Here is a 67,511-nt window from a genome sequence, read left to right as displayed (position 1 = left end):
AACCATCCCTTTAACGTTAACTAGTAATGACTTCATGAACTTCTTCACAAATAAAATTTTTATCATTAGAGAAAAAATTACCAATAATCATCCCACAGATGTAATATTATCTACAGTTACTCTTAGTACCATTGATGTTAAGTTAGACTCTTTTTCTCCAATTGATCTTTCTGAGTTAACTTCAATAATTACTTCCTCCAAACCATCAACGTGTCTTTTAGACCCTATTCCTACAAAACTGCTCAAAGAAGTCCTGCCATTAATTAATTCTTCGATCTTAAATATGATCAACCTATCTCTAATAATCGGCTACGTGCTACAGGCCTTCAAGCTGGCTGTAGTTAAACCTTTACTCAAAAAGCCATCTCTAGACCCAGCAGTCTTAGCTAATTATAGGCCAATCTCCAACCTTCCTTTCATATCAAAAATCCTTGAAAGAGTAGTTGTCAAACAGCTAACAGATCATCTGCAGAGGAATGGTTTATTTGAAGAGTTTCAGTCAGGTTTCAGAGCTCATCACAGCACAGAAACAGCTTTAGTGAAGGTTACAAATGATCTTCTTATGGCCTCTGACAGTGGACTCATCTCTGTGCTTGTCCTGCTAGACCTTAGTGCAGCGTTCGATACTGTTGACCATAATATTCTATTAGAGCGATTAGAACATGCTGTAGGTATTACAGGTACTGTGCTGCAGTGGTTTGTATCATATCTATCTAATAGACTCCAGTTTGTACATGTAAATGGAGAGTCCTCTTCACACACTGAGGTTAATTATGGAGTTCCACAGGGTTCAGTGCTAGGACCAATTCTGTTTACATTATACATGCTTCCCTTAGGCAGCATCATTAGAAGACATAGCATACATTTTCACTGCTATGCAGATGACACCCAGCTCTATCTGTCCATGAAGCCAGATAACACACACCAATTAGTTAAACTGCAGGAATGTCTTAAAGACATAAAGACCTGGATGGCCGCTAACTTTCTGCTTCTTAATTCAGATAAAACTGAGGTTATTGTACTCGGCCCTGAAAATCTTAGAAATATGGTATCTAACCAGATTCTTACTCTGGATGGCATTACCTTGGCCTCCAGTAACGCGGTGAGGAACCTTGGAGTCATTTTTGACCAGGACATGTCCTTCAACGCACATATTAAACAAATATGTAAGACTGCTTTCTTCCATTTGCGCAACATCTCTAAAATTAGAAATATCCTGTCTCAGAGTGACGCTGAAAAACTAGTTCATGCATTTATTACTTCCAGGCTGGACTACTGTAATTCATTATTATCAGGACGTCCAAAAAACTCCCTGAAAAGCCTTCAGCTAATCCAAAATGCTACAGCAAGAGTCCTGACAGGGACTAGAAAGAGAGAGCATATTTCTCCTGTTTTGGCTTCCCTTCATTGGCTTCCTGTTAAATCCAGAATTGAATTCAAAATCCTCCTCCTCACATACAAGGTCTTAAATAATCAGGCCCCATCTTATCTTAATGACCTTGTAGTACCATATCACCCTATTAGAGCGCTCCGCTCTTGCTCTGCAGGCCTACTTGTTGTTCCTAGAGTATTTAAAAGTAGAATGGGAGGGAGAGCCTTCAGTTTTCAGGCCCCTCTTCTGTGGAACCAGCTTCCAGTTTGGATTCGGGAGACAGACACTATCTCTACTTTTAAGATTAGGCTTAAAACTTTCCTTTTTGCTAAAGCATATAGTTAGGGCTGGACCAGGTGACCGTGAATCCTCCCTTAGTTATGCTGCAATAGATGTAGGCTGCCGGGGGATTCCCATGATGCATTGAGTTTTTCCTTTCCAGTCACCTTTCTCACTCACTATGTATTAATAGACCTCTCTGCATTGAATCATATCTGTTATTAACCTCCGTCTCTCTTCCACAGCATGTCTTTATCCTGTCTTCCTTCTCTCACCCCAACCGGTCGCAGCAGATGGCCGCCCCTCCCTGAGCCTGGTTCTGCCGGAGGTTTCTTCCTGTTAAAAGGGAGTTTTTCCTTCCCACTGTCGCCAAAGTGCTTGCTCATAGGGGGTCATATGATTGTTGGGTTTTTCTCTGTATCTATGAAGCGCCTTGAGGCGACTTTTGTTGTGATTTGGCGCTATATAAATACAATTGAATTGAATTGAATTGAATGGATTTGAGAGGATACAGCTTGAATCTCTTACTGAGAACAAACAAGAAGGCCATTTAAAAAGGGAAAGACCATCTCTGAATGGGGGATCCATGTGTGTGTGTGTGTGTGTGTGTGTGTGTGTGTGTGTGTGTGTGTGTGTGTGTGTGTGTGTGTGGGAGGGTGGGTGTATTGCGTTGCTTATATTGTTGAGATTTACATTGCTGTGCTTGAGAGTCACCATCTACCTGAACCAAATTCCTTGTATGTGTCTGCACATATACATGGCCAATAAACACGATTCTGATTCTGGTCTTTGATCAGCGATCATAACAGTTCATGTTAATGATCATGAGCTGAGCTCAAGGGCTAAGTAATCGTGTAAACACATGTCTGTGACATCGTGTGTGTGTGTGTGCGTGTGTGCGTGCGTGTGTGTGTGTGTGTGTGTGCGTGTGTGCACTGCACAGTGTGACTGTGGGGATGAAGGAGCTCCCCTGTGGCTGTAACAGTCACTGCCCTACAGCTGTGTTGGACAGTATTTGTTCTACCTGCCAGCAGGTGAAAGTCGTATCATATGGACGTGACAATCACAGCGACACACAATGATGTAGAATATGAGCCAACAGGCCACGTGCTGACTGTGCTCTAAAACAACGTGCCATCATGATGATGGAAGCACTTGATTGCTACGATGAGGACGGGTTTCATAAAGCACTTATAAATATCATCCGTCCCCGTGTCTGAATTTAGCTTCAAAACTTTCAAAGAAAAGACTTTGTTTGTTCTCAGTAAGTGATTTAAACGGTATCCTCGCAAACCCATTAGTCTCTGTATCAGCGCTGACAAACACACACACACACACACACACACACACACAGACCGTCTCAAACAAACCATAAATAAATCCATTAAAAACAAATTTCAGTATCTTCTGAGTCAAGAGGACTCTGTTGCCATGGTGAATCATGTTTTAATGGAGACACCAATGCTGGTAGCCCACTTATGCTTCTGTTTTGTTTCTTTTCCTCCAAGTCTGATTTGCTTTTTTTATAAAAGCAGCAGAAGCAGGAACAGCTTAAATCACAGAAGGGGGAATAATTATCTGATAAGTTACACACAATGAAGTCTTTTGTGTTATGTTTTTTTCATTTTAAAAGAGACAGAACATCAACAATAGCATGAAGGCTGTGTATGAATTGTTTTCATGTCCCTGAGTGAGGTAAGTATTAGATGTGCTACAACCCAGCCAGAGGCAGTACGGTGGTGCAGTAATTAGCTCTGTTGCCTCACAGCAGGGTTTGAATCCCCCACCTGGCCTTCCTGTGTGGAGTCTGCATGTTCTCTCTGGGTTCTCTGTGTTTGGAGGCTTCCTCCCACAGTCCACAGACATGCAGTTAGTGGGGTTAGGTCACCCGGTGATTCTGCAGGTGTCACTGCAAATGTTACCCTGTGATAAGCTGGTGACCTGGCCAGGGTGTACTCTGGCTCCAGCCTCCTGTAACCCTGAGCTGGATAAGCAGAAGAAAATGCATAGATCTCCCACAGAGTCAAACCAAGTACAGATACTCCTGATCTCAGCTCAGGTGTGGATGAAGCACACCTGTCCACAGAATCACACCGATCACTGCTCTGCTAACGTCTTACAATAACACACTTACAACAACACACTTACAATAACACACTTATTTATTTATGTGAAAAGGTTGCACTCTGGATTCTTTGCACATCATGTCCTACCTGGATTTTGCACTCACCCCACTCATAATCACTGATATTTCATATTTTCTAATTGTATTCTGTATCCATGGGCAGATGAATCGACATGTATATAACATATATACTAAAATAAATAAATAACATATATTCTATTTCTGCCACTGTGTTGTTTCTCGCACTGCAACCGATTCTTGATTCATGTCTGTGTGTCACTGTCTGTTCCTCCAACCTCTGGGCTGCAGCGTCTTCAGCACTAGCTGTTTCTCAGTAAGTGTCTTATTGTGATGTGGACTAGAACACACACACTGTGTGTAAGAGCTCCACAAAGCTACAGTGAAGTGTCTTAGTGCTGCTTTTCTCCTTATATTACTTTTATATTCCGTTTTTGCTCATAGAGCTCCTTATAAATGAATGTCCACTGTTCAAGTGAGGCACTCAGCAGTGTGAGGTTCAGAAACCCAGCTGTGGGTCTGATTCAAACAGTGCTTATTATAGATGCAGCCAGTAATCAGCTACCCTCTGCTCCATCACCACATCTGTTGAAGCTCCAGCAGCAGCTGAAGCAGGAAAACCTCCACCTGCCTGTGCATAAATGAAGCAGTTCTAACTGCAGCGATGCTCCACTGACTCTGATTTGTAGTGGAGGATTTTCCTGTTTCCTGTTTATTCAGGAGGAAGAGAAGATGTGTTTGTCTTTGCTCTTCTTCTCAGGAGCCAACAAAAGCCCAGCTCCATTCCTGATATGCTGGCCTTCAGTGAAAACTGCAACACTAAATGTTTTTACAGTGTCAGCATCCTCTAGAGCAGGGCTGTCAAACATAAGGCTCGGGGGCCAGAATTGGCCTGTCAAGGACTGTGATTTTCCCGCTGGACAGCTTTGGATCATAACGGGCTGCATATGTGGAAAATCAGTTTGAGAGAAAAGATAAGGACAGAAAGCTGAGAGGGGCACGAACAGACCAACAACAAAGTCAACAACAAAGACGAAAGCACGATCAGATATCTCCTGCACCGAGACGCGGACCCAACAGCTGGATGCGAAGACAGAACATGTGAGAAGAGGGAGCTTAAACAAAAACGTCTTAAACTTTTATATTGTGTATATTTAACTTCAGCTGTGCTCTCAGACAGACTGTGGAGCGGCTCCCAGCAGAACTGGGCCACTAACGTCACCTTCATGTCCCGTGTCCATGGGAGCTCTTCAACACCACCTGGTAAAAAACTATATAGGACCAGTGACTGTAATAAAGAACCCACCACTGTGTGTGGACACAAACCAGTATCTTTGGCAGTGAGGACAGGACGAGTAAACTATCTAAATACTGCAGATTTAATGAGGCTGTGCTAAATGATGAGGTCACTAAACAGGAAGTACAGAAAGATTTAACAGAATGGGTTTTATCACATGATGATGCCACAGTCAATCTGTCTATCCTGTGGGAGGGGCCTAGAGTAGGCATGAGTATTACACCCATTTCCTCCAGACTGAGAAAACAAAGCTGATCCAGAGAAACGAGAGACAGAGCAACAGCAGCCACACAGTCACGTCATTAAAGGACACGTTGACGATATATCCACATCAAAGCACACACACACTGGGATAACAAACAGGAAAATGATGGAAGAGGTGGAAGGCGGAGCAAGTCTCCAGTTTCACTAATCACAGTCCATCAGGACTGGTCATAAAATGAAACGCTCACATCGTGACAAGACGTCAACATGACAAAACTATACCACAGCCATGTTTCTGCTTGCTGTCAGAAGACAAGGACGATCCCATGAAACAGGAAGGATTTAACTATTCTGTGACATCAACGACAGCAGAGGCTGAAACACGTCCTAGCCTTCAAAATCACAGATCCCCACGGGTACACTCCAATCACTGCACCTCCACAGTGCAGCTGGAAGTGTGTACGAGTGTTCAAACACCCCACAGGGATCTGTGATTACTCTCACAGAATATGAATCGTGATACAGACATTTTTCTTTCTCTCTGGTGGAGGTTGGGTGACGTTCTTTACTGCCCTACAGCTGTGTTGGACAGAAACAACCACAGGTTTACCTTACTGAAGGTCACCATGCTCACCTGTGATCAGCGTGGGAGGAGTTTCAGGCCTTCAGACAGACGCTGCAGGTCCAGTGCTGCACCGACGTTTTTGGCTCCCGAGTCATGGGGACAGCAAAAGATTTGTCAAATGATCTGCAGGAGAAGAAAGCTGAACTTTATTAACCAGGAAAAAGATGTAGAACCACTAGATGTCAGTAAAGAGCTGCTCCTCGGCCCCATCACCGTGTGCTTGCATGCTGTAACTTCTACATCAGGTTCTAGTGCACAACAATGAACCTGCGTTCATGAACACTGAACTGAAGTGTAACACCTGGACCCGTCCAGCCGTTCTCAGTCTTTGTGTCTCCACGTCTCTGCTGGATGGACTCACCCACTGAAGCCAGGACTCAGCGTGGAGCTGGGTGTGGAAAATGTCCTGTATCATCATCATATGACACACTGGGCTCCACAGAGGCTGGCACCGGTGACACGGGTAAGCTCATGGTCACTGGGAGGCTGAGAGTGGAGTCAGTGTTGCTGTGGTTTGTCTATGTGTGGAGATGAAACACACCAGTGCTGTGTGTGCTGTTCCTCCTCACATCTGTTTGACCTCTGTCACCATGAGCTGACCTCTGCTCCTCCTGCCATCTCTCACTGAACTAACTTTGTTAAATGGAAATAAATCGTGTCCACAAAATGTTTCCTTACTAGGTGAAGGAGGTTTTATTTAAACCGATGCTTTGATTTTATTGTGAAAAACCTCCTTGAAACACGTCCGAGTGGTACAGTCTGTGGATTTTCCCGCAAACGTTGCTCTCATGCTTCCACACAGCTGTCACACAGACACATTACCAACTTCATGTCCAAACAAAGCTCCCAGATTTATACTTTTCCACGTCCACGTCCATAAATGTGAGTCTTCAAATGAAAAGCGGCACTTCCTGTTTTCATGGAAGAAATGTAAAACCACATGGAAGCTTTAAAAGTTAATGTTTGCGATGCTGTTGACGTCTCATCTTCAGTCTGGCATGTTTTATACTCATGTACGTCTTGTTTGCGTTTCTGTTATGATGTCATCATTTCCCTTGTTGTCATTCATGAATATTAATCCTGTTTTCTGTATCTGATTTGATTGTTTATCAGAAGCTGAGTACAGCTCAGGTGATCATCCACCATGTTTCCTCCAGCCTATGATCAGACTGGTGCTCCACCTGGTGGTGAAGATGCTGCTCAGCTGTTGCCATGGAAACAAAAATGGCTACGTATCATTTTGTGAGATTCAGTCATTTTAACGTGTTTAAAGGGCGAGAGATGCTGAGATCAAAAATGTGTCGCTATGGTTTCAATAAACATTTAAATAAATCCAGCAGAAAATGAGATGATTATGGTGACTCCGCTCCAGTGTTTCTAACATGGAGCAAAGACTGTGGTCACGTGACGCTGATACGGATCAGCAGAACAGACAGATGGAGGATAGAAAGAGTATAGATGGATAAAGGATGCAGCAAGGATGGAGGAAGGATGGAGGAAGGATGCACGAAGGATGCACGAAGGATGGAGGTATATTGTATGGAGTACCTTATTGGGAGAGATCAGCTCAAAGTGCTGCCATAGAGGGGAACCCCTTCTTCTGTCGGCAGGCTCCATGGTAACGAGCTCTACGTCACAAGTTAAACTCCAACACGAACACTGACATGCGCATTTTGCGGGGATCCAATCCTCTTTATATATGTTCGTACATCACGGAGACACTACAGCTACGCATTGCTGCATTTGAGCCTCCACACACGTGACTTACATGTGGTCAGGTGATGGCAGCTGCGGGTTAATTTTCCTTGCGCTTCTACACTGAGGTTTACGGTAGCGCATCTCTTTCACTGATTGATCCTCCGATCAAAGAAAAAAATAATTTATGTTTGTGGTAATGACTAAACATGTGATAATTATATTTATTATATTGCACCGTTTAAGATAAAGGCTGTGTGTGTGTCTGTGTGTGTGTTCTTGTTTGTGAGAGAGAGCGACAGAGGTACCATTGTGCACAAGTGCAGAAAAACATGGTCATACATGCAGCTTCAGTAAGTTTGCAGTATTTTTAATATAGATTTGGTTGCTCTAATGTAAAAGGTAAACAACATGAGAGTGAATATAAAACATAACTTTATTGATAGAAGATGAGAGGCAACAGCTGTGATGATTTGGTGCTCTATAAATCAAATTCAATTGAATGAATGGTAAACAACTATCTACACCTCAGCCAGGGGTGGGCAAATCCAGGCCTTGAGGGACGGTGTCCTGCAGGTTTTATGTGTGTCCTTGATTAAACACAGATGATTTAAATGGCTAAATGACCTCTTCAACATTTCTTGAAGTTCTCCAGAGGCCTGGGAATGAACTAATCATGTGATTCAGGTGTGTTGACCCAGGTTAAGATCTAAAACCTGCAGGACACCAGCCCTCGAGGCCTGGAGTTGCCCACCCTTGCCTCAGGCTGAGGTTCAGTGTCTGATCCTGGGTCAGGCAGATCTCCCTGGTTGCAATGAGACGTGACAAAGTGACAAACGAGCAAAGAGAGAGAGGGTGGGACATGAACACTAGAACAGAGACGTAAATGGGACAAGAAGGTGTTTGGAGATAACAAGAAGAATGGAAGTATGAGGTCTGAGGTCTGGTCCTTCTAATAGAGACACATTTCCTTCACCACAGAACGACTAGTATGTGTAACAGACTCTGTAATCCTCACTGTGATCAGTGCTGTCGGTCCAGATAAGAGGACATGTTGGATCTCTTATTGTTTAATGTCCATATTAAGCAGCCGCTGATTCACTCTCATCGCTTGAGGAATCTGTATTTTGCAAATCAAATTTTTGTGACATATGGGTGACATAATAAATAAATAAAACAAATATCATAATAGACCTGTATGTGAAGTTAGGCTAGTTTTTTCTTTTTGATTAGCACCTCTTAATCAACAAACTAATACTCATTCCTAGCTTGCACATGAAAAACCTAAGGCTGCTAATAAACTTTTTTATTTTAAAATCATAAAAGCATAGAAAGTTGAAATCCCCTAAAATATTGAAACTTTGGTTGTCAAAGACCAAGTTTGATCAAACGTATCTTGATTTTTAAGCTAAGTCAGTTCTGAATGTCTAATTTATATGTGGTTTGCTTATTCGGGCTACTTGGCTAAAACATATTTCCAAATTATCAACTAGCTAACCAATATTAGCATCATTGTGAAATAACTTTTTACATTCAGACAGAAAATGCTGAAATTTAGATTTTTGGTGTACTTTTCCTATTCAACAGAAACCTTAAGACATAGATATAAGAAACTTAAATAAATCTAATCACTTTTCATACCTTTAAAGCTGCTCCACATGCTGCTGTTGTCCGGCGCACTCGTCCATAGCTGCATTCAAGACCTATGGTGAAATGCACCTCCCCTCTCTGGCCTTTAGGCTATCCCTGCTCTGTCCCTCTCGACTCTCTCACACACAAAAACTCCAGACCTGCATTCACCTCTTCCCTCTGAACCACCTTCCCCACAGCCATACCAAACCATTTATTTTGATCTTTTTATCTTTAAGTTCTTCATTGTTGTTCATACACTGAGGGCCATGGGAGCATTGCAAATTTAAATTCTTGTACATGCTCTGTGCATATGGTCATTACGGTGGCCCCTAGAGACAAAACACATACAAAATCCAAAACACTTCTTTGGAATTAAAGGATTATTATATTTCATTTTTCAAAACCTCTGAGTTTTAATTACTTTTGTCTCTAGTTTTTGGTTCTTTGTTGCCTTCATGTTTGTTTCATTTTTGTGTACAGTCTGTGAAAATAAAAGCAATGTTGTTCAAAGAACGTGTAGGATTTACAGGGAGTGCAGAATTATTAGGCAAGTTGTATTTTTGAGGAATAATTTTATTATTGAACAACAACCATGTTCTCAATGAACCCAAAAACTCATTAATATCAAAGCTGAATGTTTTTGGAAGTAGTTTTTAGTTTGTTTTTACTTTTAGCTATTTTAGGGGGATATCTGTGTGTGCAGGTGACTATTACTGTGCATAATTATTAGGCAACTCAACAAAAAACAAATATATACCCATTTCAATTATTTATTTTTACCAGTGAAACCAATATAACATCTCCACATTCACAAATATACATTTCTGACATTCAAAAACAAAACAAAAACAAATCAGCGACCAATATAGCCACCTTTCTTTGCAAGGACACTCAAAAGCCTGCCATCCATGGATTCTGTCAGTGTTTTGATCTGTTCACCATCAACATTGCGTGCAGCAGCAACCACAGCCTCCCAGACACTGTTCAGAGAGGTGTACTGTTTTCCCAAATCTCACATTTGATGATGGACCACAGGTTCTCAATAGGGTTCAGATCAGGTGAACAAGGAGGCCATGTCATTAGTTTTTCTTCTTTTATACCCTTTCTTGCCAGCCACGCTGTGGAGTACTTGGACGCGTGTGATGGAGCATTGTCCTGCATGAAAATCATGTTTTTCTTGAAGGATGCAGACTTCTTCCTGTACCACTGCTTGAAGAAGGTGTCTTCCAGAAACTGGCAGTAGGACTGGGAGTTGAGCTTGACTCCATCCTCAACCCAAAGAGGCCCCACAAGCTCATCTTTGATGATACCAGCCCAAACCAGTACTCCACCTCCACCTTGCTGAGTCGGACTGGAGCTCTCTGCCCTTTACCAATCCAGCCACAGGCCCATCCATCTGGCCCATCAAGACTCACTCTCATTTCATCAGTCCATAAAACCTTAGAAAAATCAGTCTTGAGATATTTCTTGGCCCAGTCTTGACGTTTCAGCTTGTGTGTCTTGTTCAGTGGTGGTCGTCTTTCAGCCTTTCTTACCTTGGCCATGTCTCTGAGTATTGCACACCTTGTGCTTTTGGGCACTCCAGTGATGTTGCAGCTCTGAAATATGGCCAAACTGGTGGCAAGTGGCATCTTGGCAGCTGCACGCTTGACTTTTCTCAGTTCATGGGCAGTTATTTTGCACCTTGGTTTTTCCACACGTTTCTTGCGACCCTGTTCACTATTTTGAATGAAACGCTTGATTGTTCGATGATCACGCTTCAGAAGCTTTGCAATTTTGAGACTGCTGCATCCCTCTGCAAGATATCTCACTATTTTTGACTTTTCCTTCTTTTGACCCATTTTGCCTAATAATTATGCACACCTGATATAGGTGTTGATGTCATTAGACCACACCCCTTCTCATTACAGAGATGCACATCACCTAATATGCTTAATTGGTAGTAGGCTTTCGAGCCTATACAGCTTAGAGTAAGACAACATGCATGAAGAGGATGATGTGGACAAAATACTCATTTGCCTAATAATTCTGCACTCCCTGTATTTAACTGAATAGTGGACATTGGTTGCACAAAAATGTTTTGCTTTGACAGAAACTTAAACAACTGAGTTAAAACAACACAACTATTCATATTCAATAAACCTTTTGTGCTGATAAAACGTGATTGAAACATATTTAGATGAAATAAGTGGAGCTCTTGGAATATTTAAATCCTTCGCAATTTTGTCACTTTATTCCAACACTATACAATAACTTTTACCCCAATAGTACTTGGTCCCTTAAGTACTATATGTTGTCTTCATATTACATAATCTTCAACAGTCTAGTTAACTTAAAACGTAATAGATTTATAACAACTTTCACTCCACTCTCTTATCTTCATCGGCGTTGTGGGGGAGCTGGGGCCTATCCCAGATGTGATAGGGTAAGTGGAAGGGTACACCCTGGACAGATCGCCAGTCTATGACAGGGCTAACACATACAGAGAAAAAAACATTAAAATTAGTTTAGAATGACATATTAACCTAGGCGTAATAACTGCAAACCAGATGGAACCCACTGCCCAATTGTGGATTTGAACTCCTTCTCCTACTTCTTGCTGTGAGGTAACAGTGCTAACCACTGCACCACCGAGCTGCCAGTATATGTGTCGCAAAAGTATTAAAACTATGATTGCAAGGTTTGATGCAGCATTTTTTGTCCTTGAGAGGTTAAACCACAATAAATAGCAACAGCATACATGTGATGCGTGCATAGTTGTCTGCCTCTTATAACTCCAGTGTTTTTCCTGTTGTTTGAAATCTTGTGTGATCTTGTGAATTTTGTGAGTCCGGGCAACTAACCACTCTTACTAGATTGTATCATGTCATCTGAACAAGAATAAATGAAGTTGTTAAATTTCATACAAATCCTGCATGATTTAATTACGTTCATCAGAGAAACCTAAAATTATTTTGTACCAATTAAAAGTTAGACTTTTGTAACAACCACCCAATTTCCTTTTTTTTGTTTGTGGAGTGTCACTGTAAAGTGCTTTGACAGGATATCACCAGCAGGTGGAAGCCCAGTCAGACCGACAACACACAAGGCCTTGACTGTGACCTCTGACCTTTAATAAGGGAAAGCTTCTTTAAATCTATCTAAGTCATGCACAGTGATCTTTATGTCATTAAAATGTCTCAAATGGGTGAAATCACAGAATAAATGTTAGAAACTTTCCACTGATAAACAAACTGCTGTTGGGCGTGGCCTTCTCACTCTCTCTATCTCTCTCTCTTGTCAAGTCTCGGAGTACTCGAAACATTTAAATGACTTCCTTTGAGAGCAACAGCAGATTTCCCCATCATTGATTTTCTGAGTCTGTTATTTCGCTGTTCTGCTGAATGACAGAAACAAATAGTTTAAAACTCTGTCTCTGGCTCATCATGTTTCCTTGTCGTTGAAGGAAAACATCACGAGGTGAAGGAATGATGAGAGGTTTTCATACAGCTCTCTTATCATAAAGGATGCTCCAGTGTTTACTCTGCTAATAGAGGTCATAAAGGAAACACCGCTGCATGTTTCCCTGTTATTTAAAGAATCAAAACAGCTCTGATCACAACTACTGTTTTTCGGGTTTTCCATTGAGTCATAGTTCCTGGTACCAGGTACTTTTTAGTATCTGCTCGGCTGGGGTTTCAAACAATCTGAGAAGGTATTAAAATGTCACCTTATCAGACTGCATGCCACCGATTGGCTGATCAGTGGCATCACTTGATAAGTCATGAGAACATCTCATTCATAAGTATCCAATCCGCCATTTTAAAACGTCAGTGTTGTGCCGAAAAAGTCATTGTCTACCAAATACAGATTTTCAGTATATGCCAAAAAAGGATTTCCCATATTTAAACAAATGTACATGACCTATAATACGTGAAACACATTACAGATGGATATAAGTAATGATATCATGTCATTTTGAGCCACAAACCACGTTCCTGTCAGAAGGCAGAAGCTGCAATCAGTTTTTGTCAAACTGATGTATCCTTTATTTATCGAGTTAAAAAGTCTAATTTAAATTAAAAATGTATTTTTTGAAGTAATCTGGCCAAGAGGATATCAGGAATTACAAAAATATAACACTAGCTTTATAAAGGTATATGTTATGTTAAAATAGGCAATTTTTAAATTTGCAAAAACTGTTCACTAACATGTATTTACAAATATAAGTAAAGACATTACACATAAAAAACTACAGACAATCACTTTTGGCACAACTGTCAACAAGAGAAACAGCTACATAAAATAACACTGTAGTCCCCGAATTCGACGAATAGCCACAGACAGAGTGAAAATGAGTGTTGTTTGGGCCACATGTGGCACAAATGTCACAGCACTGCTGACAATTTACATATAAGAGGGGAAGATGTGGCTGAATTGATACAGTCTGATTTATCCAACTTGTGAAAGCAAGTGTGAGCCAAAAATTACACACAGGCAGCTTGCTGAGGAAACTCCCTCTGATCCAGCTGAATCATCTCTGCTCTGGAGTTTTTCTTTAAAGCATATTTCAGTCTTTCATGAGATGTGTTATCCTGATGACATGATGTTGTGATTTGGCGCTGTATAAATACAATTGAATTGAACTGTAAAACACTAAGAGCAAAGCTATAGAGAAAAAGAAAAAAAGACCCAACAAAAAAACAGGTTCGAGCTGACAACGCACTACTGAATAGACTCATCTGATCACATTTTTAACATCCAGAGTTTGTGCTCAGACACTTACACGTTCTTTAGGCATCATTTAAATTTAAATGATAAACTTGTTTTAAAGGAAAAAAATGATTCAGCAGATATTTTTGAGAGAGCTTGGATGGTAGCTGTTCTCCATAAAAACCACTTTTGCTTTTGAACTGTGCAGCAGTGGCGCTTATGTACAATCCAGGCCCTGAGGTGACGGTTGATGATTGCCTGGTTCCTTTCAGAGGTCGCTGTCCCTTCAAGGTGTACATTTTAAGCAATCCAGGGAAATGTGGATGTAATGTTGGACCCAAGAAACATAAGCTGGAGCGAATATGATGACAGCAGAATTTTTATTTAATACTGTGGTTTTTACTGGGACACAGACACACCCGCTCTCTCTCTGCTGTCACGTCCGCTTCCCTCCTCCGACTGTCACTGCCAACATATAAAGAGACACAATCACTGTCAGATCCCAGCACACCTGTTCACCCCGCCCCTGTGCCACCCCAGGAGCTCACTGCGTCACCCCTCCTCTGCAGCTGGCCAGAGACCACACCCACGCCACAGTGGAATAAAGGTCTGGGTAGCATGTGACGCCAGGAGCAGCTATGCCTGAAATATGCAGGTATACACGGGGAACCCCAGTAGTGGAGGAGCCGACGAAAACCAGGGCGTGTGTGTTGTGCTGGACAAAACAACCAGTCTCCAAGTGCATAATACCACATGTGACAACCAGAGATGGGCAGTAACGCGTTAACGCGTTACTGTAATCTGATTACTTTTTCAAGTAACGAGTAAAGTAAGGGATTACTATTGCAAAAATGGTAATTAGATTACCGTTACTTTCCCGTAGGAACGCTCAGTTACTGCGTTACTAAAACCGTGATTTTTTTGCGAAAATGTCTCATGACAATGACGTAAGCGAGTGCCACGTTCGTGCAGTGTGAGGGTTTAATGGGAAACTCACAGAGAAACTCGCGGATTCTTCCACTGACCGCTCCGGCACACCTGCACCAGAGCACACCTCTGCCTACCCTACTCCTGCTTTACAGGTGAAAATAGAGCAACAGGACCGCTGAGTCTTTGACTTTATTTATGTTCTGCCGTGTTTTACTTGCATCTATTTGAAAGAGTGAGTGTAAACAAAAAAAAAATATTTTATGTGCTGGAATGTGCAGAAAATAGGTTTAAATGTTAAACTAATTTCTTCAAGTCAGAGAATGTTGCATATAATTAAATTTTTGCTTGATGCATAAAGTTAAAAGATTAAAACTAATAAAACAAGTTTTAAAAAGAGACTTTTCCATTTGATTACATTTTGTATGATGGATTATGCAGAAAAAGTAGAGGAAGAGAGGCACTCTCATCAACATGTGCTTTCACTGACACACACACACTTGTGTTGGATTTTCCCACGGAGAATAGAAATGTCATCCCGATGAGCACGCCACACAAAGACGCCGCGGTCAGCACCACAGAGGACAGGAAGCCCCTTATAATCCAGGACTACAAGAAGAACAAAGGAGCTGTTGACTGCCTTGATAAGGTAATGTAAAGTTTCATCGATCCTGCATGTATTTCATTTTCATTTATGTGAATCATAGCATTTTGTGTACGACAGATTCAATATGTTCCCAATCTCTTATTTATTGTTCCTTTTATTGCAGCTTACTGGCACATACACCTGCAAGCTAATGACAGCTCGTTGGCCTGTGGCACTGTTCCACAAGATCCTTGATGTGTCTGCTTTCAACGCATATGTGGTGTGGACAGCCATCAACCCAACCTGGAATCAGGGGAAGCGTTTCAGGAAGAGACTTTTCCTAGCAGAGCTGGGGAAAGCTTTGGTGACTCCTCTTATTCAACGGCGCCAGCACATTCCCCGCACACCAGCCTCTGCCAGTCTGGTGAAGAGTGTGCAAGCCCCAGCCCCAGCCACTGGCCTGGCTGCTCTCCCCCAACACAGACACGAGCAGAAAAGGAAGCGCTGTGAGCTCTGTGCGCCGAGAGACAACAAAACAAGCCTGAGATGCTGCAAATGTGATGCCTATGTTTGCAAGGCCCTCACCTGACTGTCACATGCCACACATGTGCATGATACACACACACACACACACACACACACACACACACACACACACACACACACACACACACACACACACACACACACACACACACAAGGCTTCATGTTGAGTTTGGTCTTTGGTTTTTTATTTACTTTCATTCATTCGTTTTGTAATATGTTTTCAGTGCCCATTTGTATTTTTACTGCAGTTAATTCATATTAATATTATAATATTAAACACTACTTTGAGACATTGTTCACAGATGAAGAATGTTGAATAAAAGATTTGTTGGTTGTTGTGCTGATTTAAGAGCAGTTAAAACTGGCTGGTCAATTTTGAAGAATGGGAACACTAAAGTAAGGGGCGGGAGGTGAACACGACAGGAGCGTTTAAAGGGACAGTTCACCTGTGTGCACTCTTTAATCTTCTCACCATTCAAAGACACACATATTTGTAACTGTGACCTGTTTAGTTTATAGAGCTGGGATAAGCTTTATTCCCTGTGTCCCTGAGACCCCCGTGATAGTAATATATGAGTCTTTGTGTTACTTTACTGCTAATGTACATATTGCAGCTGATATTTACTGACCTAGAGCAGTAGGAGCAGGCCTACACATTACATCTTAAGCCTTAGCACCGCAAATCATATAAATAAAGGGACATAAATGTGAACTGCTGACAGTTAAATCTCTTCTATAAAAATATCAAAGATTATAGATGTGACCTGGCACATGGTTTACAGGTTAAGCAAACTGAAGTGTTTTCTTTATGCAATGTAATATCTATAAAGTGTTAAACAGTCCTGATAAATCTGTGCAGCTCTGTACTCGTCTGGACTCTATTTATCCCCATTGCAAGACCAAAGAGGTGACTTTACCTTTAGTAATGTGAAAGACGTGACTAAGACTAAGTTCCAGTCATAGTCAGGTGTGTGTGTTTGTTTTAGTGTTAATTAAGGCTTGTGTGTTTTTTCTGCCAACATTGCCAATGTTCACGCCTCCTGTCAGTCAACATTATTGCCTCATAGAACACAAGGTAAGAGCAGAATAAATGTCATAAACATTGTCCATTTGAAGCTGGAGATTTTTCCTTCTTTTAATTCATATTAACTTGTTAACAATAACAAGAAATTCCCTGGATTTACCCACTGTGAGATAAAGTCACTTGTTGGATTGTGAGTTTAACTTTGCGCACTTTAAGACTAAAGGAATGAGGAAATAAAAGGAGATGGTAGTGGAACTTTTTTAAATATGCATTTGAAATTCTAATCAGTCAGGAACTAGATTCTCAAGATTCCAGTGTAATTAGATCTTCCTGAACACGAGCAACAGCATACCAGAAGAACAAAGGCTTGTATAATCACTTCTCTAGAAAATAACCATGGCTAGTATGATCATCTCTCATATAGACTATTGTTTCACGTCCTGGTAACTTGCTTGTCCAACAACACTTAAAACTATTGAAAACATTTATAAAAGAAGTTTAAAAGTACTTGACAAAAAACCGACTTCCCACCACCACTGTCATGTGTTAAAAAAACACAAATTACTGAACTTCAATAACTTAGTGAAATTTAAAAGAGTGTGTTTAATATATAAAGTCTCACGCTCCCTTTCTCCACCACCACTAAAGCAGTTCATTAGGCATAAAGAAAGCTCAGACAGGACCACTCGAGCTACAACCCGAGGAGACTTGTTTATACCCCACAGACGGACAGCATTTGGGCAGAACGTCCTTTCTGTCCAGGGTGGCCATCTGTGAAAGAGTCTTCCTCAATCCATTAGAGAATGCTCGACATTCAACTTCTTAAAGGCACAGGTTAAAAACTGGTTATGGACAAATCAAGTGTGTGATCATGTATAAGTTGTACAGTTTTAATGTTTTATTTGGGAAAAGAATGGTGTGTATGTGTGAGTTTGGTGATGGAGTTTTTATTATGAATGAATTATGAATTTTTTATGAATTATTATGTTTATTTTTTATGTTTTATGGACAACAGATGGAAATTAGCCCTTGGCTATAATCTGGTATGTTTACATTCATGTAATTTTTTTTTACATGTAATTAACATGCACTTTCCTAAATAAAAAAAAAGTAGACAATAAAAACACACAATCCACAAAAAGAGGTTGTTGCAGGAGTTTTTGATAAAGATGTGCTTTTCCTCTCAGTGGGCTGAGAGAACAACAGTGCACATTAGCTTTAACTCTGTTTTGAGACTTGAAAACAAAAATTTATATATTTAACTCTCCAAAAGTTGATTCTGTTCATTCAGACGTAGCGTTTTGTAGGAGAAACGTTTCATCTCTCGTCCAAGTGACTTCTTCAGTCTGTATTTAACTGTTTAATAGGAGAGGACTCTCAGGTTGGACTTCCATTGTCATCTTTCCAGTTTCCTTGGGAGTCCTGGAAACTGGCTTTTGTTCAGAAGGAGAGCGATAATTTGAATTCGCAAATTTTCTGTAGATCACAAAACCAGCAACAGTAGCAACAAGAAGCCCAGCAGAAGCTGACAGACCAACCATCAGTTCAACAGATCCATCCTCCGTGAGTCCTCGTGGCTGAGCTGCAGGTGAGAAACAGGTGTGAGGTGCTGTCAGACATTATCAATTAATAAATGGAAGAAGCAGTGAAAGATCATAGTAAACTTTGGAATTTGTTTGTGTTAGTTTCTAATTTGTTTGTAAATTGTAACATCACTGATCAATAAATTTACATTAAAAACACTTGACACGATACTTAAAATGAAACCAATTTAAAATCATATAAACAGACTTCTGATCTTCTTACAATGGTTTTAAGGTATGATGGCTTTTGCTTTATTAAAAAGGAAAAAAAAGGTGCATTGTGTAGATTTCATCTAACTTAGGCTAAAGATGCCAAAACGTACTTATAGATTTAACTTTCAGCTGCACTACATGCTGGGCTTCAGAAACTGCTCTCTTACGGCGTCCAGCGTGAGTGCCTACCACATAACACTCATATGTTCCAGTGTCATTAGTGGTGGTGTTGAAGAGAATGAGGGACACATTTCCATCTTTAATTTGTGGATCACTCAGCTTCACTCGGCCACGAAAGGATGGATGCTGGATGTTTTCATAGAGGCGATTTTCTCGGTAGAAGAAAACATGCAGATTTGTTCCCACATCTCTCCTGATCCATGATAACTTTTCGATTTTACCGATACTGGAATCACAACACTTCAGTAGTGCATTCTCTCCAGCTTCTACAACTTGTTTTTGGTCTAAGTCAAACAGAAAAGAAAGAAAGAAAATATTTATATAAAGCACGTCACTGTCAAATGAGCCTTTGACGCTTTGACAGTTTAACGTTCTCTTTCCAGAAGAAATATATCTCTGAGCCATAAATGTACAATGTCACGGCGGTGCTGCTCAACCTTTTTTTTAATCTTATATATCCATTCCACCAAGAACCAGTAGTATAATAATTAACTCCATTTATACTATTATACTCCATGTTAGTGTTGTTCTTAATTCAAATGTCAACATTTTTTATCTACAAATGAAATGCAATGACTGACTGTTCATAATCCTTTAAAATTAAATTATCATCATATCAGTTGTCAAGTCTACCTTGGAGTGACTCAAAATACCTGCTTAGCCTGAAGTAAGCAACACAAGTTTCTTGTTAACAGAAGGGGAAAAACCCGAACAGGAAATTCGTTTTTTTTTCTTTCAATCCAGTAGATAAAGGTCGAAAGTAGTAGAGGTAAAAAAAGAAAGACAATAATAGGCAGACACTGCTAGTGCTTAATAAAATATAAAACAATATAAAGTTTAAATATACTGTTTCATATCATCAAGCAAAAATGCATTACAGAAGGAGAGAGGGAAGAAGCACAAATCATGCACGTATTTGACATTTGGTTTTACTGGTCTTAATAACTACTGGGTTATAATCAGTGTTGGGGAGTAACGGAATACATGTACCGCCGTTACGTTTTGGGGCATGTATTCTGTATTCTGTAACGGAATACATTTTAAAAGTAACCTTCCCAACACTGGTTATAATGACCTTTTTGAAGACATCAGTGACAAAGTTATTTTAGAACGGTTACTTGAGTTATGAGAGCAACTGTCAGTATACTACAGAAAGCACAGCTTGACCTGAAAAAAAATATTTCAATTAATTATTTTCTATATAATTTTCTAAACTTGTTTGCGTATACTTGTGCTGTTCAGCTTACCATCGAGAGCAGAAGCAAATCCCCAAAAATATGTAGTAAGGAAAAAGCAGAGGAAAGGTGTTAAATCCATGGCTGTCACTGGCTGTGTGGCACACTTTGGGGATGTGGGAAATGAAGACACAAACCTTGGACTCTTTGTGATGAACAGTGCATTTATTTACAGTGGTGTAAATAATTCACACAAAAAACTGCCGTGCACTCCCTTGACTCCCGTGTCGTGCCGTCTCCAAAAAGTCCATGTTTTTCTTTGCTCCCCTGTCTCCTCTCTCTGGCCTTTCACACTCCTCCTGGGGGAGACAGCCATAAAGTAGTGATGGCCCGCTTGAAGCTGACGCTCCGGTGCGTGTGTCGAAGCTTGATTTGTTTGGCCAGAGTCACGTGATCAGTGACGTCCGATGCTTCATTTAGAACCTGACTGCCTCGGTATCTGATTCAATGGTTTATAAGGAAGCGAATCATTCGCGGGATTTGTGGAGTGTTTTGATGGTGACAGATAGCGAACCACTGATATTTCTACTGAGAGATTTGGAGCCAGCGAGGAATAGAGTAGGTTCTGTTGTGTGGGAATATTTTGAGTTGATTTTGGTCAATCGGGTGGGTTTTCCAGCTTTGTGTTCTTGTTGTTTGCTTTTGTTTTGTGCGTGTTTATTTTATCTGACAACGGGACAAACTTAAAATGTCAAAAATCTGCTTTTCATAATATAAATATTGTGGCGAGCTCAGACAAGGAGGAGACGGAGGTATCGTTTGGTCGTGCTTCCCGTGAGCTAGCCAGGGAGCACAGCCGTTTTGCAGAAAAACACACTGCCGCTACCTAACTGCTCAGCGCGGCAACAACACCAACACACAGGGCGCCCTCTGACCCCGGAAGGACACACCGTCGCAGCGAGAGGGCGTCACCCGTCACCATGGCAACATACACAAAACATAACTGTACAAACAGAACCCCGAACAGCCCTGAGCCGCTACAATATCATTAAATAACTTTAGAAAGACTTCTATTTGACTCTTTACATTTAATGTTATAAAGAGAAATAATTTATGTTTTAAATAATCTTAAACTGCTAGTCTGCAAAAAATGTGCAGCAATTTAATTTATTTATTCTCATTAGCTGATAGTTTGTGGGGCCCAGTTAGACCATATAACTGCATCTCTACCAGTTTCTGTGCGCTCCAGCCTCTTCTGTGCCATGTGAAGGGATTTTCCTTAAGGCAAGAGAACTTAGAACGCACACTAGAACAAATTCTCTTCTTAAATACAAATGGAAAAGGGCTACTTTAAATGCATCATGTTTTTAATTTGCAAGTTCATAAGCATTTTCCCTTTCCAGTTCACAATCAAATCTACCTCCAGGTCAAAAATATGTCTGGGAAAATTTCCCAAAATATAATATTATTTATAAAAATACCCGTCTAGCGATTAACTGCATAAGTACATGGAGGCGGGACCTCACAGCAGAAACATACTCCATAATGTGTTGTACATTATCATATGTATATTATATGTAACGTGGTATTTTTCAATTATTGTATTTACCAACATCAAGAAGTCACAAGCAAAGAAAAATCACACAATGGTGCATGTTTACTGCTCAAAATTATGTATTAAAGAAAAACAACATTTTTGTCACCCCAAAAAATACACGTTTAAAGCAACACAAAGTGGCCCAACATCAGACAGAATTCCACTCTGTAGAGTGGGCAGTCATTATGAAGCAGTTGGTTTTATTTTGTGGATTCAAGCTGCTCTTCATATTTTTGGCCACCAGATGTCACCAGAGAGGACTGTGTTGAAAAGCTTCGAGTAATGAACCGTTTTTCAATCCAAGCTTCAGTGCTTCAGAAAGCTTCATTTGGCCATCACTACCATAAAGCCACTTTTCTACAGCAGGCATCTCACTAAGAATACTGACGTGGAACCTCACGCAACAATCCACCGTCAAAGAGAGCTCCACCACACTCCTAAGTAGCTCCTCCTACAGGCTGATCAGCTACAGGTGCGTAGCATGATCTTCAGGTGTGGTCAGCCACCTGGCAGGGCCACATCCACCAGGCATGAAGGTGCCTATCACACCGACACACATACACCTGCCTATACATACAAGCATGAAAACACAGGAACTGCAGCACAGTGCAGCAAAAACAGATAATATAATATGAGTCACCAACTGCTCATGGACCCTCGGTTCCTTAGACCCAGGTGTCATGGTCTGTGTGAAGGCAGGCAGGAAACTGACCCAATATGCAGACTCACAGAGGCGGAAAATTAAACTCAAAGAATCTCAGGTTTATTGCTGGCAAAAAGGAAAACAGAAACCAAACTGGAAAGCTAGAAAACAGAACACACAGGCTAGGATGGGGATGACGCAACAACGAACGGGAACACACGCAGACATTAAAAAGAGAGGTGGGGAACACGGCTGACAGTAATTACAAATATGAGGTGGGGAGGAAGCAAAACAGAATACAATGACCTTCAAAGTAAAAATCCACAGACTAAACTCAGAGGCACAATGCTAACACAGAACCAAAACCTAAGAACTAACAAAGACACATCAAGAAATCTAAGATTAATAATAGAAAACAGAAAACACTGGCGTCACCGACCCAGGACTGTGACACCAGGTTCCTGACAATGGCATGGAGAACAGACTTTGACATATGACAAATATGACACAACCTCTTTCTTGCAACAATATGGGACTTTAGTGCCAGGGAGGGATCTAGAGGGTGGAAATCAAAGATGCATTGTATATATGGTTAAAATTCATCAAATGCAGTTAGTATGCACGTGTTTCATATAAATATAGTCTATAACTTTATTTTCTTAAGCCCACATAATTAAACATTCGAGTTACATAAAACATGTGAATTTTGACTTTATGTAAATAAGTACGAAAGCTACACAATGTGTGGTGGTTCATGCAAGAATAAATGTTTCACATTTGTTTTTTATTTGAAATAATCAAAATGTTACATCAGGGGTGGGCAACTCCAGGCCTCGAGAGCCGGTGTCCTGCAGGTTTTAGATCTCTCCCTGGGTCAACACACCTGAATCAAATGATTAGTTCATTACCAGGCCTCTGAAGAACTTCAAGACATGTTGAGGAGGTCATTTAGCCATTTACATCAGCTGTGTTGGATCAAGGACAAATCTAAAACCTGCAGGACACCGGCCCTGGAAAGCTAGAAAACAGAACAGAACTGTTTCAAGCCCTGCTTTCCAGGCCCAGGCTCCAGGTCCAGGCCTGCGTTACATGCTTGCATTTACACAAAATATCAGAAATCTGCAATGTCATGAAATATTTTTCACCAGTAGTTTAGACCTGATTATTCATGCCGATTGCCGTTTTTTATTTTCACAATCTCTCATCCTGTTTTGCTTCCTTCGTCCTGTTATGGCTGGTTAGTTCCTTCTGTGTTCCCCAGCTGCCTGCACTTTTCATTTGTATTTTGCACACCCATATATAAAGACTCACTTTTAGTTAAGGTTCCATTCTGCCTCAAGAGTCTGAATTTGGATCCACATTTAGCGATGTGCAAATAGAAAAGTAAACCAGTATTGAACATTTTTATCAGTTTTATTTAAAATGGGTTCCTTTATTCAATGCTTTGTTTTAGTGACATCTGGTGACAGAAAAACATTTTTTCAATAATCATATGATGATTTTTTTTTTTTTTTTTTTTTTTTGGCCTGTCCCGTTTGGCTCTTTTGCCATCAGAATTGTTGTCTAAAGGCAAAGAAAGATGCCCAACGGATTTACTTTACCAAACTGACCATCCCAGCCTTGCCGTAATGGTCCATTTGATTCACCTTTTATTGTTTATTTTATTTTCACTTACTGAATACGGGACAGACTTGACTGGGGGAAAGAAGGGGAGAAAGAAAGAGGGAAAGAGAAACAGCTGAGAAGAGGGACGGGGGAGAAGGGCAAAAGACAAAAACCAACAGAACGGGCAGAGAGAAAAAAATGCATATATCAATCACCTGGATCACCTGCTGAGAAAGAAAAAAGAAAGCAAGCAGAAGAGAACAAGAGTAATAGAATAAACAACATCACAATGATATATGGGAATATGACAGTAAATACTAAATGTTAAACATTATTGTGCAGCACATAAGATCAACAGAACACAGTGTGCTTTGAGGTAGGAGCCAAAAAGGGTGTAGTTTGTGGGTGTGATCACCCGTGTGTACACCTGTGAGCATGGACGCGCTTGTTTTTTGTTTTTTTAAAAGGTTCCTTCATGTAATAATCTGCTAGAGGGTGTGGGGGGGCCACAGCCCCGTCCTCCAGGGCGTGAAGCAGGTGTGGAGGAGATCAAAACTCCAGACATCCAGAGGCCCCCAGAACACAAGAGACCAAGGAAGACCAACAGAGGGGCAGCTGCGCCACTGTCCCGGAAAGAGCTGAGGAGAGTCTCAGATGAGGGCTCACTCAGCAGCCGCGGAGCAGAAGCCAGGGGGAGTTAAAAAATGGCCTGTATTTATATAGCGCTTTACTAGTCCCTAAGGACCCCAAAGCGCTTTACATATCCAGTCATCCACCCATTCACACACACATTCACACACTGGTGATGGCAAGCTACATTGTAGCCACAGCCACCCTGGGGCGCACTGACAGAGGCGAGGCTGCCAGACACTGGCGCCACCGGGCCCTCTGACCACCACCAGTAGGCAACGGGTGAAGTGTCTTGCCCAAGGACACAACGACCGAGACTGTCCAAGCCGGGGCTCGAACCGGCAACCTTCCGATTACAAGGCGAACTCCCAACTCTTGAGCCACGATCGCCCCGGGAGTTGCAGTGACGCGCCCGTGAGCTCCGCCGGCAGCCAGCTGCGCCTGAGTGACCGAGCCCCAGGCCGAGAGGCTGGGGGCACCCCACCTCCGAAGTGGCCCGAGCGAGCCCCAGGCTCCAGGCCCCGATAAGCGGCCGCCAAGGAGTGAGCCGGTGTGTACCTGGACGCCCATCCCCGGACACAAAGAACCACCAACGCACCGATGTCTGAGGGGGTCCGCCACTGGCAGGGGAAGTGGTGGTAGGGGGAGATAGGCCTCCAAACCTTGGAGGGCCTGAGATGTCCCCAGAGAGGTGGCGCCTGACACCCAACCTGACATATAGACACAGACATACAGGCACACACAGATACAAACATCCATTCCCACCCTCATGCTCTCATATGCACTTACTCCACACTCAACCAACGTGGAGACAGACATAAAGAGACGTTGTACACACGATCACACTCCCCAAGCGTACTCTACAAACCGGGTCTAGGTGCCCCCGCCCCTGGAGGGGGGAACTGCACCCAGACCCAGGTGGTGTTTCCCTTTTCCCTGCGGTGGGGGGAGGCAGACCGCCCCGACTCCGCAGCAGCAGGAAGGCTCCACACTCCAGACCGCAGTCGGACGGCCAACTCCTCCTCCTAGTCCTAGCCCCCCTGCTCCAGCAGGTCGCAGAGAACGGGGGTGAGAGAAGACTCCGAACCTCCCTCCACCCGCTCATTGTAGTGTTGATGCATGTGTGTTCTAAGGTGCATTTAAAACCCAGGAGGGCTTGGAGCTACCTGCCAGAGAGCAGCAGGTAAGCGCATGGTCCCTCCTGCTAGCCCTCAATGTCTACGTGTATTTAAAATTGAGAGGTGGGCAACGATGCCAGGGGTGGGGTGTACACCCTGATGGTACTTTGGACTCCGTGTATCGTGCCCACCCCCAAGATCCTATATGTATGTGTAATGAGAGTGTGAGTAATGTGAATGTCTAAGTTGTGGGATAAAATTGAGGCAGAGGCAGCCAGAAGGGGACAGAGGGGGGGGGGGGGGGGGGGGGGGGGTAGCCTCCTCTGCACCCTGGTGACATACCCCTACTCCAAGGCCCTGCATGTGTGGGTGGTTGTGGTGGAGCGGGAAGAGGGAGGCAGCTGGAGATGGGGAGGGAAGGAAGGGAGGGGCAAGTGACCCCTCCCTGGGGCCAGCTCCCCCGCTGACCCCAGTAGGCACCCCCATACTCCGCGACCCGCCAGGGAAAGGGGGCCCAGGCCCATCCAGACCGGGCCCAGTGCAGCAGCGCCGCCCGGCCCCACAGAGCCCGGGACAGTCCACCCAACCCCACCACAGAGAAAACTGCACCCACCCCACCATCCACTCATCTTCCAGACTACATAAGACAATAAACACCCAGGCTGAGATCTTCCTCCACCTCTCCTGTATCTCCCCCTCCTGCAGAGGCAGCTCCTGAGGAGAGGAAAGCTCCTGCAAGATGTGACAATCTCCCCCACCAGTTGAAGAGCCCCCCAGGTGGCTCGACGCACCGGCGGCACCCTGCTCCAGGGCTGGGCCCCCATGCACCCACCCGCCCACAACCCCGGCAACACACCAACCAGGACCCAAGCCCCCGAGGCCCGGTCCGGGTCCCAGCCCAGAGACGGAGCGCCCCCAGAACCTCACGCCCATCCCGGACCCACCCAGGGGCAGCCAGGCTACCAGGTCAGTAACCCACGTCCGTCAGCACAGACCCTCCCCTAGCCCCGCTGCACGCAGCCGCGAGGAAACAGTCACCGGAGAGCCAACAGAGCCCCTAACCGGACATGACCGCTACCCCGGGTTGAGCCCCCCAAGGAAGATGCCTCCGGGGAACCCCCCGACGCCCTAAGCCTGTCCCTACCCCCACACCAATCACAACAGTGAAGGCGGGACCAAACTATGACCCCCCACCCCCACTAGGTGATGGAGCTGATCAAAGGAGCCCAGAGCAATTGATCTGATGTGGTGGCAGAGGCTGTATCAAGACTAATGTAATCTAATAGATAATTTCTATATTGGTTAGAATTAAGATTATTTTTATTTTTCCAGTTCATGAGGACTGTTTTCTTGGCTATGCATAATCTGATATTCTTGCAAAAGAGTTTATCAATTCAATCACCCCAGAGATATTGGTTTGTGAATTTTGGAGAAAGAGTAACACATCATCCGCATAAAGGCTGATTTTATGTTCCACGTTCTTGCATTTTATGCCCTTAATTACTGAATTCTGTCTAATTGCTGCTGCTAGTGGTTCAATAAAAATTGCAAATAGTGAAGGGGAGAGTGGGCATCCCTGCCTGGTGCCCCTCAAGAGACAGAAGCTGGAGGATGTCTGGTCATTTGTTCTAACACAAGCTGTTGGGGAATTATATAATATTTTTAACCAGTTTATGAAAGAGGATCCAAAACCAAATTTGTGTAAAGTTGCAAATAGAAATTTCCAGTTAACTCTGTCAAATGCTTTTTCTGCGTCTAAAGAGAATATTGTAGTTTCTAGGTTTTTACTGTATGAGTAGTCTATCAAATTAAGTAATCTACGTGTATTTGTTGATGAGTGCCTACCTTTTATGAAACCAGTTTGGTCAGGATGAATTAAGAGGGGGGTTATTTTCTCCAGTCTCTTTGAGAGAGCTTTGCAGATTATTTTAAGGTCTACATTTATAAGGGATATTGGACGATAGCTTGAGGGATATACAGGGTCTTTGCCTGGTTTTAGCAGGAGATTAATGTTTGCAGAATTCATATTTGATGGAAGTCTGCCCTTTTCTTTAATTTCCAACAACGTTCTGTAGAAAACTGGTGCTAGAATCGACCAGAATTCTTTGTAGAATTCTGCAGGAAAGCCATCTGGACCTGGAGCCTTATTATTGTGCATACTTATCAGGGCTTCCTGGAGTTCACCTGGTGTCAGTGGTGAATCCAGTGCCATTGCTTGAGTGTCCAATAATTTTGGAAGAGTTATGTTGTCCAAAAACTGATCAATTTCTTTTTTAGATGGGTTTATTTGTGGTGAATGCAACGTTTTATAGAAATCCCTGAAAATGTTGTTTATTTGCATCGGATCATATATTGTGTTCCCAGATGAATCTTGAACAGCACATATAGTTGTTTTTTCTTTATTTATTTTTAGCTGGTTTGCTAGAAATTGACCGGATTTATTACCATGTTCATAATTTTGTAGGCGTAGTCTTTGTACTAAGAATTTTGTTTTTTTATCAATTATCTCATTTAATTCTAGTTTTGTTTTGCGTATTTTGTTCAATGTTTCCTGATCTTGGTGGGACGCGTAGGCTTCTTCTAGTGATTTGATGTTTTTTTCTAATTCCTGAATATTTTTGTTTTCTTTTTTCTTTTTATGTGATGAGAAAGAAATTATTTTACCTCTCATCACAGCTTTCCCTGCTTCCCATAGAACAGAAGCTGATGTTTCGGGAGTGTCATTATAGTTCAAATATGAAGTCCACTCTTTTTTAAAATATTTAATAAAGTCTTCATCTTTAAGTAGTGATATATTAAATCTCCAGTTTTTTCTTGGCGTAGTATTATTCTTGTGCATTAGTGTTAAAGATACAGGACCATGATCGCTGACAGCTATAGGGTGAATCTCAGTGTCTGAAATGTCGTTCAGCAGTGAGCTGCTGACCAAAAAATAATCCAGACGAGAGTAGGAGTGATGGACATGTGAGAAAAAAGTATAGTCCTTACTGGTGGGGTGAAGGGAGCGCCATGCATCGCAAAGACCAAAGTCGCTCATATACTGTTTGATTATATTTGTGGACTGCCAATTACGCTGAGTTCCCGCTGTATTGAGCCTATCCATGTCTTCATTTAGTCCAAGGTTGAGGTCACCTCCAAGAACAAGTGTGCCATCTAAGTGTTCAGAGAGTGCACTGAAAAAACCGTGAAAGAATGAGGGATCATCAACATTTGGACCATATACACTTGCAATACATAGCTTTTTATCACGTATAGATAGTTTAATGATTAAGAATCTGCCCTTTGGATCTATAACTGTATCGAGTACTGTGAAATTAATATTTTTATGTATTAAAATTGCTGCTCCCCTTTGTCTAGAATTATAACAAGCTGAGAACACATTAGGAAACTCAGGTGTTTTAAGTTCATTCGAACCTCTAAGAGGTCTGTGGGTCTCTTGTAATAGGACAACATCTGCCTGTAGATATGATGATTGTAACTAGGGTTTGGGTGAATGATATGTAATTTTGGGAAAATGGCTTGATTGGTCAGTTGATTCTATAAACTTATGTAATGTAGTAGTTGGCTGTAGAAGTGCTTGGGGAACAGAGGGTGCTGCTTGTGTAACTAAGGAGGATCTGTCATGAACCTCTACAGTAGCAGTGCTGTGGAAGGGGACATTGATTTTTACGAAGCATCTCACATTGTGTAGCAGTACCCATTGGTTTAGACCAGCCATACAATCAGTCAGGGGAAGAACAATTATTGTTCATGTGTGTTTTTCTGGCATTTTCCCTGAATGGTTCAGGAAAAATGCAACTTCGAGTTTGAAGCTTGTATCTGTTTCATATCAGCCATCATTAGTTTAATTATTTTAGAGAATTAAAATGATTATTTAGGAAATGCTTAGGAGAATTACCAGAAATATGGATTTTATGCTTGTGAGGAATGGTACAAAGCAGCATAAGCCTGACTCTCAGAACTAAATCAACAACTGTATTTGGCTGCCTAACTCATTTTTAATAAAACAATATAAATTGCCATTCTTGTGCAGTTTTACTCCTCTAGGGGGCACAGTTACCCCATTACAGGCCATAACAAATATATTTTCCTAAATACGCCACCATCTGATCTTAATCTGTTACACAATGTTAGAGGCAAAAGGTACAGAAACCTGTGTTTCTGGCTGACTTTTTACTAAAGGTATTTCAAAGACGTAAACAAGAAGAAAATTTGTAGGAAAGAACCTTAAAATAATTTTTTTTTTGGCATGTAAAATACTTTTTTTTAAAGTTCTGAGTTCAGGTTAACCCGTGAAACCTGAAAGCGGGAAACTGGAATGCAGGAATCAAAGAGTAGCCAGGAATATTGCTTAGTCTGGATCCACTAGGATTTCAAGAAGTGCTGCCTGACTAACAACCTGATTTAATGTCAGGGCCTAAATGACAGCTGAACCTGCTAAATCACTTACACTTTCACTTACTTAATTCGTTAATTGCATCGCTCTCTTTTTTCCTTTTATCTCATTGGTTCAGATTCTTTGTCTTTCCTATAGAATAGCGACATTCTTAAAAACTGTACCAATTTTCTTGGTACATTTTCTGCTGTGCACCTCAAGTAGTGGTGAGAGAAAACCACACTACACTGTAAATCTCAAAGAGGAAGGAGGTGGGCTTAACTGCTGTAAGAAATAGTCTGAACCTCATGTGACTTAACGATACGATGGGACAAACCACTCTGCTTTGCCTGCTCTGTAAGTATAGACATTTGCCTATATTATAAAATAATTAATTATTAAAATTTGTCTATATTATAAAAATTACATTACTAATGTCAAAGTTGTACAAAAAGAACACTAAGCTTTTACTTTCAAAGTTGCAGACTTTAATTTTACAAGACAAATTGAACTCTAAAACGTGAGTTTCAACATAAGGAAACAAATGCGATGACCAAATGTGCAAAAAAAAATATTAACTGTTTAAAAGCTGGTGTATGAACTTTGTAGCTACCGATGAATAACATATTCTTTTGTGGGGGGGATTTTACTGTTATATCTTTTTCACACATTTGAGGTATGAAAGGCATAAACTTCAAGAAAGAAGAAAAGAGCTCTCAGGATACAATCACCGTTGAAATGACCAGAAGAGGTCACCTGTAAAACAAAACACTAAACATTAAACTGGTTAAAACTTTTCTTTTGAATGTGATGATGTTTTCATGGATTTAAGCTGGATGCACAGATGCCTTCCTTTGGGTTAAGTTACAATACAATACAATTTTATTTAGATAGCACATTTAAAACCAAAAGTACACCAAAGTGCTTCACAGTAGTGCAATAGTCATTGTTATTAAACATTAACAAAGTACAAAAACAAGCACTCGTACTATCAGATGGGAAGCACTATTTAAACCAGGAGTGTGGGTTAAATAAATTGACCAGATGATCTTAAGGCTCGACTAGGAGTATACAAGCTAAGAAAGTCGGCAAGATAGCTAGGCGCAATGTTATTTATAATTTTAAAGGTAAGCAACAAGATTTTAAAATTAATACGATATTTGATGGATAGTCAGTTTAAGTCAGTGTGAACTGGAGTAATGGAAGCAAATGTTCCAGGAGACAAGCCGCAGCATTTTGAACAAGCTGAAGTCTATGAAGATGGATGGCAAATCCAATAAAATGAAAACAGCGGGGTGACCTGAGTCAGCAATTAAAAGAAGATCGTTAAAGACCCTCTGCAGAGCCGTTTCGGTACTGTGGCGTGGTTTAAAGCCAGACTGAGATTTATCACTAATACTATTTGTGTTTAAGTAGGCCTGTAGTTGCAATAACACAATTTTCTCCAATACTTTAGATAAGAAAGGGAGTTTGGAGATCAGCCTATAGTTTGCAGGATCATTCTGGCTGCTCTTTTTTTTAGAACAGGTTGCACTATCACATGTTTAAAGCGGGACACACAGCCCACTAGTAATGATAGTTCATCATCATCCAAGATAGAATATAAGGCCCAATTCCAACAAAACCATCCACCATCCAGAATTCGAACTGCTCAGCTGTTTAATTAATCTCTTGAGGGTGGACAGTGAAATTGGCTCAAACTGATAGAAAGTTGACGTTCATCCTAAAGTAGGAAGAAGATTCACCACAGAAGGGTGTAAAAGTGAGGCCCTTGATAATAAATTTTTTTCTTGTAAAATGATTTAAAAATTGCTCACAGAGAGCTGCGGAGGCCAAAACTGACATTCCCGGACAAGGATTGATCACAGAGTTACAGATTTTGAACAGGATTCGCGGGTTGTGGCTATTAGTCTCAACAATATCCAACAGGAAAGCAGCTTTAGTGAAAAGAAGGAAAAGAGACAGATAGAAATGCATGAGGCAAAACATGAAATCTCAAGACAATAAAATGAAATTGGGCCAAGTGTGCAAAGAAAATCTGAAGTGGTTTAAAAGCTGTTATTAATTACAGTGTTTAAGATGTACTTCTACCTTTGACCTGTTTCAAAATTCTACATGTTGTATGAGTATATACAAAACTATATAGAAAGGAGATGGATGCAGTTTTGTTTTGTTCAAAAGTTGAACGAAAAGAAAACAAAGGAATTGCATGTTGAAGTGTTTCAAGACTGTTCTATCAGCCAAAATTAGCCAAAATTAAATTATTTCCCTCATATACATGACCTTTGATGAACTCCTTAATTATGAGTTTGGACACCTTACTATGTATCAATAAAGACATTGTTCGATAATCATGGCTTTTCCAAGGGTAGCCCTAGTGAAATGTAGGCAGAGATCAAACCCAGCCATTTTTAATGGAAAATGAAATGAAAATGAATCGCCTGAAATATAACAGAACCCACACATTTCAGAAAGCAGAAAAAATAAAATTAAAACGATTAATTGACATCCGAGGGGGAAACAGCTACTGTTAATTATGAATGCATCTTGTTAACTGAGCTATCTAGCAAATCCCAGAAAAACTCATTGGTTCTACCTGCTTGTGCAAATTTGCCAAATATGGTCTAGTTTGTTCTGCACAAGCTGTCACAGTAGCTACTTCCTTTATAAAATATGGTATCTGATCTTAACCAGAGTTAAAACTAACAGACTCATTTCTCTGCAGTGCAGACATCTTTGCTCATCAGCAGATCAACACAAGGTAAGTAAACCTCTTGGAAAAAAGTAACATTTTCAGTGCGTGTGTGTTTCTATATTTTTTTGCTATATTACTAATGAAATATTCACACGAAATACAAGAATGTGAACATTCTACACATGATGCAATAACAGTGAGTGTAATAAATTCTCTCACAGCTCATTTGACTGTGAGTCCCAGCAGCTCTCAGTTGTTTGAGAACGAGTTTGTGTCTCTGAGCTGTGAGGATGTTCAAAGCTCTGCTGGATGGACTCTGAGGAGAAACACAAGTCAAGACATCAGTAGTGAGTGTGGACCTGGTTGGGGAAAACCAGCTGGTTCTTCTTGTAACATCAGCTACACTGACACAGTTGACAGTGGAGTTTACTGGTGTGAGTCCAGAGAGGGTCCCATCAGTAACATGGTTAACCTGACAGTCACTGGTAAGCTGAGTGTGTGGAGTTAGTGTTGATGAAGCTGTGTGTAAATGGATGAAATGCTGTAGTTTGTCTCTGTGTTGAGGTGGATCAGTGATCCTGCAGAGTCCTGTCCTCCCTGTGATGGAGGGAGATGACGTCACTCTGCTCTGTAAAACAAAGACCACTCCCTCCAACCTCCCAGCTGCTTTCTATAAAGATGGCTCCCTCATCAGGAAGCAGCCTACAGGTCACATGACCATCCAGCATGTTTCCAGGTCTGATGAAGGCCTCTACAAGTGTGACATCAGCAGTCATGGAGAGTCTCCATCCAGCTGGATCACTGTCACAGGTGACACACTCACCTGTCTGTGTTTCTGCAGGTTTCAACATTCACAATGTGACGACAACTTAATGACTGTGTTTGCTTTATTTTAGGGGAAGACACCACCACACCTCCACCTACATCCACACCTCCACCTCGTTCTACTTCTCTTCCTCCATCACTTGCTCCTCCAGTTCTCTTTGTGTTGTCATTTGTTGGGTCAGTCTGTGTTGTGACTTTACTGGTGGTACTGGTTCTGCTGGTGAGACGACTTGTTAAAAGGAAACTTAAAGGTGAGGAGATTTCATGGTTTCTCTCTTTTCAGCTTCAATTTTTAGTCTTACTTCATTCACATAGTAAGCATATATAGCAGCTGGATAGCGTATTCAGCTTTGGAACTTCAGATCATCCCTCCATGATGTCTAGATCCAGTAAGGGTCCCCAGGCTAATCAAGCCTAGCCTACCTTGAACATAAGCAAGCAAGAGCAATAACTGGTGTCATATACTGCCCTTTACTTTAAGTGACAAACAACAATGGAGCCGAAATCAAGCCAATATCAGTCACCATCTAATGCGGGATTTCCCAAGGTGCCCTGTCCACACTGCTGTTATAACTTTGTGTGATTATCAACAAGACTGGCTACAGATCCCGACTAAGGAAAGGAGCAAATCTGAACTACCTCTTCTATATGAATGGCATCAAGCCGTATGCCAAGAGTGATTGATAAAACCTCCAGTTCAGTGGAAGGCTCTAACCTATACTTCCCAAATGAAACATCTTTTGCCTGGCTTTGTATTTGCCATCAGTGACATCCGTAGTGGCTCATTCTGCAGCATTATTTGTCCTTGAGATGCTTTCAAAGAGTTGAGACATACTTCAAGATGACAAACTGATTTCAGGTCACAGACAGGAAGGCAGAGATAAGGAGACAGGGCCTGCTATTACAAGACAAAGATCAACACAGCACTAGCGTAACATCACAAAGTGTTCTGGTTATTGTAGGGACCACAGACCTGTTTTGATGATTGTGGGCCATAGATTGCAGAAGCTGCATGCTTCCACTACCCACATGGCCTACTTTTAATCCTTTGGGGGGCGGGGGTTCAGCTCTGTTTTCAGTTTCAAAACAAGACATTTCTGTATGAAAAAAACTTTTCTGTTCTTGTATCCTGTCTTATTTGTACCTGGGATAAGGTGCCTGCATCATCTGCACAGTTGCGTCCTCCCTAAAGCAGCTGTTTCACTGCTAGTCGCTGATTTAAGAAATTTAGTTTTTCATTATGTCCAGTTTGAATACTGGAGACAAAAGAAGGGGATCAAATAATTTTGCATCATAATCAAAATATTAACAGCAGTACTTAAATGACTATCTGGAGTGATGTCCTCTGTGTGTGTTTTATTGTGCAGAGACTGATCCAGCTGCAGTCTACTCAGCAGTGAGAACTGAAGACGTCAGTTATGGGCAAATCACCATCAAAGAGAAGAAAAGAAAATTAAAGAAAAGAGGTACAGCTGCGCTTCTTTGTCTTCATCATGGATAAAAAATGAGAAAGAGAGTCCAGCAGATGTTGAGATTACTGTCTGCATGAATGTGACACTGTGTACTAATTACTGTTGAGCAAAGCATCTTTATTTAAACAGGGCTGAAGTCAGTGTGAGATCATCACAGTTTTTTCACGGGACGCAGACACGTTTCTTTCATCAGATTCATAAAGCTGTGTGCATGCATGCCTCGGCTTTAATTACATTTCCACTCTCATCTGTAGAAGTGAAAGCTCCCGCAATGCTTGAAGCAGAGACACCAAGTTAATTGTCCGTTCAGGCTTGTAAGGCCATCGCCTTCAGACTTTTTCATCTTTTCTGTGCATCATGGAAGATGCATGATGTGAAGTTATGGCAGAAGTCTTGACTAATATCTTTAATCATGTGTGGGTGTAGTCATTGCAATATTCATTTTTTTTGCATAGAGAATCACTATTTGCACCAAATGTTATAAGACATGTAAATATCAAAGAAGTGCAGCTCAGTTAAAAATATTGCAGTTAGTGTGATGTACATGCATCCCATGATTTTAGCATGTTTTCATGAAAACAGTGCTTTGATCAGTTGTTTGGTTTAATAATAACCTTCACTTCTAGTTCTGTTTTCTTCTTTCATGACAGTAAAGAAAAGGGTCAAATACTATATGAATACATAATAAACCTATAAATGCCAACAGTTTCAGTTTAACATTTTTGTTTGATGTTTGCTGCTGCAGCACTAAACAGATGTGTGTCTGTCTTATTCCTGTTCATACAACATAAAAAAAGAAGTGTAAATAATCGAAATAGTTTTTTTGTCATATTAAATGTAATGGTAAGTGCCAGTATGAATGTAGAACTGCACTGATGTCTTCTTTGTGTGTTTTATTGTGCAGAGTGTGATCCAGCTGGAGTCTACTCATCAGTGCGAACTGGAGACGTCAGTTATGGACAAATCACCATCAGAGACAAGGAAACAGATCAAAGACCAGAGGTACAGCTGCTCTTCTTTGTCTCCATCATGGTTCAGAACAAGTGTTTTTTTCCTTCATAAGGCCGATATTTGTTCTAAATATTGAGATGCTATTTGATTATCTGTTTATCTATCATCTATCTATCTATTTTACAATTCGTCTTTTCATTGGAACGTCACAAAAACTTCTAATTCATTACCTTTATGCTAACCATCATTTCATCGAATTTGAAGTGTGCACTTTGTTTTGAAAACTAAAAAAATACTGTGTTAGTGCAGTTTTGCAGTTTTTTAAAACTCAGTTTGCTTTAAAATCATTGTAAGTTTAGTGATCTCTGAGGATATTTAGATGTGTTTGCACTTTTTTGTCTCCATAGAAATGCATGCCTTAGTCTACTTTAGCTTATTAAAGACAGTACTATACCATGTAGGGTATATTTTGTCACAAAGTGCTGGTGTTTGGGTTTGGAGTGTTAGGATCAACTTTTCTAGCTTCAGTAAGAAGGCAAGCCACAGCATTCAGAATTTAATACAATTGCACATAGCTCAACATCATATTGCAAATATCCAGAGAAAATGAGAGGACCAAATCCAAAGTATGTCCTTTTTTAAAAAAAATTGTTAGGCGAAATTATAATGATGTAAATGTTTCCAGTCTCCTGGTCACGTTGGTGTACAAGACAGCCCATTGACTTCAAATATATGAACACTTCAGGAAAAGAAAATCATTCCCACTATGAAGATGTTATAGTGAGTGATCCAAACAACACAGCAATGTATTAATGATTAACTGCGTTTGAGATTTTGAGATTTCCCTTCTTCTTGTGTCACACTGTACTAAGCAATTTGTGGAGAACTCAGGACTACGAGGTGAAACAAAAAAGCTTTTATTGTTGGCTATTCAACAAGTTCAAAGCAAACCACAGAAAAAGACTTCTAGGGGAAACAAGGAGCAGACAACTGTGAAAGTAGAACGGACAACTTGACATGAAAGCAGTGGGAGACAGACAATAAATACACAGCAGGTGATTGAACTGGTAGAAAAAACAGAAGGAACAAATTAATGTGACAGAGGACGTTAAATTAAACATGATGTACATGAGTCAAGAGCCCTAACAAAATAAAACAGGAAACAGAACAGTGGGACAGAAAATAAAAATAAACTCAGAGCAGAACAAGATGAGACAGTAGATCAATATATTATGTATGTTTTTTGTATGATGATGATGATGATGATGATTATTATTATGTATTGCTGATGCCAGAACAATAAACTATATTGTAAAACCTGGGCAAACAGCCACACTCATTATTTTAACTGAAGGCACATTCTTAAAGTAATAGAGTACTTCTTCGATTTTATCAAGAGTATTTAAAGCAAAACCCATGCATTATTTTAACTGTGACTGGTCCCATGTTGTTTGAACTTTTCAGAGTCGTCGCCTAGTCCTTGCTGAAGTCCAACCGCTGGAATCCAACTGCTGTTCCATGTGACCTGAGGACATTCATTACAAATCAGATCTGTATATATTGTCTTTAATCTTTTCAATAAACTCAAGTCAACTCCTACTCAAAGAGAAATGAATGTTTTTGGTAAAATAAAAGCTAAACTTCTTTAACGACTTTAAAGAAAAAAAATACATGTATATTTTCATCACCCTGTCTTTCAGCATCTCAGTATGGCTATAACAGCAACATGTATCTATATAATACATGTTATATGAACAATAAATAACAATACTATCTAGTATATATCTAATATATACTGTTACGAAATCAGTTTCTCCCCGGTTCTTTTATTCGTCGAAACTTCCAGAGATGGCACCGGAACTCAGTAGTCATTTTCACAAAACTTTATTCATCTTTTTTAAGCATGTCCTTCTAGAAGGGAGGCCGGTGTGTCCCTCTGCAAATCCTCCCTCCTTTGTTCGTTGCAGCTAGTTTTTATAGCGTCTATCCCCATCATAAACCCCCTACGTGGTGCTGCAAACTCTGTGTTTGTGTCTATGTGCACGAGCACATGAATGCCTACATGTGCGCGCTCCCTTGTGTCTATGTGAGTGCTCGTGTGTGACTGTGTGCGCATACCTGTGTGTATGTGTGAGTGCTCATGAGTGAGTGTGCGTGTGGATGTGTGTGCGTGACAGTTAAAACACTGTGGGTGTAGGTACTCCCTAGAGGTCATAAAACTCTCTCTTTGTTCTACCTTCACAGTTCAAGTGGGGGAGGGGTACAATCTACTCCTAAGTTCACGACACAGTCAGCCTTTATTATATTGCGGGCAGTGTCAGTGTCTCTACAACAGTTCTACATTCTATGATAACACATTTCTAAACTCTAAATCAGAATCAGAATCAGAATACTTTATTGATCCCTGGGGGAAATTATTTTTTGTTACAGTGCTCCATTTTAAACCAACATTAAGACAAGACAGACAATACGCTAACTAAGAATAGTACAATATATACATATATATACATACATACATACATAAGTCACTTATAAATAAATAGTTGGAAAAGAAACATGTGTAGTTGTAGCAGCAAACAGTGTGTTAAGTGGATGCGTTGTACAGGGAGATGGCCACAGGCAGGAATGATTTCCTGTGTCGTTCAGTGGTGCTTTTCGGTAATCTCAGTCTCTCACTGAACGAGCTCCTGTGACTGACCAACATGTCATGGAGTGGGTGGGAGGTGTTATCCAACATTGTCTTTATAAATCAGCTAAACACTCCTACAATACATGTAAAGTAATATATTTAACATACTTAGTTACTTGTAGAACCCTGCTGTTGTCTCCACTGCAGTGATCTGTATTCTCTGCAGGACTTTAGTTGGACTTGTTCTTCTCGTGTGGTTCTGTGGGTTTCATGAAGATGTCTGATGGAAAATGTGAACTGTTGTTGCTAACGCATGCACATGTCTTCAGTGCAGATCAACAAAGCTTAAGAACAAAGTGTGGATGTGGTTAATGAGTTTTGATTTAAGGAAATGAATTATGTGAGAATTTAAATGCTGTTTAAACTAAAAAATTCTCCATCAGTAGATAACAGTTTGCATGTGCATCTTAGTTACAGTGTTGTTGATATCTGTGGTTGTCCTTGCACAGGACAGTGAGGACATATGTGCTGTCTATACTCATTCAGTCTGATATGATCTCAGTTTCCATTCAGTCAAAATCGGGGTCAGATTATGCTGCAAAAACAAATGCTCAGAGAAAGACTGATGTACTAAGAGATATACTCAAGTAAAGTTACCAGAATCACCAGGATATTTCCAGCCACTTTAATTATATGCATAATTAGTCAGTTCACAGCCAACTATAGGTGCATTCCAGCAGCATCCACAGACAGCAAAAAGCACTAACCACAGTTTAAAGCACGGTCTGGTGCTGCCATCTAGTGACACTGAAGAGCTCCAACGACTGATTTTAGGATCATTCTGGGTCACTTTAACTGCTGCACGTATTTTTGATTTCTTCTATCTATGTTTACAAAATGTATAGCGCATAGGGAACACAGAAAGACACATCTATACTACAATCATTATAGTATAATGTTGTGGACATTATAGCGTGACTCATTTTAATCTGACATTTCATTCTTTGCTCAACTGCACTGTGAAAAGCACAGATGTATACAGTATTTGTATAAGTTATATACATGCTGCCACTCACAGTGCCTGTGTAATGTTAATGCAAAGTTTCATCAAGCTCAGCCCACTCATCTTAGGGAGCACACAGTCACACATGCATGTCTATGCTGCAGTTAACACAGTATGATACACACAGCAGTCATGGAGTAATGCAGAGTCTTTGTCATTCTCCCAACTCCTTCAGTTCATCATCTCTCACTCACTGTCATCTACATATAGACCTACACATAAACTAGCATATATATATATATATATATATATATATATATATATATATATATATATATATATATATATATATATAGATAGATAGATAGATAGATAGATAGATAGATAGATAGATAGATAGATAGATAGATAGATAGATAGATAGATAGATAGATAGATATGTTTAAGCCGTGAGACCAGTTTTCCCGTGATTCACTCGCGTACGTCAGTTTGAAGAGGAAAAAGAACTCCACGGGACTCCGATGTGAAAAGATGTAACAAAAAATTTATTCCACAGTTTTTGCATCTTACAGGAGTGGTCAGGTTTAACTTGTCCTCAACAAAATAACCTACTACGGTAGGAAAACCGTGTGGCTCTGTTCTACCCTGCTGCCCCGTATAGCTTATGCCGTGTTAACTCCTTTTCTCTCTCTCTCCCCCCTCCCGCACCGCATGCACTAATTTGCATACATCCGTGATGCCCGGATTTTACTATAAACACGAGTCTTTAAGGCACATGTATTCATGGTACTACGTAACCTAGTTCCACCATAAACATGCATCTATTTCCTAAAATTATTAATTACACAAACAAGCTTAACAACAGCGAAATATAAATACTAAAACATATGAACTATCTTAACTTGGCTCCCACAAGATAGATAGATAGATAGATAGATAGATAGATAGATAGATAGATAGATAGATAGATAGATAGATAGATAGATAGATAGATAGATAGATAGATAGATAGATAGATAGATAGATAGATAGATATAACAACAGTTCTAGATATAGAAGGAAGGGGGCCAGGGACTGGTGAGTGTCAGCACCACTGTCCAGGAGGAGAGAAGGAACATCCACGAATACATCACGAAGATGGCCCCAACTGACCGAGTGCTCAGTGAATACCTCAGGCAGCAGAAACCCAAGAAAGAGGAGGGAGACGAGGAACCATCATGGAAGGACAGGCCCCTGCACGGTATGTACCACCGGCAGATAGAGGAGGTGGCTGATATCCAGAAATCCTACCAGTGGCTGGACAAAGCTGGACTGAAAGACAGCACAGAGGCACTAATCATGGCAGCACAAGAACAAGCTCTGAGCACAAGATCCATAGAGGCTGGGGTCTATCACACCAGGCAAGACCCCAGGTGCAGGCTGTGTAAAGATGCCCCAGAGACAATCCAGCACATAACAGCAGGGTGCAAGATGCTAGCAGGCAAGGCATACATGGAACGCCATAACCAAGTGGCCGGCATAGTGTACAGGAACATCTGTGCGGAGTACAACCTGGAAGTCCCGAGGTCAAAATGGGAGATGCCCCCAAGGGTGGTGGAGAATGACCGAGCTAAGATCCTGTGGGACTTCCAGATACAGACGGACAAAATGGTGGTGGCTAACCAACCGGACATAGTGGTGGTAGACAAACAGAAGAAGACGGCCGTAGTGATCGATGTAGTGGTCCCGAATGACAGCAATATCAGGAAGAAGGAACACGAGAAGCATATAATCTGTTTCTTAGTGTATTTTCTTTAAAATACGGTGTGTTTTTAATATCTTAATTCTATTAATCCATAATTATGTGATATGGATATTAAATACTTTTAGTGAAATATAATCCCTCCAGAAAGGCAGGAAAAGCCCTGTAACTTACTTTAAAACTAAATATGTTCCCTAAAACGGTGACAGAGCTACAGACCCATGACACCGTTACCCAGTTAGCTAGCAGCTAATGACCACCACTATTTGTGCAGTTAATGAAAATATAGGTGATGTTTGTTGTGGTGTTGCAAACACAGCACACTCATTTGTTTCAATTCGTCAGTTGTCTAAATGGATTGGTTCTTATAGAGCACTTTTCTACTCTGAGCACCCACAGCGCTTTACACAACTTGCCTCATTGACCCATTCACACAAGCACTTTTTTTTCCTATCTAACACGCACACACATTGGGGTATAATCTTGGCCAAAGATATTTGCCACGCAGGCTGGAATTTAACCACCAACATTGCCACTTCATTGGGTACACCTGTTCAACTGCTTGTTAATGGAAATATTTAATCAGCCAATCACATGGCAGTAAGTCAATGTATTTAGACATGTATCATTTTATGATGCTTCATGCTACATGTTGATTCCTAAGTGTTTAGTTTCAATTTGATCCCGGTTATAATATAATATTATTTGGAAACTTTTCATGGGAATCATTCAGTCTAAGTCATCAGTCATGCAGGTCTTTCCACACAGCAGCTGTTTCTATGCAGTTTGTTTTCCTTAAATGGAAAGAACTGCTGACCTCCATGGGGAAGTAATTAGACAGTGTTTACAAATTTCAGTTGTTCATTGAGTCATCAAGTGTGATCTGTCAGGGGAGTGTGAGACAGTCCAGGAGGAGAAAATCACAATCAAGCTCAGTATGTTTGTGATGTCATGAGTATGACTAAAATACTTATTGATCATTATTGATGTAGGTCTTTCATTTTTTTAGGAATAAAGTATTTATTTTGCTGCTTCTTGGCAAAATAAGAAGACTTTGTTCATGGATGAAGATTAGATATGATATGAAGGATAACCTGAGACAGGTCTGTAGTCTTAAAAACATCTTCAGCACAGAGGATCATTGGCTGTGCTCTTCTCTCCCTGGAGGTGCTGTAGGGGTCCTGCTGCCACAGGAAAGCCTGCAGCATCCTGAAGGACACATCCCACCCATCACCTGTCAGAGCTGTTACCATCAGGAAGGTGGTTCAGGACCATTAAAGCCAAAACAAACAGACTGAGAAACAGCACATATGCCAGGGCTGTTGCATTAATAAATACAATCGGGGGATAAATCGCTGCGAAAACACAACATTCAACTGTGCAATATTTTCTTTTTAACTGTGCAACATTCTCAGGACTAAATCACAGTGCTCCAACCGTATCCTCACTTGTTTGTATTCTCACTTGTTCATATACAGTCTTGTATATACTATATTTATTTATTTTATTTATTTATATTTATTTTTAATTTATTGTACATTTATGTTTCCTCCTCTTAAAAGTACCCTCTTTCAAATGTACTGAACGGGTCTGCATACAATTTTGGTTGATTCTGATTCTGATTTAACAAATAACCAGTTAATCACCACACAGACCCATGAAACTTAAGAGTCTGTCAGAGTCCTGCGTTCAGATTCATAAGAGCTGATTTTTTTTTTCTGATGCAGAATCAGCGTATGTCTGTGGCTGCAGGTCTTATCTCTGAAAACAAACAAATGTTTAATCTCTTTCACAGATCAGAACTGTTTTGTTGTGACAGCTTTGTCACAGTGATGATGATGAAAAGAAACTGCAAACAAAGAACACACATTTTATCTAAGAGCAGCATTTAGCTGCGTGTCATACCAGTTTTCTTTCCTTAAAAAGCAGCTCACAGAAAGTGAAAACTGCACGCAATGAAAAGGTAAATATTTATTTCAGTTTTAAGTGCTTTCATAAAACTTTATATTTGCTGCTCATCTCAGTGTCGTCTTCACACTCTTTAAGATGAATCGACAGACAAGAATACATGAAAATATGAAGCCCATCACATTCAATCTCAGTAGTAATAATTCATGTGACATTAGTTCCTACTCAATTAATGAACATTTTTAGAAGAAAAAAATGTCACTTCTGTGCAGCTTCTTTGCAACATATACAAACCTGGTCATGAAAGGAGGCTCTGTGTTTGAGCATTGTGAGGGGGGATGTTACTCAGGTAAAGGGACCAGGCGAGCTACAATGAGGCCCTCAGGTATTCTTCCGTTTTCTGGTATGTTATTATTCCCGATGAGTCAACACACATCCAGACATGATGCAATCGTGTTGTGTTAGTCTGAGTCCAGATCTCAGAGTCAGAGAGTAACAGATGGCATCTCAGTCTGACATCAGGCTTGTTTCTTTAAATATTCATGCTCACCTGGTCATCAGTGGATTTCTGTCTCCCTGCTGGACTTGACACCCGAGGTCTGTTTCAGCGAGATCTCTGCTCATATCCTTTTGCTGATAAGCTTAAAGAAATCATGTTCATCTTGGATGTGTTATTAAATCTACTGAGTTACTGAGGCAGCATCACCTGAAGCAAATATGTGTGACATGAGAGGTATGAGTTCACATCATACTCTGAAACTGATACTGTCAGCCTGCAGTATCACAGAGACAAAATACATGACGAATACATCATAGAAGATCATAGAAGACCCACTGTTTTAAAAAAATAAAGACACGTCTGTGTCCCATTGTTGGCTTTTAGAGTACAACAGGTTTTCAGTAACTTGTCTGATTCTTTTGTAAGAGAAAAATGCACGACGTTGAACCACTGGATGAAACTGAAATACGTATAATACACAAACAGGTTAAACATGAACAAAATAGATCACAGAGTTTCAGATTCTGCCCACATGATGTCAGCAGTAATAACTTTCCATTCAGTAAAACAAGTCCTTGACATCTTTCAAACCTCTTTCATATTCATGTAGGAGTTTTGTTTTGTTTTTCTGTTGTGTGTGTGTAGTTTACGTCATCAAGGTTATAATTTAATAACATGTTTATAGTGATTGGTGTATGAAGCCCTCTGACAGTTCTTCACCAGCAGGTGGCAGCACAGGAGATTCTGTCGACCCAACAACACATGGAGGCTTTCTCTGTGACCTCTGACCTTTAAGCCTGAAAACTTTTGAATTAACGAAGCGTGGTGCTGCTCTCTGTTTTCCTCCATGTTCCTCCAGCGGAGCGGACGAAAAGAAAAGAAAACCCCCCAAAATGAATCAAAGCACCCCCAAAGATTTCTTACTTTTTTGACAATATTTGGTGTTTGTGTGATACACTACAAAAAATATAGAAAGCATATAGTACTTGGTTGAGATGTAATATTTTAACAACAAAAGTATAGTTACCCCCAGTCCCAAAATGGTTTGTTCCAGCTCGCCTCTCCCCATCTCTGGCTCTGGTGCCCTTTGTGCCAGAGCGATAGTGGCTGAGACGCAGCAGAGCGGAGGTGTAAGTGCCTGGCTTAAAACAGGACATAATAGCTGCAATTAACCTTCAGTTACTCTTTATATACTTTGATAGGAGTCAGGCCATGTTTCTTTTTAGCTGAAAAACATTACACCAGGTAACCTGCAGTGTTGAAAACATGTTTTCCGACAATGTTTGCTACCCTACAATCCGTCCTGTTCTGTAGTAAAATCAGCGACATTTGACCATCCTGTTACTGTGTGTGTGTGTGTGTGTGTGTGTACAGAGAGATATATATAATATTGTTTTCCCTGAGACACGCTGGCTCAATTAAATTAGCAAATAAATAAAAAAGAAAAAAAATCATTTCAATTCAATGTTATTTATATAGCACCAAATCAAAACAGCAGCTGCCTCAAGGTGCTTTATATTGTAAGGTAAAGACTGCACAACAATACTGGGAAAACAGAGAAAACTCCAACTATCATATGACCCCCTATGAGCAAGCACTTTGGCAAGAGTGGGAAGGAAAAACTCCCTTTTAACAGGAAGAAACCTCCAGCGTAACCAGGCTCATGGAGGGAAAACCATCTAACAGTCAAATGTTTGATCATTTCTGAGACAGTCCTACACTTGTACGGACAAATTCAGGTATGAAAGTATGAATGTTTTGTGTGTGAAATTCACTGTTCATGAACGAGGCACTTAGACTGTAAATATACAGCATTTTAATGTCACAGCTATTTGAGCTGAGGGTAACTCTATCAGATGGAAGCAAATACTATTTTTATAATGGGTCTATGTGATGATTATTTATTAATCTTTCAACAGTCCAATACTAGAAAACATTAAAACTATTACAAATACACAACGAAAATGGTGATCACAGTTGTGGAGATAGAATCGTGTGAATGGGGGAAATTTTGGTTGTGTTGTTATGGATGTTCTTCAGTTTATTTCATATAAAGGATGAACAATGAAGAAAAACATTCTAGATTTTTGCATTTTTATTGTTAAAAACTGCTCAAGATGTTGCTCAGTCACATTTCCATAACAGATGGTGTAAGATCTTTATGCAGTGTCGGTGAGACGATCTTGCAGCAGATCAGTCAGGCAAAACACTCCTGCGGACACTCCTCTGTAGAAGGAAAAATGGAAAGTGTACGGTAATCAGTGCACATCAATTTGTATTTCAGGCTATTTTTATATAGAACTTCACCACCAATGTAAAAGTACCGGTTTTAGGAAGATGAACAATATTTTCAGGAAGGATGCCGGACTGCAAGCAGAGCTGGTTGAACTTCTCCTTCACCTCAGCGCTGAGGTCCAGACTACGTCCTGTGAAACCACGTGATGTAAATCTGCTGCAGTGGCTGCAACTTTACTTAACAGTTTACTGAACACAGCTAAATGCAACTTTACCATATAATTTGTTTTCAACATAGGTTTCATTCCATCCGGTGTTGATGTAATGATTCAAGCAGTACTCGTCAGGCTTCCCATCGACCACACGCATTTCAGTCGCTAACCCCTTGACTGACAAAAAGGGAAACAGCAGAAGAAAAGATGTTGGAAAAAAAGTAATACTCAATGATGATGATGATGGAGCATTAACCGTGGTGGTTAAAATGTTTCCTGGCTTTGTGGGCGTACTCACAGGGAATGCTGTATGTGAATTTTCCAGGCACGTCAGTCTTGGATGCCACCATGTCTATTTTCAAACAGTTATCGCTACGGGTGCAAAGACATAACATTAATCATCAGTGTAAATATTTTAATGCTATCCAAATGGTATTTGCTTTGTCTGTCCTCTCGCACTCACGTAGGAAATGAGAAAGCCGCCTTAAAACCCCCATCTTCAGTTGGCTCAAGCGTGACCGTGCCAGACTTTATACTGGCTTTGCGACAGACGAACCACTTGGAATTAGAGCACATTCCAGTCAAGTACCACTTACCTCTACCCTGTGGACACACAAATGGAAAGCATTGAGAATTATAGAGAAGCACAAGAGCTGTTTATTGTAACACTGTGTGCGTGTGTGTGTGTGTGTGTGTGCGCATTTGTAATACACTGATGTATATTAGCTTTATTCATGCTATATCTTGAGAAAACATTTGCAGAATTTTACATCAAAGTTTGCAATGCTTATATTTTGTTGTTCACACTCTGTTTTATATTTATATAGTTTTTTTGTTTGTTTGTTTTTAAAGCAATGGACAAGATAAATATTATCACGCAAAATCCAGGGTGAAAAATAACCAATTAACTTAAATGGTGAAGTCATTATAGAAGTAAATTTTGCAAAGGTCAGCCTCCTGTAAAGACTGCTAAACTGTCTGGGGGGTGCCCTGCCTATCCTTGTTGGATAAGCTCCAGCACCCCTTCTTTCCATAAGACGGAGATATTTGTATGAAAACAGATGGGCGGTGAAATAAAAAATAAAAAGTATTATGGATGACTCTTACCGCCTGTAAATCAAAGTCCGCCTGAGGTAGGATTTCAGAAGCAGAAACCATGAGGGAGCACAGTACCACTCCCAGAAGGGCACGAAGTGAAGCCATAGCTGCTGAAGAGTGAAGAAATGATGATGATGGGTGAAGGAAACGGTTTCCAAGGCCTAATCCGTGGATCGACTTCCTTCGAGGCGTGGACGTCTATCAGCAGAGAATGTACCTTAGTCTGTAACACAGTCAAATATATTCTCAAGTAATATTCAAGCATGCCATTCAGCGTGTTAGTACGAGCTCGGGAGCAGCTTGGGAGAACAAGAAAACAGAGACTGCTTCAGATTGTCTTCCCAAAGTGACTCAACTTTATTCACAAGTACAACAGTTTATATAGAGGGTAAAATTCATGAGACAGCAGATTTATCAGTTTAAACCAGTACAGAACAAGATAAGGCAGCGTCTTCCTGCCCTTGGGTGAAGAAGCATCCTTTGTGTAGTGTATCAGTTCAGCTACAATTGTGATTATCTCAGCGACATATTTTCAAGGCACAAAACAAAGAGTTCTTACATTAGTGAAATCTGAAACAAACCATTTGGCCTTCAACAGGCGTCTAAAAGATTAAGAAACTAATGTAGCTGAGGGAGTGATCTCTGTGGTATTTCAACCTTGTACCAGCCTGTGGTTCTCACACATCAATTCTTGGGTCAAAGAGAAAAATAACTAAAACAAAGGGGCCTTATTGAATGACAGAGTTTTCCTGTATAATGTCACTATAAAACAATATCCAGTAAATGCTCCCATGGTACTAAAATACCTAACAATGGGGGAGTTCACAAATGAAGATCTGGAAGTTGCTGCCTGGTGACTCTTTATATAGAAGAGTGAGATTATCTCCCCACCAACCGGTTCACACAGTTTTTTTCTAAAGCTGACTGATTAGGAATCTCAAAGTTGGCTTTCCTTATAAGTAATACATGGTCTCAGTCAGACTGGACATGATCACTCCTACAGGAAGCAAAGTAAATGTACTATGATTTTATTTCACCTGTGAAATGATGAAAAACAGCAGAGTAGCTAACGCTAACAAAAGCGTGTTGAAATGTTTCATTTTCTGCTGTTTCATAGGTCAAAAGGGCGTTGAACCAAACTGAACCTGAACTGCTGCTACTGTTGTAGTGCAGCATCTGCTGTGTGGTTAATCATATAACATTTTGTACACAGCAGACAGAGGCTACTGGCACTTAAGTTCATCTGCTAGATAGCTTTTAAAATTGGTTAGGGAAGTGGCTTTGATAATACTGATACACGTCCTTTGCTACTGTGACAGGACAGGGATCCACCAGGGAATAGCTGTCAGGATAAAGAGCCTTCAGTTCTCTAAATATAAACTGGGTACTTGTAGGAAACTTTGGGAAGCGGCATTTTTCCTCATATCGTCTAAATTTAAGTTAGCTCAGGTACTTCTTACATACTTGCTCTACAGAAAGCCCAAATAAAGCCAAGGAGATATGTGAAAATAGGAATAGTAAAATATGCATCATAATCAGTTGTATGTGTCAACTATGTGGGCACCTCAGTCTTGTTGGCATGAAGAAAAGTTGTGTAATGTGTGCCATAAGAGCTGCAAAGGCATCATTTAAACAGTAGTCGTCTATTAGTCATAACGTATCTCCTGTTAAATAGTTAAATGTCCGTTCTCCATCTCTGTCCTCTCACAGCTCGGCGTATACCAACTCCAGGTCCCCACCAGCAGCTGTGGTAACAATGGCTGTGCCCATCAACACACTGAAGCTGAGAAGCCACCGGTTACTATTGGCGGCTCCAATAGGGTTACCTGTCAACTGTGGACACATGAAAGGACACCAGCAGAAGTTAAACAGAAACACAAGACAAGACAAGTTTACTGGAACATTTCCTATTGATAGCTTTATGGAAAAGTGTGTTTAAACAATTTTCTATTTTTTATTTTGTTTATGATTAGATTTATTGTGAAAGGAATTTCAAACTTTTACATTTAATTTGACCTTTCCCCTGTTTTTCATACAGAGTGAAGACGAATGGATGGTGCTTTCTTTGTTTGTTTAAAGATAATGAATATAACTCTAAAGACGTCTTAAACCACCCCTCGTTTCTATATATTTTGTTATATAAATGGAAATACAGTATACAAGACAAAAACTGAGCTTATATGATACTAAGGACCCTGTAAGTCAGTCCACCTTTATTATTCAGCACAGCCTTAAGTCTCTTAGTCAAGCTTTTTTGTATTTTCTGTAAAGAAGTATTCAGGAGCAGTTCTTTTCTTGGATGTTGGTTCCCTTTTATTCCATTCTCTGTTAAGACGTTTCAGTAATGTTGAGGTCTGGGGAGGCTAATCCATGACTGAAGTCCTGTGATGCTTCATACTGCATTAGCAGTTTGTTGTCATAGTGAAAAATGAAGCCACTGCCAATCAGACATTTGCATAGTGGATCAACTTCTGATGGTACTTTCCTGAATTCCATACCTATAATATGTTTGCACATGCTGATGAATATTTTCAACTGATTTTCCGTCCAGTTCCTGTGTAATGTGACATACGCCAGTCTTTCTCCCTGTGTCCCTTCCTTAAGAATAGAGCCATCCTTCCATTGAGACTGTTTCTGATGAGGCTTCATTGAGCAGTAGATGGATCCCTCAGCTCATCTAATCGTCCTATTTCTTAACACGTGACTTTCAGAAACTGTTAATCTGCAGTAGCTCGTTAACTCTTGCACTTCTTTTTTTTTTTGTAATCTCTTAGTTTCCTCATTTTGTTAAGGTGGCACTGCACACCAAATCCAAAGTCAACATACTTTTATATAATGGAGTTGAACCTGTAACTGAGTTTGATTTAAACCAACCTAAGCGATTAAGTGAATGATGATGAGTAAAGGCGGAGGTCGTGGATGAAGACAGCTGTTGGCTTCTCATATATTGCAGAGTGAGGTTGTGTTTGCGCATTATTATAAAACCATGTTCACTATATATTTTAGCTGCAGACAATAACATTATTTGTTCTGCTGTGCTGATGTTATTCCACTTTTTATTCCAAGACCCTCAACACAAGCCTTGTAGTCCAACCATATACAGACAAATAAATGGTTGTGGTTGTAACAGCTCATGAACATGAATCATTCCACATTACTTTAAAAATCATTGTAAACTAAAATGGAATAAATGAGTGTTTATATATAGTTTTGTCTCAGCTGTTTACACACAGTGTTTCAGTTCTTATCAGAGAGTCCCACCGTCTCACATGTGATGAACCTTTAGCTCTGTTGTAAGCGTTTTGTTAGACCAGGTTTCCCTCATTTAAAAAATAATCTCTCATTAGAAATGGATATGATGTCTAAGACATAGAAATGCTTATTATGGGTTCACTTGATGCCATTGAAAAGAGAGATGCACATAGGTAACGCGCAGGCCATCCGAGGTTTATCTTCTCACCTCGAGTTTGCGACACTCTCAGATAAGGGCGTGCACGTTTCTGCGTGATCTTCTAAATTAGAAAAAACATTTCACAAAACAGAAGCTGACCATCACAAAACACTCATCACAAACCAAAAATGGCTCCACTGAGTGTCAAATTATCACCAGAATTTACTGATAATCTAAAGACTCACAGAACTAATTTTGTCTCATTTTGTCTTAGTTTGAGACATAAGTGCATGATTATAATACTGTGTAGTTAGATGAGACAGAACTGATGGTTCCTCTTAATTATCCTCTTCATTTTTCCTGAGCCTCAGTAGTGGTAGCTACCATGGATAGAAAAACAATGACTCATCTTAAATCTACCCAACCACAGTGTTAGGTGTGGCTGTGTGCAGTAGTGATGGGACGTTCTGTATCGAGGCTTCGGAGCGTGTGTCGAGTAATGGAGGGGGCGTTTCCGCGAAGCGCGTATCGAGGCTTGCTTCATTTATGGGAGGAGCTGAAAATGATGACGTCCGAAGCCTCGCTGCCCGGCTGTACCACGTGACTGGTTCATGAAGTGGTTCGAACTTTGCCGCGAGATATGACAGCGATATAAACCCCTCAGACTTCATTCAAAAATGTGGGTGTTTGATGGAGAGTTGCGGTTAGTGAGAGTTTGGAGACCGTTTGGAGGTTTATGAGAGTGAGGAGAGAAAGTCAGGAGAGAATGGAGCCAGCTAAGAAGAGGAGGATGTCCTCCCCTGTGTGGGAACATTTTGATCTTATTCCTCCCAACAAGGTATGGAAATTTCTACAGAAGATGTATTTTCATGATACTGATGGTGCAATACAATTTATGTTGAGCTGTCTTGACTTTTGTACAAGGTGAAGTGTTTGCTATGTGCCAGGGAGCTGGGATATGACAACAACACCTCATCCATGCTTAGGCACTACAGAGCTTTGCATGAGAATAAGGGGAACACCGATTGTGGAGCAAGACCAGGTGAGCCATCAAATGCCATGATAATATAGCATGCAGTAATGTTACTAAATGATATAACAATATTATACAACTGTTATAAGTTACGTGTGTGATATTTATATTTGTGCTTTATCTTTATTGTCTTTCCTCAGGAGAACAATCTCAAATAGATGAAGACCTGGTCAGCATGGTGATTGAGGACTCCCAGCTATTTAGCATTGTGGAGGACAAAGGATTCAAAAGATTTGTTAAATCATTAAATCCTAGCTATGTTCTCCCCACTAAAAAGGTCATAAAAGCAGTGAAAATTTAGTTTTTACAGAATAAAATGTGAACAGGCAGGACAAAGCCTCAGTGTGTAGCTGTCCATACCTCAACGTTACAAAAGCACAACTACTGTCCACACCCCAACCACACCTCACCTCACAGTAAATGATCATTTCCATTTCAAGCATTTCCAAATAATCATTTCCCATACTGCCACTATAAATATACACAGTATACTGCCATCACTACAATATACATGTGTTACACACTCCTTTTGTTGTTGACATTTACAGGCTGTGTGCAAAATGCCACACTCTTCAAATTCATGCCAGCTATTATTTTTACGTCCAGTAGGTGTCCTGCTAGAGCAAATGAAGCTTCATGAAGCTTTGCGTTGGGGTGAACCAATTGGATGAAAAGCTTCAGTGCTTCATGGGGCTTCATCTGCCCATCACTAGTGTGCAGGCAGGAATAGGACCCAAGGTGCAGACTCCGGAGACGGACGTGAACTCAAAAAGGCTTTAATTAGGTACTCAAAAATATAACATAACTGAAAAAACTCAAAACAAACTTAAACTGGAGAAATGACAGAACACACAGCTAAGAAAACGGTAGATCACGACACAGACACTAAGAAACACAGGGCTTAAATACACAGAGGGAGCAATCAGGGAATGAGTAACAGAAGGGAAACACAGCTGGGGCAAATCAGAACTGACGAGACCAAAGAAGCGTAAACTGCACACACTGAGAAAAGACGGAGACCTTCAAAGTAAAACAGGAAACACATAACACAGACTGAACAAAGACACAGACTCACATGCAGGCACTACAAAGGGAACAGAGACGTGGGAACAGGGCAGACACAAACACTGACTGAACACGGGGATATAGGAACTTAAGATACACATAGACGCGAACTAGACAAGGGGATGCAGGTGATAGAGGAGACAGAGCAACTAAAGAAGACAGAGACATAAACCATAAGACAGAACTCAAAGAAACCAAAAACTAGACAGTATAAATAATATCATAAACTCAAAAACCCTGGGTCGACGACCCAGGCATCCTAACAGTACCCCCCCCCTTAAGGGCTGGCTTCCAGACAGCCCAAACCAAAACATCAAAATCAAAAAAACAAAAACAACCCAACCAGGGTGGGCGGCGGGGGAAACACAAAACAAGGAGCCAAAAAAAAAAAAAAAAAAAAAAAAAAAAAAGAACAAACAACAGAGCCTGGAAAGCAACAGAAGAAAACACAGGAACAAAGTCCAAAACAACAGCACCAAGGCCCAGGCATAGTCCAAAAGCAAACAAACAAAAGAGCTCACGAAAAGCGCAGAGGCCCAGGCAATAGTCTCAAAAAAGTTCAGGGGGGCCGGCACGGAGGCTAACGGCACAACAGTCCAAACCCGGGCAGGTCAGGGGGGCGGCCCGGAGGCTGATGGTCCAAGAGCCCAGAAAACAGGTCAGGAGGCCGGGCAGGCGGGAGGCACCGACGGCGACCGAGCAGATCAGGAGGCCGGCCGGGCGGGAGGCACCGACGGCGACGTAGTTCAGGGGGCCGTCCATGACAGCAATGACGTCCAGTCATCGGCCGGACAGGACGAGCAGGCCGTGCAGGCCGGACGGGACGAGCAGGATGTGCAGGACGTGCAGGCCGGACAGGACGTGCAGGCCGGACGGGACGTGCAGGCCGGACGGGACGTGCAGGCCGGACGGGACGTGCAGGCCGGACGGGACGTGCAGGAACAGACAGCATGGAGACCTCAGGAGCAGACGAAGCTGAACACTCAGAGGCCGGACCCGGCGGAGCTGCAGAGGCTGAGGCCGGACCAGGCGGTGGAGCCGGTGGTGGCTGAACGGCCTCGCCAGAACCATCAGCAGACACTGGGACGTGCTGGCTGGGTCCTCCCGGACCCCCAGCTGACAAGGCAAGAGGCTGAACGGGCCCCTCGGACCCTCCAGGGGAAACAGGTGGCTGAAGCGGTCCCTCGGACCCTCCAGCGGAGACGGGTGGCTGAACGGGCCCCTTGGACCCTCCAGCGGGAACAGGTGGCTAAGCGGTTCCTCGGACCCTCCAGCGGGGACAGACGGCTGAAGCGGTTCCTCGGACCCTCCAGCGGGGATAGACGGCTGAAGCGGTTCCTCGGACCCTCCAGCGGAGACAGACGGCTGAAGCGGTTCCTCGGACCCTCCAGCGGAGACAGACGGCTGAGCAGCTAAGTGACCCCGTGGCTGAGCAGCTGATGCAAAAAATATAGCCCCAGAATAAATAGTCCCATGGCCCGAAGAAAAAGAAAAAGTGTCCTTTTTGCTCACCACAGCCGGTTGTTTTGACATCCCGGGGTCCAGCTATGGGGTGACACGCCGGTGGTGCGGCCGCCGCTTCCTCCTCGGTGATGGCTCCAATGGGCCGGGCAACTCCAAGTCCGGCGGGCTGGGCAGCACATCTTTCTCCGAGTTGGGTAGGTGAGCGGTAGCAACAGGGGGATGCAGATCAAGCTCATTAAGGAAAAACTCCTGTATGAGTGGGTGAAGTGAGTCCAAAAGCCAGGGGAGACCAGAAACCAGTCGCTGTAGCCGGTTCGCTACAGCACGCTGAAATTCCTCCCCAGAATGATTCAGCCACAGGTCGCATAATTTATCCACTGAATAAATTATATCCTCCCTGAGCTCTTCAGATGGGGCGAGTGCTACTGGGTCCATGTACTGGTCGCGATCTTCTGTTAGGTGTGGCTGTGTGCAGGCAGGAATAGGACCCAAGGTGCAGACTCCGGAGACGGACGTGAACTCAAAAAGGCTTTAATTAGGTACTCAAAAATATAACATAACTGAAAAAACTCAAAACAAACTTAAACTGGAGAAATGACAGAACACACAGCAACGTAAACGGTAGATCACGACACAGACACTAAGAAACACAGGGCTTAAATACACAGAGGGAGCAATCAGGAAATGAGTAACAGAAGGGAAACACAGCTGGGGCAAATCAGAACTGACGAGACCAAAGAAGCGTAAACTGCACACACTGAGAAAAGACGGAGACCTTCAAAGTAAAACAGGAAACACATAACACAGACTGAACAAAGACACAGACTCACATGCAGGCACTACAAAGGGAACAGAGACGTGGGACCAGGGCAGACACAAACACTGACTGAACACGGGGATATAGGAACTTAGGATACACATAGACGCGAACTAGACAAGGGGATGCAGGTGATAGAGGAGACAGAGCAACTAAAGAAGACAGAGACATAAACCATAAGACAGAACTCAAAGAAACCAAAAACTAGACAGTATAAATAATATCATAAACTCAAAAACCCTGGGTCGACGACCCAGGCATCCTAACACACAGACTGCAAATCTAAACAAACAAACATACGGTGAAAGAAAACAGGGACTTTAACCGGGGAAGTACACACTCAGACACTGTTGACTTAATGGTATTCCTTATCTGCAGCTGGACTTTCGTCTGAATTACACTGAAACTGGCAATTTCACTTAGTTTTACTGTTTTTTAAGCTATTAGGCTGCTTTGTGGCTCACTTAATACTAAACTAAGATACTTTCAGTGTGAATCATTTGCATGAAGCAGGATTTAAAGTGGCCTGCAGAACTTTACAGTCTCTGTCTCAAAACATGCTAACAGGTCTTTGTTTTTTTTTGTTTTTCCAATTTTCACTGGTTTGATGTAATAAAAGAAATTTTAAAGAAGCAGACAATTTTTGTTATTTTAGTTAGTATTTTAGTTTAGTATTTTATAATTTCATAAATCATGGTATGGATCCAAGTCAACATTAAAAATAAATGAGATAATACAGCACTTTTGATGTTTGCCTTTTTATTTTCCCAGCAGTACTCAAGTTGGTTCTCGGCTACGTTTACATAACAGATTTTAATGTCTTCAGCAGCTGGACACTCATCTGAGGAAGGAACATTGGAAAGGTGGTCAGTGCACAACTGCATTACAAATTTTATGTACGACCCTGTATTTTATTGTATTTATATATTTTTAACATTTTACTTAATAGCTAACCTCGTATTGTGGATAGATGATCTCAGTTGTTCTCCTGACTGAAGTTTAGTCCGTTTACAGCATCCTGCCATGAAATTGCATTGCATTACATTACAGTACCACTTTTGGGAAGGATGAAAATATTTTCAGGAAGGAAGTCAGTCTGCAAGGAGAACTGCCTGAACTTCTCCTGCACGTCAGCACTGAGGTCCACACTGCACCCTGTGAAAACATTAGGTGTTTCAGCTAGACGTTTTAATAATAATAATGGATTGGATTCATATAGCACTTTTCTAGGCACCCAAAGCGCTTCACAATACCACTATTCATTCACTCTCACATTCACACACTGGTGGAGGCAGCTACAGGTGTAGCCACAGCTGCCCTGGGGCAGACTGACAGAAGCGAGGCTGCCATATTGCGCCATCGGCCCCTCTGGCCAACACCCGTAGGCGGTAGGTGAAGTGTCTTGCCCAAGGACACAACGACCAGGACACAGAGAGCAGGGGGATCAAACCGGCAACCTTCCTCCCCTGAGCCACGGTCGCCCGAACCCTTAAAAAAAAGGATTCGTCAGAGTGTGAAATTATGCCTAAATACTGTTACTGTCTAGTTTGTTAGCAGATAGGTTTCATTCCCCTTGGTGTTGATGGAGTAAGTCAGGGTGTATTCATCATACTTCACATCGACAATGAGCAACTCGCTCAAATGTCCAAAGCCTGACAAAAGAATATAACTGAAATAATGAAAATTCTAAAAGGTGAAACTATTAATATCTTTCTCCCAGTGTGGGCGCACCCACTCTGACTTATGTGTCTCAACTTTCCAGGCACGTCGGTCTTATTGGCCACTTTTTCCATTTTCCGACATGTGCCATTGTAGCTGAAAAGACATCATTGAAACCTGATTAATCTTCATTTTAAATTATTTATTTATATTTATATTTATTTATATGTAAAAGACTACAAGTTTAACTTCACATAATTATATGTTAATTGTTACCCTGAAAAAATGCTGTAGCTGGCATTTGTAACCAGTTCTGTTTAGAAACTCGTGGGTTTGCAGTGTGCTATGGGTCACTATTCATTTGAAATGGGAAGTGCTGTTCAGTTTTGTGATGGCTGCTGAAGGTGGCTGCTGTAAAGGCCTAGCAGAGCATCTCAAGGGAGGAAACACAGCATTTGGTAGTGATGTGACGTTCTGTATCGAGGCTTCGAAGCGATGCGCGTTTCGAGGCATGCTTCATTTATGGGAGGAGCTGAAAATGATGACGTCCGAAGCCTCGCTGCCCGGCTGTACCACGTGACTGGTTCATGAAGTGGTTCGAACTTAGCCGCGAGCTATGACAGCGATATAAACCCCTCAGATTTCATTCAAAATGTGGGTGTTTGATGGAGAGTTGCGGTTAGTGAGAGTTAGAGACAGTTTGGAGGTTTATGAGAGTGAGGAGAGAAAGTCAGGAGAGAATGGAGCCAGCTAAGAAGAGGAGGATGTCCTCCCCTGTGTGGGAACATTTTGATTTTATTCCTCCCAACAAGGTATGTAAATTTCTACAGAAGATGTATTTTCATAATACTGATGGTGCAATACAATTTATGTTAAGCTGTCTGTACTTTTGTAAGGTGAAGTGTTTGCTATGTGCCAGGGAGCTGGGATATAACAACAACACCTCATCCATGCTTAGGCACTACAGAGCTTTGCATGAGAATAAGGGGAACACCGAATGTGGAGCAAGACCAGGTGAGCCATCAAATGCCATGATAATATAGCATGCAGTAATGTTACTAAATGATATAACAATATTATACAGCTGTAATAAGTTACGTGTGTGATATTTATATTTGTGCTTTGTCTTTATTGTCTTTCCTCAGGAGAACAATCTCCAATAGATGAAGACCTGGTTAGCATGGTGATTGAGGACTCCCAGCCATTTAGCATTGTGGAGGACAAAGGATTCAAAAGATTTGTTAAATCATTAAATCCTAGCTATGTTCTCCCCACTAAAGGTCATAAAAGCAGTGAAAATTTAGTTTTTACAGAATAAAATGTGAACAGGCAGGACTGAGGCTCAAAGCCTCAGTGTGTAGCTGTCCATACCTCAACGTTACAAAAGCACAACCACTGTCCACACCCCAACCACACCTCACCTCACAGTAAATGATCATTTCCATTTTAAGCATTTCCAAATAATCATTTTCCATACTGCCAGTATAAATATACACAGTATACTGCATCACTACAATATACATGTTTTACACACTCCTTTTGTTGTTGACATTTACAGGCTGTGTGCAAAATGCCACACTCTTCAAATTCATGCCAACTAATATTTTTACGTCCAGTAGGTGTCCTACTAGAGCAAATGAAGCTTCAAGAAGCTTTGCGCTGGGGTGAACCAATTGGATGAAAAGCTTCAGTGCTTCATGAAGCTTCATCTGCCCATCACTAGCATTTGGCACTGTCCATGAATTCTGTGCTTCAGAATTTCACCCAAGCAATATAATCAGTTGTTAAAAATGGCACATTATGTGCAAAATTGCTGTAATTAATAATTAGTTAATGAATATAGTCAGGGGCGATTCTAGGATCAGAGCTTTGGGGGTGCTGAGCACCAGGAGAGCTGCCCAGTCAGGCAGGGTAAACTTTACTCGTCACAATGAGACTTCTTCCCCGTCTCTGTCAGTCCCTGCGTCCTTAAATGTCTCCAGTTGTCCCGGGTTCCCTCTGACTGTCTCCTTGGTGCATTTAAACCCCTGTCCCTCCCTGTCCTCGTCGTCTGTTGTCTTCATCTCCGTTATCAGTCATCATAATTTTACCATCTCTGTGCAAGTCTGCAAATTTCTTTATTAAATCATAAGATTCTTAAATTCATCAAGTCTCAAAACATGACATCATTGTTTTGTACATTTTAACACAATTTAATAAGCATATGCTTCAGCCAGTACCTTTTGATTATTGTCTCGGTTTCTTGCTTTGTGGTAGATCTTTATTCTGTTTTCACTAAGATATTTGAATGCTAATGAATAAATCAATATTCAATTCTAAAAAAAATAGAATCCCCACATTTGTGAAAGAAACGCAAAACACTTTTTTGAAAAGTCTGTAACAAAACCATCAAATCTGATAAAGGTTATTTAAATGCTGCAAAAGAAGAATGGATTGGAATAAAAAAATTACATATCCTAACCTTACTTACTGTGGGAGAATAATCAATGATGCTCACAGTGAGTGAAAAGTAAACTGAGTGCATTTTTTGGACAGAGATTCACTTTTAAAGTGTACGAATAATATAATACAGATACATAGAAAATACACTGCAAAAATAGAAGAGCCCTTGAAATGTACAAATGTACAAAATCTTAATTAAAAAAATTATAAAAATGGAGGCAACTGTGCCTATGGTATGATGTATGAAAGGATCTTTACTGCAGATGCTACTACCATGGCTCTGCAGATTTAGTCTTTTATTTTAACCTATGTCACCTCACCTTGAGGTTGGCAAATCTGTCACTGTTTGGTGATCAACTCTCTCAGGCAGTTTAACAGTTTGTGTTGTGCCTGTCACTGTTCCCTGTCTGTTTCCTTACCTGATTCTTCCTGATCTTGTACTTTCCTCTTTCCTCTCTCCCTCTTTGGACTGACAATCATACGCAAATAGATTGTATTAGATGAAAAAATTAAATTAATATGAAAAAAATTACTATTGAAATCACTAATAATAAAGTCCTCTCTCAGTGTACTTTCAACCAAAAGGCAAATAACCAAAGATTAAATATTGAAACACTGATCCAACATTATGCTTTACAATTTTACCTGAATGTGGCTCCTGTTTTTGAAAAAACGTCCTTATATCCATTATGAACCTGGCTGTCTCTCTGTACACCACACACACACACACACACACACACACACACACACACACACACACACACACACACACACACACACACACACACACACACACACAGTAACAGGATGGTCAAATGTCGCTGATTTTACTACAGAACAGGACGGATTGTAGGGTAGCAAACATCGTCGGAAAACATGTTTTCAACACTGCAGGTTACCTGGTGTAATGTTTTTCAGCTAAAAAGAAACATGGCCTGACTCCTATCAAAGTATATAAAGAGTAACTGAAGGTTAATTGCAGCTATTATGTCCTGTTTTAAGCCAGGCACTTACACCTCCGCTCTGCTGCGTCTCAGCCACTATCGCTCTGGCACAAAGGGCACCAGAGCCAGAGATGGGGAGAGGCGAGCTGGAACAAACCATTTTGGGACTGGGGGTAACTATACTTTTGTTGTTAAAATATTACATCTCAACCAAGTACTATATGCTTTCTATATTTTTTGTAGTGTGTCACACAAACACCAAATATTGTCAAAAAAGTAAGAAATCTTTGGGGGTGCTTTGATTCATTTTGGGGGGTGTTTAAATGGGCTAAAAACGGCCCTTCTTACTAAGAAGGGGTTCAAATCCACAATCTGGTTGGTTTGCAATGTGTAATTAGAGTTAGGTTAATTGGTGATTGTAAATTACCCATGAATGTAAGTGCAAATGGGTGTTTGTCTCTATAAAACCATCAACCCCCATATTGGTTCATTAAGGAAGACTAGCAGTAATTGCCTTGATTAACAAAGTAGTTCTTCAAACAACAAGATTTCATTGTGTTTTCCTAAAGTTTTTAACTTGTGTAGAATGAATTAAAACAAATTTTACTCTACATACTTAAATAAATCACTTCAAGTCAATCATAGAGTCCATCCTCACCTCCTCCATCACCGTGTGGTACACTGGAGCCACTATCAGGGACAAACAGAGACTGCAGCGTGTTGTGCGCTCTGCTGAGAAGGTGATTGGCTGCAGACTCCCATCTCTGCAGGACCTGTACACCTCCAGGACACTGGGGCGTGCAGCTCGGATCTCAGCTGACCCTTTTCACCCTGGACACAGTCTGTTTGACCTGCTCCCCTCAGGCAGGAGGCTCCGGTCCATTCGCACCAGAACCTCTCGCCATAAGAACAGTTTCTTCCCCTCTGCGGTCGGACACATGAACAATAACCGTATGACTGTTCCCACCACTAACACATGACCCTACGCTGTGTTCACTGCATCATTCCATGTTTGGCACTGATCACCACCTGCACTCATATATATATCATGTATATATCTATCTACTTAGCACTTTTAATTCTTATTCTTATTTTTATTTCATGTCTATTTAAGCGTAATTTATGACAGTATGTTTGCACTGAAGCACCGCAGCAATTTCCTAATGTTGTAAACCTGCTCAACATTTGGCAATAAAACCCTTTCTGATTCTGATTCTGATTCTGATGTATGTATACTACATTGATCCAACGTAATCTGATTACATTAAACCACCAAATGCCAAATGTGTTGGTTTGATACTGTCAAAAATAGGTTTTTGTACTTGGTTAAATCACGTGGAAAAAGGTGCCATGATTAAATTGTGTTCATCCAACAACAGATTTTTTTGAGTTTACGTTACAGTAGATCAGAGAAGTTAAACAATCAGTGAATATTAAACAGAAAATGGGCTTCTCCTGCCACCACCAGACACTAAATATTCTAAACAGCCAATTATATAATAATAATAATCCAGATTAGCAGTAATGTAGGCGATAAGAGTTTCTCAGGTCTTTGAATTCCAGCTAAACACCCCCACAGTAACAGCTCAGCCAGCTTCAGCTCCTGCTGTAGATGAATCCAGGAACGTGTTTAAAGCTTTTTTCTATATTTGCTCTGACTGTTAGGGACAAACATACAAATGAAGGTTATATATTTATATAGAGGAGGAAGGAGGCAGGCAAAGGAGAGATCAGATGTAAACAGGACGCTCAGACTGAAAGTCAACCAGTGCCAACATGTTTTCTTTTGAAACATCACGACTTCTTGAAATTTCTAAGAAACGGCTGAACTGCATTCCAGACATGATGAGACAGGATTGAATGCTTCCTGATAGTTCCCAACAATAAACACATTCAGACACTCCTGTAAGTCAAAACTCTCGGTTTATAAATATGATTAAAGAGAATTTCTAACATAAATATTAGAGGTCCATGAATAAATATGTGTCATGTTCACAAGAGCAGCCTCTGTGTTTAAATCTGACCTCCAGAGGGCCCCAAAGCTCCTGCTGGCTCATCTATAATGAGGTCATTTGTTTTAAGTGATTCTTTTTTCTGCATATTAAAAAACCTGCACCGAAGCTTCTGTTCATCCATCTGAGTCATGCACAATGTTCCTTATATCATTAAAATGTCTAAAACGAGTAAAATCACAGAATAAATGTTGGAAACTTTCCACTGATAAACAAAATGCTGGTGGGTGTGGCCTTCTCTCTCACTTTCATTTCTTCTAAAACGAAGCTCAGTGCGTAACTTTCTTTTTCCCTCTTTTGGAATTTTATGTTTTAATACTTCAGAATAACTGATAATAACCAGTGAAATTCCCTGACTCCTAAACAGCTTCAGTTTAACTCATTTGTTTGTTTGTTTTTTGCTCTTCACAGAGCCATCACACTGAGGACAGAGTACAGCGATAACGTGAGAACAGAAACTTTGCACATTTGACATTCAAATCAGCCACAGCACAGGGCCTGTTCTAAAAAGACATCTGTGTGCTGAGTCTGCTCTGGTGTCCGGTTTATGTCTGTGAATAGCTGCTGTTATAGCGCTGATATGACTCAATTTCCTTTAACAGCAACAGCAGATTTCCCCCCTTGATTACAGAAGCTTTTACTTCCCTGTTCTGACAGGAATAAAGTTTCAAACTTACAGTATGATAAACTTCCTCCTCTATCTTTGGTTTATGTTTACTCTAATTTGAAGGAAAACATCACGAGGAGAAGGAATGATGTGAAGTTTTCTTACTGTCTCCCTTCATAAAGGATGCTCCAGTGTTCAGTCTGCTATTAGGAGTCATAAGCAGAGCACAGGTGGATGTTTCGCTACTATTTAAAGAATCAAACCAGCTTGGATTACAACTAATCAACTGAAATGTGTGTTATATTTCTACCTCATGGTTGCAGTTCAAGGTTCTTTATTTGTCACATGCATAGTTATACAAGTATAACACACAGTGAAATGTAACCTGGCACGCTCCTCGACATGTGCAAAAGGGGGGTAGAGGAAGAACATTATATATATATATATATATATATATATATATATATATATATATATATATATATATATATATATATATATATATATATATATAATATATATATAGTATATACATTGGGTGAATGTGCAGTAGTAGCAGCAAGCAGGTGAGTTCTGTACATTAACAAAAATAGACATCTGACTATTTTACAGGATAGACAATATAGACATATTTAAAATCAAAGGAATTTGAAATGTACATTGTGCCTGGGTTTAGAGTTTTTGGATGAGAAATTCTCAGAGAAACAGACAAAACAGACTCCCTGACATGCGAGACTATTGGTATTTGATCCTGGAGACAAATCCCATTGTTTGCCCATCAAACAGAAGCAGGTGAGCAGAACAGGTGACACCTTATACACACAATGCTTGTCCTGTTGTCCTCCTGCTCACCTTTAAAAGCTCACAGCAGATGACCACCCGTCCATTAATGTGATTCTAAGGTTTCTTTCTGCTAAATGGATTTTTGTTCTTCCAACCATCACCAAGTGCTCGCTGTGTTATTGTACGGTCTTTACCTTACAGTGCAAAGCACCTTGAGGTGACTGTTCTTGTAATTTGGGACTATAGAAATCAAACTGGACTGACACCAAATTGTAAAATAACTGAAGAATTATGAATAACCTTTAGACACATGGTTGAAATAGACACACCTCACTTCCGATGTTTCCGGCTGTCTGTGGACTGAAGCCCTCAGAGTCTGTGTTTTGTACACACACACACACACACACACACACACAGTCAGGGTTAAACTACTGTACACTTTGTCCTTCTGAAGTATTAACACACACTCACATTCTACCAGGCTGCACCTTCTTCTCCTAATTATACACCATTTAATATTTAAAAAGTTGTTAGAAATGAAATTATAAATCTCATCTCTCTTTGTGTCTTGTGTCGCCAGCTTCTCCTGCTATGCTGAGCAGAAAGATGAGTGATGCATGAGCTGAGGCTCTTTTAACAGACAGACTTTGATGTAAGGAAAGGATGGAGACGCCCGTGTGTGCGACTGTTTTAGAGGACTCCACAAAGTGCATCCCACAATCCTACAACACAGTCCAACACGAGTTCCACATCATCAGTGATGTGAAACAACCGCAACCTCAACTCTCTCTATCAAATATTTTTATTTGTTTTTGCCAATAGAGTGCACAGAGTATTTGCAGAAATTACACGGACCTCACAGCAGGAAACAGGAAACTGTTTATAACATCACCCTGAACACAGGATCCTGATATTGTCTTGGGTTGAACCTATGAAAGAGTTCATAAGGCAGAGCTGTATTCGTTTTGGGGTTTCTGGTCTATTGTTTACATCACTTCGGCTTTCCCGCACTTTAAAACTCATTTCTGTTGTCATCAGTCTGGTCCAATCATTTAAAGCCCTCCTTCAGTGAGCCAATCAGCCTCTGCTCTGTGCACTTCAAATGTCAATAAAGTCTGTCCCTCATAACAGCGCCTCATTAAACCCACCCTGTGACTCAGAACAAACTTAAACACTATTACACAACCGTATAGAAACACTCTTCATGTGAGCCTTGGTCACACAGACCTGAGGGCGGGATTCGCCACAGAGTGTGACATGTGTGAAGGAGGAAATGTGACACTCGGGATTTTTTTGTGAGTCGGCCTAAACAGAAGGCTCTCTGCATGTGTGGGTCGAGTTTCTCCATTACGTGGAGTTCACTTTGCTTGATATGAATAAAATATTTCCTTTATGGAAGCAAAAAAAAAAAATGTTGACGTGTCATGTGGGCAAGCTGAGCTTTTATGGAGACTAACAGTGAAACATAGTAAAACTGTGTTTCTCTAACCCAGTTTTATGAACTATAAAAATAGTTTAACTCTTGCAGCTGTTTAAAGCCTAAAGTCTGTGAGAAACATGTTCTTTGTCATGTGCATGAAGCAACTTCCTGATTCAGTCTGCAAGCTCGAAACCACAGTGCAACAGCTTCAACCACAAACACTGTGCACATATGTGTGTGCACTGCTGTCTCTCAGGGACGGCCCCCTAACTGACATTTAGAGACAAACACATTTTAGTTTTGATTCTTACTTTCAAACTTTACTATTTGTATTTTCCAAGGAAATTTTTTAAAGCAGATTTTTTCCCCCAGAGCAACATTTATGTTTCATCTTTCTAAGTCACAGAGTGACTAACCACACACACCAGACGGCACATGTGGAACTTAACCTGGCCCACATTAAGACCTTTATAGCTGAGGAGCTGACGAGGTCTAAAATGAGTGCTGTGTGGGCCACATGTGGTAGAAATGTCAGAACACAGCGTACATCTGACCTATAAGAGATGAAGCTGTGGCTGAGTTGAGACAGTCCGACTCACTCAACTTGTCACTTTCACATACATTCCCCTTCAGGTTCATGTCCATATTTGACATTTAAAACCATCTTATCAAATTACTGCATCCCACAAATATCACAGTGTCACATGACCTCCAGCTTTAACTTCCTCTGATCCAGATGAATGATCTCTGCTGTGATGATGACCTGGATGACTGAGAACCTTCACAAACAGATCTAACCACACGATGCAAACCACATGCGGCCATTTTGAGCTCTGTTTACAGTCGCAGGCTCATTAGGAGCTGTGCAGGTTACATTTTAATTTCAGTTTCTTTGTTGCACACTGCAGTTAAAGCAGGTCAATGATCAGGTTTAGTATCAGCCTCTGCATAAAGAAATACCAAACAAATATGTTTCATTATTCAGTGCTGCAGCTGCTCTCTGAGTGTTTTTCACCTGGTGATGCCTGAAGCTGATCTCAGGAGCTGTGTTTGACTCTGGAACTGGATCAGCAGGTTTCCAGTAAAACTAGACCTGCATGAACACGCCCACTCGCAGCGCTGAACACATCAACAGAAAAGAAAACAAGCATAAATCCTTTTTAAATACAGAAATGCATCACAGTACAATACAGAAACCGAACAATTGTTTTCATAGTTTGTTTTTTGAGTATGTATTAAGAACATCATAATAGAAAGTTTTAATACAGCCCTTGTTATTATTTAAACCACTGTTTTCTCTTTTAGGATCATATATTAATACTTACAGTCAGACGATTAAACAACCTTTCGGTTCTTAAAGATTTCAAGCATTTTACAGTAAAAAGATACTCTGCAAATAAGTTCATGGCATCAGGAATAGGCACCAAATTAATTTTGTGCAAACGCTTTTAAAAAGCATGTTTAAACATGCAAAATATTTAAGGACGATGGCTAAGCCTTTAAGAGGGAGCCTGCTCTTATCTAGGAGCTGCTGAGCTGATAAATGTGCAGATTAAATCATAACCATAACCTGAAGCAGCTGAATCAAAGATCAGCAGTGTTTACACATCAGGCTTCGTTTGCACTTTAGACTCACAGAAGAAGAACGGAAACCTTCTTCCTGCCTCAAGCTGAGAAACAGCTGAAGCTGAACTTCAGACAACAGCATGAACCTTTTTGTTTCTAGTTACAGTCACAGGCTCATCAGGAGCTTTGGCTGAATTTAAGTTTAATCCAAAGTATTTTTGCTACATACTGTAGTTAATGAAAGTCAGTCCAATCACTTTATCACCAGCTTTTATTGAGTATAATCAGCGTGTGTTCTACACAGAGAACTTTGTTCAAGGAATAACTGATAAGCAGCCTTTATATCAGGTATAAAGAGCTTTAGACTCAAATGTGTCTTGAGGGAAAAGATTATTGACTTTTAAATCTTCAGTGCTGCAGCTTCTCTCTCTGAGCTGAGTTCAGGTGGTTCCCAGTGAGATTAGACCTGCATGAACATGATAATAGCTAGTTGTTGCTTTTTTTTTTCATATTCACCAGTAAAGGAAAGAACCTGAGCACGAAACAACAGAAAAAAACAAAAACAATATAAACTGATAGTTTTCCCTTTAATTTCATTTCACACTAGTCCTTCAAAAGGCACATTAAAGCATCAGAAGGTAATCATACAGGTGATATCACCCAAACAGGATTTTGTTTAAAAAGCTGATGCTAAATAAAATTGCAAGAAACAGTAAAGAAGTGAAATGCATACTATGTTTAACTGTAGCTTATAAGAGGACTTCTGCTTCAAACAAGACATTGATATTAAACATTCAATCATTTCAATTGGCTCACAGTGACTGATCTACTTATATACGTCATTACCAGACAGACACTCAATCCAAACACCAGAGCAGCAAATCTTTAGTTCATGTTCT

General features: G+C 40.9%; 2 protein-coding genes and 2 long non-coding RNA genes across 4 annotated transcripts; 2 read left to right on the top strand and 2 right to left on the bottom strand.

The window, feature by feature from the left end:
• Positions 1 to 17,215: 17,215 nt before the first annotated feature.
• Positions 17,216 to 20,593, bottom strand: LOC308406896. The gene is made up of 3 exons (XR_013973604.1): positions 20,246 to 20,593; positions 18,929 to 19,282; positions 17,216 to 18,604 (listed from the first exon to the last, which is right to left on the bottom strand). It is a non-coding gene; the product is annotated as an uncharacterized lncRNA (long non-coding RNA).
• Positions 20,594 to 30,082: 9,489 nt separating this feature from the next.
• Positions 30,083 to 37,695, top strand: LOC308406648 (high affinity immunoglobulin gamma Fc receptor I-like). Its single transcript, XM_080897765.1, has 8 exons — positions 30,083 to 30,498; positions 32,867 to 32,902; positions 33,058 to 33,321; positions 33,401 to 33,646; positions 33,733 to 33,912; positions 35,029 to 35,127; positions 36,038 to 36,135; positions 37,549 to 37,695. Exons 1-8 carry the CDS (start codon positions 30,468 to 30,470, stop codon positions 37,606 to 37,608), a joined length of 1,014 nt encoding a protein of 337 aa, XP_080753891.1. The 5' UTR covers positions 30,083 to 30,467; the 3' UTR covers positions 37,609 to 37,695.
• Positions 37,696 to 45,974: 8,279 nt separating this feature from the next.
• Positions 45,975 to 48,184, bottom strand: LOC308399937 (lipocalin-like). Its single transcript, XM_080887367.1, has 6 exons — positions 47,419 to 48,184; positions 46,775 to 46,914; positions 46,610 to 46,683; positions 46,375 to 46,488; positions 46,189 to 46,290; positions 45,975 to 46,090 (listed from the first exon to the last, which is right to left on the bottom strand). Exons 1-6 carry the CDS (start codon positions 47,512 to 47,514, stop codon positions 46,062 to 46,064), a joined length of 555 nt encoding a protein of 184 aa, XP_080743493.1. The 5' UTR covers positions 47,515 to 48,184; the 3' UTR covers positions 45,975 to 46,061.
• A 3,071-nt stretch (positions 48,185 to 51,255) lies between these two features.
• On the top strand, positions 51,256 to 52,425 carry LOC308406494. The gene is made up of 3 exons (XR_013973552.1): positions 51,256 to 51,638; positions 51,725 to 51,842; positions 51,974 to 52,425. It is a non-coding gene; the product is annotated as an uncharacterized lncRNA (long non-coding RNA).
• Positions 52,426 to 67,511: the final 15,086 nt, after the last annotated feature.

The sequence above is a fragment of the Rhamphochromis sp. 'chilingali' genome, assembly GCF_963969265.1.
Source record: "Rhamphochromis sp. 'chilingali' genome assembly, chromosome: 1".
Lineage (NCBI taxonomy): Eukaryota > Metazoa > Chordata > Actinopteri > Cichliformes > Cichlidae > Rhamphochromis > Rhamphochromis sp. 'chilingali'.
Note: the sequence above shows the minus strand (reverse complement) of the source record. Positions and strands in the feature narration are given on the sequence as shown.

Coding starts and splice junctions, on each gene's coding strand:
- LOC308399937 (XM_080887367.1), bottom strand. CDS start 47,514: ATGGCTTCACTTCGTGCCCTTCTGGGAGTGGTACTGTGCTCCCTCATG. Junction 46,684..46,774: donor GCGGCTTTCTCATTTCCTAC/GTGAGTGCGAGA, acceptor TTGCACCCGTAG/CGATAACTGTTTGAAAATAG. Junction 46,489..46,609: donor ATTCACATACAGCATTCCCT/GTGAGTACGCCC, acceptor CCTTTTTGTCAG/TCAAGGGGTTAGCGACTGAA.
- LOC308406648 (XM_080897765.1), top strand. CDS start 30,468: ATGGGACAAACCACTCTGCTTTGCCTGCTCT. Junction 32,903..33,057: donor CATCAGCAGATCAACACAAG/GTAAGTAAACCT, acceptor ATTCTCTCACAG/CTCATTTGACTGTGAGTCCC. Junction 36,136..37,548: donor AAACAGATCAAAGACCAGAG/GTACAGCTGCTC, acceptor TGAACTTTTCAG/AGTCGTCGCCTAGTCCTTGC.